The sequence below is a fragment of the Anolis sagrei genome, chromosome 3 (assembly GCF_037176765.1).
Source record: "Anolis sagrei isolate rAnoSag1 chromosome 3, rAnoSag1.mat, whole genome shotgun sequence".
NCBI lineage: Eukaryota > Metazoa > Chordata > Lepidosauria > Squamata > Dactyloidae > Anolis > Anolis sagrei.
The window spans coordinates 263,845,236-263,908,157 of NC_090023.1; the positions used below are offsets into that span (position 1 = coordinate 263,845,236).

The 62,922-nt window shown below is 41.2% G+C and overlaps 2 protein-coding genes across 2 annotated transcripts; one reads left to right on the forward strand and one right to left on the reverse strand.

The window, feature by feature from the left end:
* Positions 1–13,085: 13,085 nt before the first annotated feature.
* Positions 13,086–25,776, reverse strand: LOC132769831 (cytochrome P450 2J5-like). The gene is made up of 9 exons (XM_060766763.2): positions 25,568–25,776; positions 22,590–22,752; positions 21,476–21,625; positions 20,625–20,785; positions 17,634–17,810; positions 16,967–17,111; positions 16,350–16,534; positions 15,458–15,599; positions 13,086–13,765 (listed from the first exon to the last, which is right to left on the reverse strand). The coding sequence occupies exons 1-9, from the start codon at positions 25,742–25,744 to the stop codon at positions 13,536–13,538; spliced, it is 1,530 nt and encodes a 509-aa protein (XP_060622746.2). The 5' UTR covers positions 25,745–25,776; the 3' UTR covers positions 13,086–13,535.
* Positions 25,777–40,865: 15,089 nt separating this feature from the next.
* Positions 40,866–58,131, forward strand: LOC132769830 (cytochrome P450 2J5-like). The gene is made up of 9 exons (XM_060766762.2): positions 40,866–41,172; positions 46,542–46,611; positions 47,817–47,966; positions 49,168–49,328; positions 50,945–51,121; positions 51,817–51,958; positions 54,242–54,429; positions 55,444–55,585; positions 57,624–58,131. The coding sequence occupies exons 1-9, from the start codon at positions 40,885–40,887 to the stop codon at positions 57,812–57,814; spliced, it is 1,509 nt and encodes a 502-aa protein (XP_060622745.2). The 5' UTR covers positions 40,866–40,884; the 3' UTR covers positions 57,815–58,131.
* The last annotated feature ends 4,791 nt before the right edge of the window (positions 58,132–62,922 follow it).

The window sequence follows — 62,922 nt, forward strand, 5'->3', positions numbered from 1 at the left end:
TCTTAGGTTAATTTATAGTTCTATATGTATGTGTATTTTTATATAAACACTAACTTGGGTACCTGGCGTTCCCCGGGTTATTAGAAGAAGTCATTTTTTCATATTGCAAAATGCATAAGGTTGTGGGTGTACTACAACTCCCATCATGCCTGGTTAACCCCCTGAAACTCTATCAATACGTAAAGTTTATCATGTTGGGCAAATTTGCTCTAGATGCATCATCGGTGGGGTTCAGTATGCTCTCCAGCTGCAGGATGAATTACAACTCCCACTATGAAGGGTCAGTGGCATTAAATCCATCCAGTGCGTTCAGTTGGTCATGGGGGTTCTGGTTGCCGAGTGAGGTCCAGGTCTATCATTGGTTGGGTTTGGAGTGCTCTTTGATTGCAGATTAACTCAATGGGTTTAAACCCTTGTGCCAGCTGAACTGCTGACCTGAAGGAACGGTGGTTCAAATCCACAAGATGGAGTGAGCTCCCATCTGTCAGCCCCAGCTTCCCATGAGGGGAAATGAGAGAAGCATCCCATATGATGTTAACAAATTCGAGCATACCCTGGACAATGCGTTGAAAATGGTCGATTCTCTCACACCAGACTTGAAGTTTCTCAAGTTGCTTCTGACATGATAAAAGTAAACAAATGTAATAAATTAATTTAATAAAGTGAGAGCACTTGGGTGGGTCCAGATCACATTTTACATGAGTAATGATTAGGATGGGAAATTAGTTATAGGTGGTCATAACAACATATACGAATATGGGTATCCTCTTTTGCCTTTTGCTTTGAAAATAGAGTTCTAAATCGGCAGTCCCTATGGATTAAAGAGATGGTTCTTCTGAAGGAAATGCAGATAATTTGTAATTAAGGTGCTGGACTGGAGCTTAAATTAAATTCCTCGTATGATCTTAGCCTGGCCACCCTAAGTAAAGAAATGCAAGAAATACATGTAACTCAGCCCAAAGTCTTTGCTTAAAAACCTCCAGAGTAGGTCCAAGGTCCATTTGTCCAAGGTGTTAATGTAGGTCAACAATGAGGTGGACACTAGAATAGCAATGCCCCCCATCGCCCGGCCTTTTGAATTAAGCCGGCTGGCATTCAGGGAATAAGGGACAAAGCCATTTAGAGCAATGTTATCTATGGCCCAAGTTTCCTGCAGAATGATCTCATCGAAGGTAGAGATATAATTCCTAAAGAGGCTGTTGACCCATTTATTTGCCCAGCCCGCAATATTCCAGGAGATAACCCTTAGTAGAGAACACTCCTGGGCCACTCGCATGAATCATCATGACTGATCTGGTCAAAGAGACCTTCTAGGCCTTACCTAATGCATCCATTTGTCCTGGGCTTAGAACTGGGCTTAGATCTGAGGGTCATCAAGGAAGAAACAGGGGCTGGAACTTTAGGATCCAGGGAGAGAAGTTCCTTTTGGCAGATAGCAAGTTTAATAGGTACATTGGCACTGGCGGGATGGAGTTTAGGAGGGGATACAATTTGCGCTGTTGTAAGGGTTCTGGAAGGTGGTTTGGCATCAGCACAGGGTGACTCCATCACACTCCAGAGCTGTATTCTCCACTGCTGAACAGATCTTACCACCAGAATGTTCTTCCTAACATTTAGGTGGAATCTCTTTTCCTCTAGTCCAACATTAATTGTACTACATAATGTTGCCTCCCTGTCTTTGTAGGAGTCCAGCCTGGGATTGTTTCTGTGCCTCAAGAACATGATGATGTTCAGTACCCTTCAGAGCAGGACTCTGCAGAGATTTCTATGTTTGATTTTAATAAACAGGACTTTGTACATTCTCAGGGTTTTGAGGATGCAGTAGATGCCCTAGAAAATACAGGTAGCCAGAGTGAAAGACAGGATTTGGAGATGCCTAGTTCCCAAGGCCGAGTTGTTTTGAGAGAGCCTGATAGGAACCCGCTTGAATCTGTAGATAGGGAAAGTGAAAGGAATATGCTAAAAAAAATTTTGTCGTGTCAGGAGCGACCTGCAAGTCGCTTCTGGTGTGAGAAAATTTGCCGTCTGCAAGGACGTTGCCAAGGGGACGCCTGGATGATTTGATGTTTTATCATCCTTGTGGGAGGCTTCTCTCATGTCCCCACATGAGGAGCTGGAGCTGATAGAGGGAGCTCATCCGCCTCTCCCCGGATTCGAACCTGCAACCTTGAAGTCAATACGGACTTTAGGAGGGTCTCCCCAGTAAAGGAGACCCCTAGGACCGCACCAAAGTTCAAGGAAGGAGAGCCAATTTAGTTCTTAAATCCAGAGAAAGGTTCACAGGAAAATAGTCCTTAAATCCACAGAAGAAACAAGCCAAAGTCTCTTGAAAAACCTGAAACAAACTTGAGCCTGTCCCAACACCATTGCAAGGAATCAGAAAAGCAGTCCACACAAAATATCTCAGCATTTACATGAATCTGGAGCAGGAAATCACAGGAATCTCAGCATAACATGAATACATGGTATAGGCCTGAACTTCGACATTGAACTCACTAAAGGACAAGGTTGCAGAAACCCTATTTATTCACAAGAGTCTAAGCAAAAGCATTCCAATTCCCATGAGAAATTCTTTTATTAAAATTTCTTTTATTCTGGCAGAACGCTTGACTCCCCTGTCCAGATGGCGATCCTGACATATCTGCCCTCTACAATCTCTTCCAGGTTGCTCTTTAGCACATTGGAGCCCCCGGTGGCGTAGTAGGTTAAACCCCTGTGCCGGCAGGACTGAAGACCGACAGGTTGTCGTCGAGGGCAGCGGAAGCCCCCGCCTTCAAATTGGTTTGACCCTCAGCGGAGAGTTCTGCAGTTCCTAGAAATTGCAATTGGGACAAACTGATGAATTGTGCCCCAACAGACAGCTCAAACTAGGACTGCACTCAGCATCTATGCCTTTCTATTAGACTTGGGTAACCACAGAAAAATTTGGTTTTAAACTGGTTTCGTTTTTAGGCTGTGGTGTTGAAACGGTACTATAATCCATCTTAAAGTTAGTTCAAGGTTGGGGCACCTTCAAAACGTTCTCCCCCAATGCGACATCCAACCTTCATCCAGCCAGAAAGCGTTTAGAAAACTCACCGTATAAAATGCAATGAAAGTTGATCACTCTATGTAGTCCTAAAAAATGGAAGATGCATTATGAGGATATGTCATGATGGGGTTAAAGCTTCAGGAGTTGCAGACGGAACTTGGATAAACAGCTCGGAGGAAAGGGAAACAATTGCGCCCCCCCCCCCCCCCAGCAAGGAAAAGGCAGATTTCCCATGGGAATGCTAAATGGTTCTTCTGTAGACAAACACTGTTTTCAACCAGCATATTTCAGAATGAAGCTAAGAAAAAGAAATACTCTTAGGCTTGGATAGTTCTGGGTCATGGAAGCATTGTAAACTCCCTGGAAGCTTGCATCCACTTTGCAGGGTGCCTTTGTAGGCACTGGAATGAACCAGACTTCTTTGATACACATATTGAATCAGAATAAATGGCTATGTGGAAGTAGCCTGAACCTCTAGAACAGCAGAAAACTAATTTTCTTCTCCTTGATATCCTTTCAAATGTTTGGCTGTAATCAGTATAAACATGGCAATTGTGTCCCATCTTAACCTTCTTTTTGACAAGCTAAACATACCCAGCCCCCTAAGTCACTTCTCATAGGGCTTGGTGTAATCAGTTTGTAAAATGCATGAAGCATATATAAAAGTACTTGCTTCATTGTGGCAATAGATAATTATTGCTTATAGGAGCACATATTATGATTAGCTTTTATGGTAATTCTGCCATTTTAATTTTAAGTCCTGAATATTTAGTAGAAATAAATTAAAATCAACTGTATGAGACTGGATGTGACATATAATCAGAGAAGGGGCGGGAGAGGGCAGGGACACAGCCAGAAGAAAGGAAGCCCAGCAGATTTCAAGAATGAGACTGGATGGCACCTGTGGAAAATAAAAACAATAGGAAACTGTTAATATGTCCCAAGAGTTTTTTCCCCTCTTCTGGAGGTATACATTCCTCTACTGAAATGACTGGCATTTCTGTCCTATGCAAGTTCCAAATTCTGTGTCCAGTTCAAATGGAAGCACACATGTGGTGCTATTGGGCAAATGTGTGTTGTACCTTCAGACACGTAGCCCATGTGAAGATACACAATGCAATGTTCACACATGTGTGCATCATGCATGAATATGCATCACACATTACTTATGAACACTGAGTTGCTTATTTTGTGAGTGTGCATTCGTTTTCTCTCTCTTTGATATAGGATCTTGATCTCTGACTATTCTTGCCCCTCTTTTGAGATTGAAACAAGTACACACATTTTTGAAAAAAGCAATTCCTCATGCACAACACCATTTTTATTTCCCCCCTTATTCCTTATAAAATTATCATCTTTCCCCCCCTCTCTCTTCCATATACTGATTTCGATGTATTGTTCCCCTCCTTGAAATAGATTTGGAAGAAGTAAGGATTCTTCTTGTTATCATTTATCTGCTCCATTTCTTTCCTGCTTTCCTCCAAGGAACACAAAGCAATGTACTTGCTTTCCTTTTCCCCACTTCCCACCCCATCAATCCTCTGCTGAAGGTGGGCAGGCAAAAAGAGAACACCCAAGATCGCACAGTAAATTTAAGCTCCAGTGTTCAATCTTCCAGGAACTTGGTTTGCATTGCTTTTTACTTGCATAAAATAACATCCTTTTGCATTTCCCCCAGTGTTGCAGCAGCACCCTAAAAGGTAATTATTAACAGAGGCGGGAAGTCTGCCTGCAAGCCTCTTGCAGCTATTGGTTTAGAAAAGTATCTCTTTGGTCTAGAGACCGCCCTTTTTCCTGGGGATGAGATCTCAATTTTGGAAGCTCCCCTGCCTCCTTCAGTTTAGAAAAAAGCCTCAGATGTGCTGTTAGGTCAAGCTAAGGCAGCTCTGACAAACCATTGTAAGTACAATTGAGATACTGAGATAGATAGATAGATAGAATAGGTATTGAGTAGCAATTGAGATAGATAGATAGATAGATAGATAGATAGATAGATAGATAGAATAGCAATTGAGATATTGAGATAGATAAATAGAGTAGCAATTGAGATATTGAGTTAGATAGAGAAGCTTATTGAGAAACATATTGAGATAGATAGATAGATAGATAGATAGATAGATAGAGAGACTTCATTACTTCATCTCCAAAGCTAACCTTGAGCTTAGATAGGGGAAGACCTGTTCTTTCTAACCATAGCGGCTCAGGGTTAGGGTAGAATGTCCCAGGATTTTCTACCATTGGGGGAAGTTAACTTAGCAGCTGGAGGAAAAGGAAAGGAAAGAACATCTACATGGTTTTACAAATTGACTGTTTTGTTTGGAACTTCAACAAGCTGTGCCAAGTCTGCCAAAGACTTTGAGAAATAAATATTCTGTTTGGTGTTCAAAACCTGGACTGGCCTCCATTGCTGAAAATCTTGAGCTTCTAAGAAAGACACCAGCGGTTCACCCAGACAAAGAGAGAAGCACATCTTAGTTTTAATTTTATAGTGTCTGGGTGTGACGGCACATCCAGTATTATGCATGATCTGCATTTGCTTGAAAAGACACCAGTCTCCAGAATCCCCAGGGACTGAGAATTTAGAATCAAAGCAAAAGGCAAAAGAGGCGTCCATATTAATGTTTGATTATGGGCATCTATGGAAATCACATTTTTCTATACTTTCAAATTCAGAGAAGACAGCCTAATTAATTTCCCAATGTGATCAAGATTCCACCCAAGTGCTCTCATTTTATTAAATTACCATATATACTCGAGTATAAGCCAACCCGAATATAAGCACCTTATTTTACCACAAAAAACTGGGAAAACATATTGACTCAAGTATAAGCCGAGGGTGGGAAATGCTGCCACTACTGGTAAATTTCAAAATAAAAATAGATGTCAATAAAATTACATTAATTGAGGCATCAGTAGGTGAAATGTTTTTGAATATTTACATAAAACTGTAATTTGAGATAAGACTTCCCAACTCTGATTAAATCATTATTCTAACCTTCAATGTAAATGTACTTACATATCCTTCCAACAATAGTAAAGAAAAATAATAAATGTAATAATAATAATAATAAAGTAAAATAATGGAAATGCAATAATAAATGTAATAATAGATTAAAATAATAAATGCCATAATAAAGTAAAATAATAAATGTAATAATAATCATAAAAATAGGGTAAAATACTGTAAATGTAATAATAATAAAGAGAGTAAAATAATACATGAAATTAAACTAATATACTTCTAATAATAATACTAATAACAGAGTAAAATAATAAATAACCTTTACTCGAGTATAAGCCAAGGGGAGCTTTTTCAGCCTAAAAAGGGGGCTGAAAAATTAGGCTTATACTCAAGTATATACCGTAATTACATTAGTTCACCTCTAAGATAATAACATTGAAACAGGTGCACAACCTTTTCAGACCCAAGGCCTTGTTCGCCTTGGTAGATGATCTTCGCAGGGAGCTGGACAGGGGGAGTGTGTCCCTGTTGGTGCTGCTGGACCTCTCAGCGGCCTTCGATACCGTTGATCACGGTATCCTTCTGGGACGCCTCATAGACATGGGTCTTGGGGGTACTGCTTTGCAGTGGCTCCAGTCATTTCTTGAGGGACGGTCCCAGAAGGTGTTACTGGGTGACACCTGTTCGGCCCCACAACCGTTGTCGTGTGGAGTCCCATAGGGTTCGATCCTGTCCCCAATGTTGTTTAACATCTACATGAAGCCGCTGGGGGAGATCATTCGGAGTTTCGGATTGAGATGTTATCTCTACACAGATGATGTCCAGATCTGTCACTCCTTCTCACCTGTCACCAAGGAGGCTGTCCAGACCTAGCTGCTGTGTCGGACTGGATGAGAGCTAACAAATTGAAATTAAATCCACACAAGACAGAGGTCCTACTGGTCAGTCATAAGGCCGAACAGGGTATAGGGTTACAGCCTGTGCTGGATGGGGTTACACTCCCCCTGAAGACTCAGGTTCGCAGCTTGGGAGTGATCCTGGACTCACCGCTGAGCCTGGAACCCCAGGTCTCGGCGGTGGCCGGGAGAGCTTTTGCGCAATTAAAACTTGTGCACCAGTTGCGCCCGTACCTTGGGAAGTCTGATCTGGCCACGGTGGTCCACGCTCTTGTTACATCCCAAATAGACTACTGCAATGCGCTCTACGTGGGGTTGCCCTTGAAGACTGTTCAGAAACTTCAACTAGGCCAACGAGCGGCAGCCAGACTGCTCACTGGAGCGACATACAGGGAGCATACCACCCCCCTGTTGTGCCAGCTCCACTGGTTGCCGGTTCAGTTCCAAGCACAATTCAAGGTGCTGGTTTTGACCTACAAAATCCTGTATGGTTCCGGTCCAGTGTATCTGTCCGAACGTATCTCCCTCTACGTCCCACCCCGAAGTCTGAGATCATCTGGGGAGGCCCTGCTCTCGACCCCACCACTGTCACAAGTGAGGCTGGTGGGGTCGAGGAGCAGGGCTTTCTCAGTGGTGGCCCCTCACCTGTGGAACTCACTCCCGGGGGAAATCAGGGCATCATCATCCTTCCTCGCCTTTAGGAGGAGGGTGAAGACGTGGTTATGGGACCAGGCCTTTGCGCAATCTGGCAATTAAATAAGACAATCAGGCGAGTAAGACCAACAGGATTGATGAAGTAGAACGGAAAACTAGAACTATGAGTTAGCGATCGCTGACCATGTAAGAGGAGGAATTGGGTTTGTATTGGTTTTATTGATTTTATTGATTTTATTGGTATAATGCATGAACTAGTGTGAATTGTGAATTGATGTAATTTTGTGTCTTGATTGTTCTGTACTGCAGGCATCAAATTGTGCCTTTGCTTCTGTAAGTCTTCGGGGTGAGAAGGGCGGGGTAAAAGAACCCCAAATAAATAAATAAATAATAAAATTCCCAAACAAATTTGTTCAAATTATGTTCCTAATGCTAGATAGACAGACAGACAGACAGACAGTTAAATGACCTGTCAGAATTGCCATGACTACGACCTGCAGAAACATGAGTTTTGGTGAGGCATTAGAAATATGTAGCAATGGAATCATCATAGTATAATTGTGGAATGTGAAAGCATGCTTGGTTGCTGAAGCATGTTGAGAGGGCACTCTTCCTCCAAAGAAACAAGCATACCAAGCAGATAATGTGGGATTTTGTTCAGCTGTGTGGAAGGGGCCAGGAATACATACCTCAGCATTTTAGATAGATATACTGCTATGTTTCCACTTCAGCTGCCATGACTACAATCTGCAGAAACATGAGCTTTGCAGTTTTGGTGAGGTATTAGAAATATCTAGCAATGGAATCATCATAATATAATTGTGGAGTGTGCAACCATCTGAAGCGTGTCTAGAGGGCATGCTCCAGGAAATAATGTCTGGCTGCTCACTGGGGGGAAGGATAGTAGAGGCAAAGATGAAGTCCTTTGGCCACATCATGAAAAGACAGGAAAGCTTGGAGAAGACAATGATGCTAGGGAAAATGGAAGGAAAAAGGAAGAGGGGCCGACCAAGGGCAAGATGGATGGATGGGTTCCTTGAAGTGATTGGCTTGGTCTTGAAGGAGCTGGGGATGGTGACAGCTGACAGAGAACTCTGGCGTGGGCTGGTCCAGGAGGTCACTAAGAGTCGGAAGCGACTGAACGAAGGAACAACAACCATTTTGATTTCATCTTTCTCTTTTGTTATTTTTAATAGGTGCTTAGTTGTAGTTGAAAAAAAATAAATTATGTTTTATTTTCTTTACATATTTTAGACATATAAAACTAAAATGATACAAATATATTTTTTAGAATAAAATAAAATTAAAAAGTTGTACTAAATGAATGAAGCACATTGGCTGTCATGCAGTCATGGAAGCTGCCAGCCCACAACACAGATAGGTGAGAATTCCATTTAGTTCTTGTTTTCTGTAAGAACGTTCCAAAGGGCTGCACCAATATAGTTGAAATCAAGGGAAAAACTAGTATCATCCTTTTCTACTTAAGTCAGATCTCACCTGGAATCCTGTGTCCAATTTCGGGCAACTGATACACAGCCATATAACCCAGAATATCAATGCAGATAATCCATAATATCTGCTTTGAACTGGGTTATCTGAGTCCACACTGCCATATAATCCAGTTCAATGTGGATTTTATACAGTTGTGTGGAAGGGGAGATATCATGGAGGATATTGATAAGCTAGAACTGTCCAGAGGAGGGTGACCAAGATGATCAAGGGTCTCTGGGCCATTTCAGCAGTCCTGCATTCTAGATGTCTAGTTGACGTCGAGCATGCCCCCCCCCCAACAAGGGATGGTGACTTATAGTTCTGCAAAGGACAAAGGTACCAGACTGCACAATAGGGGTTAAGTCTTGGTCAATTTGCCAAGGCCTTAACAACAATGAGGACCCCATGAAACTTTGGGAATAGCTAGACCTTGGGGGTCTCTGCCTCTCTCTCGAGAGAGAGAGCTGGAGTTTTCCAAGGACCATGGGACTGGCTTCCATCTCAGCGCTGCAGGGCTTTGCGTCTTGGCCCAGTGGAACTCCATAGACTCCCTTTGGTGGCTTTTTGAATTCTGCTACATTCCTGGTCTTCACTCTTTTCAAGGACTCGCTCTCTACCCATGAACTTTCTTCAAGACAACTTATGAATTCATGCTGTGTCCTGATATCGTCTGCTTTTTATAATTGGTATTATTAATCTCTCTCTGGGGTCTTGGATGGGAAGATAGCTGCATATGATTTCCCTGTGTATAATTTCTATATGGTTTTTATGTTTCCTTGTATTCCTGACCCTTTGCCCCTTCTCCCTCCAAAGAAATATGTAAGGGAACCCCCTGGCCTTCAGAAACAAAAGCCATTAGTGATTACTGAGACCTCCCGCCAAAGACACACTTGCATGGATAAAAGAAGGAGATTCTTATCTCTAGCATCGGAATATGGCCCACTAGAGTAAAGAATTGTTTGACAATAGTTTCTGTAAGATAAGGGGAAATCTTCCCTCTGCTTTTGTTTACTTAGCATTAACCTCAGGCTGCCATCATTGTTCTCCTTTCTCACAGCCAGGAAGGATCAGGACACATGTTGATTCATAACACTCAAAGCAGCCCTGCTTTGTCTCAGGCCACATGGCATTTCCTTTGTTTACTCCTTTCCCAGATTCCTTTGTGCTCCCTCATCCCGCCTCCATCTCTCCTGATTGGCTGTCGCCACCAGGTGGCAGAGGTCTCTCCATTGGTTCCTACGAACCACTGGAGCTTCCTGATTGGTCCAGAGGCACCAGGGGCAGGAGGGCCTCCTCCCAACTGTTTGCCCATCACCCAATCATGGCAGGGAACAACGGGGAAGCTGGGGCGGGGAGTTTGAACTCTGCAACTTTGAATTTGCTATAAATATGCCTCTGATCAATGTACTGGTATGCTTGTGGGTGAGCTATTTGCATCCGACTCAGCTGAATCGCTCATTAAACCTCGATGCCTCTTTTTCGCCTTGGCAAGAGTCTCATTTCAATTATTAATATTAATAAAATTGCTGGAATCAGGCTTCTCTGACAGCTCGCCAAGGTCATGGGCCCTCTTTGGTGCGGTCCTAGGGGTCTCTCTTACTGGGGAGACCCTCCTAAAGTCCGTATTGACTTCATAGTTTCATGTTCTTTTTCTTCTCTGCATAGTTCTACCCAATTTGATGGGCAGCAAGCATACTGCTTCTTAGGGCTCTTCCAGTCAGGCCCTATATCCCAAGATCTGATCCCAGGCTTTCTATTTATCCCAGATTATCTGGCAGTGAGGACTCATATAATACAGTTTAATGCAGAAAACCTGGGATCCGCTCCTGGGATATAGGTCCTGTCTTGAAGGTGCCACAGACAAATGTTAATAGCAGATAGAATCATAGAATCAAAGAGTTGGAAGAGACCTCATGGGCCATCCAGTCCAACCCCATTCTGCCAAGAAGCAGGAATATTGCATTCAAATCACCCCTGACAGATGGCCATCCAGCCTCTGCTTAAAAGCCTCCAAAGAAGGAGCCTCCACCACACTCCGGGGCAGAGAGTTCCACTGCTGAACGGCTCTCACAGTCAGGAAGTTCTTCCTCATGTTCAGATGGAATCTCCTCTCCTGCAGTTTGAAGCCATTGTTCCGCGTCCTAGTCTCCAGGGAAGCAGAAAACAAGCTCGCTCCCTCCTCCCTGTGGCTTCCTCTCACATATTTATACATGGCTATCATATCCCCTCTCAGTCTTCTCTTCTTCAGGCTAAACATGCCCAGCTCCTTAAGCCGCTCCTCATAGGGCTTGTTCTCCAGACCTTTTATCATTTTAGTCGCTCTCCTCTGGACACATTCCAGCTTGTCAATATCTCTCTTGAATTGTGGTGCCCAGAACTGGACACAATATTCCAGATGTGGTCTAACCAAAACAGAATAGAGGGGTAGCATGACTTCCCTAGATCTAGACACTATGCTCCTATTGATGCAGGCCAAAAACCCATTGGCTTTTTTTGCCGCCACATCACATTGTTGGCTCATGTTTAACTTGTTGTCCACGAGGACTCCAAGATCTTTTTCACACGTACTGCTCTCGAGCCAGGCATCCCCCATTCTGTATCTTTGCATTTCGTTTTTCCTGCCAAAGTGGAGTATCTTGCATTTGTCACTGTTGAACTTCATTTTGTTAGTTTTGGCCCATCTCTCTAATCTGTCAAGATCATTTTGAATCCTGCTCCTGTCCTCTGGAGTATTGGCTATCCCTCCCAATTTGGTGTCATCTGCAAACTTGATGATCCTGCCTTCTAACCCTTCATCTAAGTCATTAATAAAGATGTTGAACAGGACCGGGCCCAGGACAGAACCCTGCGGCACTCCGCTCGTCACTTCTTTCCAGGATGAAGAGGAAGCATTGGTGAGCACCCTCTGGGTTCATCCATTTAACCAATTGCTGATACATACACTTATCTGGAGATAGCTTTTGCTACAGTTGGGATGTCTTATCAAGCTCGGATACCCCCACTATTTATTGTGGTCTGCAATGTGCCTTCAAGTTGTTTGAAATTTAGCAAAATTTGTTCCGATGGAGATTGTTCTCTGTCTCTGAGTCAGGGAGAGTATGGCTTCCCAAGGTCACTCAGTGAGTTTCATAGCCAAGTGGGATTTGAAATCTGATTTCTCAGGGCCCTTCAACACAGTCATGTTGTTGTTCATTCATTCAGTTGCTTCTGACTTTTCGTGACCTCCTGGACCAGCCCACACCAGAGCTCCCTGTCGGCCATCACCACCCCCAGCTCCTACAAGGTCAATCCAGTCACTTCAATGTTGCCATCCATCCATCTTGCCCTTGGTCGGCCCCTCTTCCTTTTTCCTTCCATTTCCCCCAGCATCACTGCCTTCTCCAAGCTTTCCTGTCTTCTTATGATGTGGTCAAAGTACTTCATCTTTGCCTCTACTATCCTTCCCCCCCAATGAGCAGTCAGTCTTTATTTCCTGGAGGATGGACTGGTTGGATCTTCTCACAGTCCAAGGCACTCTCAGAACTTTCCTCCAACACCACAGTTCAAAAGCATCTATCTTCCTTCGCTCAGCCTTCCCTATCGTCCAGCGCTCACATCCGGAGGTGACTATGGGGAATCCCATTGCTTGTACTATGTGGATCTTCGTTGCCAGTGTGATGTCTCTACTCTTCACTACTTTATTGAGATTGGACATTGCTTTCCTCCCAAGAAGTAAGCGTCTTCTGATTTCCTGGCTGCAGTCTGCGTCTGCAGTAATCTTTGCACCTAGAAATACAAAGTCTGTCACTGCCTCCACTTTTTCTCCCTCTATTTCACAATTATACACACAGTCATAAAACCCAGAGTATCAAGGCAGAAAACCTCACAATATCTGCTTTGAACTGGGTTATCTGAGTCCACACTGCCATATATTTCAGTCCAAAGCAGATAATGTGAGATTTTATTCAGTTTTGTGGAAGGGGCCTCAAAGAACCAGTCCAACCTTCAAGCCATTGTACTACACTAGCTCTCCTACATTCATCCACAGCAGGGATTCTTTCAACTGAGCAATTGATGCAAAGGCAGTAGAACAGAATGAGACAAAATCTCTTTATGATTATGATAGACTTATGAGTCAAGTTTGCTTCAGGCCCTGTGAGTGGGGAAGAAGCTTCGGAACATTAAATGAAGAGTAAATTTCCTTTAAAATCACAGGATTAAATTGTAAGCCGTTGGAATTACAGTAGACTTTCAGTTAACCAAAACAAAACCAATCAGAGCTTTCAAGCAACCAGCAAAAATACTTTAAATGACTGTTAAAATGCATCTATAATACAGGAAAACTCTACTACATTAAAGTAGGTTTATCTTTATTTGTCTTAATTTCAACTACTGTATTTCAAGATTAATATCAAATAATTACAGAGTTTATGGCATGGTGTAGTATAAGGTATAATATTGGTCAGACCTGTTTCCAAAAATAACTCTCAACATTCATTCTGCATCTCAATCCCTATGAGTGCTAGTTGGTTAACTCAGAGTCTATTGCATTTTGGATACTTTTTGATGAACTTTCACGAGGAACAGCACAAATTTTGTGAGGTTTGGGTGACAGCAACGTTCCTATTACAATTTCTTCACTGAGCTCTTTGACTCCTGGAGGCAGCTGGAGATGGAACGCCTTCAACAGGCTGGTCAAGAAGAGGAAGTACTGCATCCTCCCCATGTGTTCTCCCAAACACAGCCGAGCCCCTGCAAGGGAAATAAAGGCAAAAAATGAATATGTCTCACATACAGTAAACAGAGGACAATCTGAAAATTGGGCTATGAATGTGTAAGCCATGGTCTACTTCCCCATCTCAAAGGAACTCATCAGATTCAAATTAGAAGAGAAGCAATTCTGCTTAAACATTAGGAAGAACACATTAAATGTAAACAGCAATGTTTATTACTACTGCCAAACAGAAAGGGAATAGTGAGAAACAGAGAGGAAGGAGTAAACGATGCAGAAGCAAGCCTACAACCACTTCATTGGTAAACACTTTCCCTAAAAATATTTTTTATTATTATTATTTATTTCTCGCATTTCTATCCCACCCTTCACAACCCCCGAAGGGGGACTCGGGACAGCTTACAATGGGCCCCATTCAGAAGCCATTACATAACAAATTACAAAATTAAAACCACAATTAGACATAAAAGCATAATTAACAATACATAAGCCACCATTAAAACAGTAAAACAGTCTCATCAGCCATATCATCATTCCAGTCACATTCCCTTTAAAGTGCTGCTTGTATCAATTGTCCAAAATAGAATATAAAGTTTAAAAAATTAAACCAGAGAACAAACAGTGGAAGATTGACTTGATTATAAAGCTATTGCCTTCCCAACCCTAGGAATTGTGGGAGTTGAAGTCGAAAACACCTGGAGGGCTGAAGTTTGCCCATGCCGAGGCTAACCCCTCACTCTTTTTACTGGGAAGTTACTCTACTCATTAGGGGCATCGCTGTTTTGATTTGGCAAAGATTCGGTCCATTGACTACAATAGAAACTTTGAAGGCTCAGTCCTCAGTCATTTTAAGACCCATCTGCATGAAACGTACATCAATTTTAGCCCCCATTTACAACTGGAGGCCGGCCAAGTTTCAAAACCATTCACCAATCTACTGATCTTTTGCAATTCTTTTAAGTTTTTACCATAACATTTTTTAAAATAAGACAAACCGCAAGAGAGTGTTGGGAATCAGCCTGTGTTTGTGTTTCAGGATCCTGATGTAGGAAATGATGTGGGAAATGATGAGGGAAATGATGGTGCCAAGGCTGAGGTGCAAGATGGAGATGGTTTGGTCAATGCTTTTCAGGCAGACAATGACAGAGAGGCCCCAGTGCAATGGGCAGTTTCTCATGAGAATATTCCTGCTGGGCCTAGCAATGATGGTTCACTCCCTCTCTCTGTGAGGTCGGGAGATTTGGGTTTAGAAAACAATCTGACACCTGGGAATTTTAATGAGCAGCCAGATAGGGAGCTGAAGAATAGGCGGTTGGAGATTAGCCAGGATCGACAGCAAACTCAGTGTTTACGTCACTCCGAAAGGCTTCATCTGATACAGGGGAAATGTGGAGGGAAGCGAAACCAATTCCTGAGTTTTGAGATATAAGGTTTGCCTCAAGGGGAAACCTGTTAGATCAGGAATCATTTGGAAACCAAATTCATGTGCCATGGAAACCTTGTTCAAGGGGTCTTGTTCCTGTGGAGTTTTTTTTAGCCTTTTGGATTGTCTTTGCAATCGGGTACCCTTAATGCATTTTGGTCAGCTTTTCTCTTCCCCATTCTGTTTTTGGAGGTTATATAAAATGGACCACCAAATATTACAAATCATTTTCGTTCATACTGATTCAGTCCCAAGCCTCTTTCCTATGATACTGAGAGAGTATGTTTACCTGCTCCAAATACCAGGAACTCCTTTCTAGTCACGAAATTTCCATCTTTGTCCAAAAAATGATTAGGATTGAATTCTTCAGGAGTCTCCCAGTGCTGAGGATCATGAAGAATAGCATACATATCGGGTATAACAACTGTCTCCTGAAAGATAGAAACAATGGAAAACAAATATTTAGTTGGAATGGGCTATTTAATAGCTTATCATAGCCCAACCATGTATCTTGCAGTTGCTGAGGCTTGCACAATGTAAATTTATACTCACCTAATACTACGATGGTTGTGTTACATCACTCTTCCAACATATGCCTTACTGTGTAATGTACAGTGGGAATAGACAATGCTATTCTAATGGATCAAGGTGTGTAAGAATAGTTGTGGATCATCCAAAAAGGTCCAAAATATGGCAGAAATTCTTCTTGGTTAGTCTTAACTCAAATAGAATCACTTAACCATTTGTTGGATGATGAGCTAACAAATAGATAAAACAAAGGCCTCTTCTGCACTGCCATATAATCCAGATAATCAAAGCAGATAATCCACATTATCTTCTTTGATCTGGATTATATGAGTCTACACTGCCATATAATCCAGTTCAAAGCATCTGGATTTTATATGACAGTGTAGAAGGGGCCCAAAGGATTTAAAGATTTATTTAGAGCATTTATGCCTTTGCCCTCTTCTGAGACAGAGCAGTGTTTCATGTCCAAGCTCACCAGTGAGTTTCCATGGCCAAATGGGGATTTAAACCTTAGTCTCAAGAATCATACTCCAACACTCGCATACTACACCATGCTTGCTCTGTCGTGCGTGGATCTACATCTCCCTAAATGCCAACTTGTGAACCTCCTTGTTTTTGGGATACAGAAGTGCAGTCCAAACTGTAATCTGTACCTTTGGGATGAAAAAACTCCCTATATTCACGTCTTTAGTAGTTTGCCTTCCGGTCCCTATTAACACAACATATCTGTAACGCATGATCTCATGAAACACAGCGTTAGTATAAGGCAGCTGCTTATGGTCTTCATAGCAGATGGAAGAGGAACCCAACACATCATCTATCTCCTTGATGATTTTATCTGAGGAAATAAACAGAAAAGGATGAAAGCTGAATTTTGAATATTACAGATTATTTGACAAAATGAAGAATTTGATAAAGATGTATTATACTTAATTGAAATGTCTAATGATTCACAAATCACATTCAATTGATTACATTTTTGTTCTGCTTTTCTTCCAAAATGCCATTGAAATCTTAAACTGGTTTCCCTCAATCCAAGCATAACATTTCTATCCTATTTTAAATAGACATTTAAGACTTTGGCTAACAGTGGTAACTCACCTTTTCCCATGGATTTGAACGCCAACCTTCCAGTCAGCAAGTTCAGCAGCTCAGCATTTTAACCTGTTGCGTCACCGTTCATATGTTCAATCTCATTAGTGGGCGGCATTATTAGAGGAGAAGCTGAATCTAATTTCCCCATGTTTCTGCACACAAAGACCTTTCTTACCTTGGATATATGGACGATTTGTCAAAAGGAGGATTGCCCATTGCATAAACAATGCAGATATATGTGTTCCAGCAATAAAGAGGTCACTAATACAGTGAGCCAGGTTATCTTCATCAAATATTGAGGTAGGATCGTTCTTCTGTTCCTGAAAATGTTAACGGTGAAGTATAAATTATGACTGATAACAAAGCTACATCTCAATGTTGTTTTTAATCCTGCATGTATGTATGAGCCTTAAGGACCTCATTCAATAAGGGGAGGGGGGAGAAGTTGGGGGAAATCATCTTTCAAGTGTAACGTTCAGAGACCTTCTGTTTACATAGTAAATTGAGAACTTCACAATAGTTCCCATCCCACCTTAAAACACCAAGTTTTAGTTATATCTGTGTGAAAAGAGAGCAGTGGAGTTGATATTTCCCCAACTTCACAAGTCTAATGTTTCTATTTATTGTCAAGACAAAATCCACTGGAAGCAGTCCTGTACCGATTGATGGGTATCATGGTACTCCAGCATTAAAATGAATAGAAATGATAAGAAGACACCACCACCCCATCACCCCACCCACGTAGGATGAGATCGCATTTGATGAGGCCATATGAGTTGTTTGTAAGATGGATGTTTGTAACTCTGGGGCTGCCTATACTTGGATACACATCAGATACTTACTTTCTCTATATGAAGAAGGTAGTGATCAATGAAATCCTGTGGCTCACGAGAGGACAGTTTCTTCTTATGTTTAAGTATTTCCTTTTTCCCTAATGAAAACATAATCTTTATGCTCTCTAGTGCCTTCATGTGAGGCCCTGGAAGACGCTTCAGTATCCATGGGAACAATTCAAACAACTACAATGGAGGAAAGCAAAGGCCTATTATTAATATGGAGGAGACAACACAGTCCATCAGTCAAAACAGGTTTGACACATGTAAGTTGCTTTGGACACTGACCACTTTGATTGGTTTCAAATTGGTTTGGCAGAAACTCGTTTTGTTGTGCAGATGACTGGATTGCCATTTTCTCAACAGGGTTGAGACCAGGATGCTGATGACATTAACCATGGAAGGTGGGCTCAAACCAGTTCTAGAATCCACAGTATTCACATATTCACAGTTTGACAGCTGTGGAGAATATATTATTTTTGCAATTTCCTGCTTGGGGAATGTGCAACATAAGCTGAAGTGACAGTTCACAGTGGAGGTTTGCAACAACCTATCCTAGGGGTTCAGTTGGCCAACCGAGGCCTAGCCATGCTCTTTGTTGTCTCCGATATACATCAGTGCATTCGGTGTTCACATCACAGAGTTGGTTTCATTGTGTGATGTGCCTTATATTGTGGCAGCACTGCAATGCATTCAGGGGTTTATTCCAGACTTTTCCCCATTTTAATTTAAGACAGTTTAAACTCCTTAAAATCACTGCAGCATGCTTTTGCAATGTACATAGTTCAGTCACCACAGTTTAAAGTTAGCTGGTTGATTTAGATGAGCCCTTTGCCATCACTACATTTCTTGGAGGAAAGGAGACTTGTTCCCTTCCTGCTTAATTTTCTTGCTCTTGCTACATAACTCATTGTAAATTCTCAATTAATTAGAAGGCATGCTCCTAATTAATTCTGTGTTCACCCACTTTCTTGGTTGCTTTTCAAATGTTCCAGTTTTCCCCTCCCACTACTACTTTGTACTCCGTTTACTACAGTTACTACAATACTGCGAGTGCAGTGTTTTTCGGAATGAAGCAGAGAGCATTTGAGGATCTGGACATTCATAGGGAGCCCAAGGTGCTTGTTTATACAAGGTAAAGCTATTGTCCTCCCAACCCTGTTATACGCCTGCAAAATGTGGACCATCTACAGTAATCACACTCAACTTCTGGAATAGTTCCATCAGCATTGCCTCCAAGAAATCCTGCAAATCTCTTGGGAAGACAGGCGAACAAATGTCAGCATACTGGAAGAAACAAAGACCATTGAAGCCATGATCCCCCACTATCAACTTCGCTGGACAGCCATGTTGTCCGAATGCCTGATGACCGTCTCCTAAAGCAGTTACTATACTCTCAACTCAAGTTGGAAAACAAAATGTTGGTGGACAGGAAAACTGATTTAAAGATGGGTCAAAGCCGATCTTAAAAACTGTGGCATAGACACTGATAACTGGGAAGTCCAGACTCTTGAGTGTCTAACTGGAGGTCGGCTGTTATTGACAATGCTGTGGAATTTAAAGAGGCATGAATGGAGGGAGAAATGGAGAAATGTGTCAAGAGGAAGGCGCGTCAAGCCAATTCTGACTGGGACTGCCCTCCACCTGGACACTGATGTCCTCACTGTAGAAGAACATGCAGGTCAAGAATAGATCTCTACAGTAACCTACAGACCCACCACCAAGACACAACATTTGGAAGGCCATCATACTCAGACACAAGGGATCACCAATGATGATGATGACTACATTTATAGAAAACTGAATTCAGAGTGCTGATACATTGAAGCAATTTGACAGGAAACACTGTCTGTTCTGTCACGCACTGGGCCTGTAATAATTGTCTTTTGAAATAGGACATGCACCTTGTGCCCAGTGGGAAGCCACAAAAGAGGCCCTCAAGGATTTTCCTGAAGAAATGGTCCTTAGATGACTTGAAAGGTTAAACAAAGTCCTTTATTATTGAACAAATTAAACAGATATTTCTCAAAGCTTCAATGAGTCAAACAAATGCTCTTAGGCTTTAAATCAAATGGTGGCTTCCTTAATCTTGTCCACAAGGAACAGGCAACTGTCTTTCTTCATTGTTCTTATACTTTGAGAGGAAAACCCTTTTTTAACCTCTCCCAGGCTGTCTGTTATCTAAGCTTTGTTGGTGTGGGATCTACTACCGATTCCAAACTGCGTCTTGGTACCGAGTAAACCTACCAGACAAAGCTTGTAGATTCTCCAGCTGGAGTTCTTTGGGTCTGTAAAGCTGTTTTCCCTCTGGATGTTTTTAAGACTTTAGGGCTGTTTCCCTCAGATGCTGTAAGGCTGAGAGGCTGCAAGCTCTCAGCCAGAGCTTTGGGAATTTTCCCTTGGAACGTCTTGAGAAATGAAGCCTTTCTGAAGGTGAAGCTTGTCCATGTCCTCTAACTTAGCTTTCCTCACTAAGACTAACTAAAAAATGGCCCCCTCTTCCCTTCCCATCTCCCTAGGAGAAGGGGCGGATCCAAACTTAATAATGATAGACAGGTGGCTTGCCATATGACTGCAAACCAAAAGAAGCCACCTTTTTGCAGAATCCCTGAAACCTTGGAATGCATGCAAACACTTAAAACAGAAAATTAAGCTGGAGCTCCTGGTACAGACGTACCAGCACACTGTCTGTAAATATATGGGAAACATGGGAAGGGACTAAGGGGAACCCATCTCTGAATGCACACAGCAAGAGCAAGTTAAGATACAGATAATGAAATCCAGCCAAGAGGGCCTTTCTAACTGATCCACAAAGCAGGCTCAATCTTGGGTCTTGGATGTCGGGTCAAGCATTCATTCACTTAGAAAGATGTGACTCATCAAGAAGATTTCTCCCTTGACTAAATTCAACACTATTGCAAGCGTTCTCTGAGTGTTCTTAAAGACTTGGAATCTTATGATGATCTATTTAATAGAATGTAATTAACAAGTGTTACTTACAATATGAACGGGAGATCCTCCAAATTTGAAGGTACATTCAATGGCATCAATCAGTTCCTTAAAGTTTTCATCTTCAAGAGGGAACCGGTGTCCAAAAAGCATGATACATGTCACATTGGAGACTGAATTGATGATAGGCAATGCAGGATCAAATGGCTGTCCTGTAAATGAAGTTCCATTAATATCAGTTCAACTTCTTAATACTCTGATTTGGATTTCCTTTTGGAGAAAGAGAACTTCTTGGCAAACACTACACCAATGGCAAGTACAGACCACACAAGGATTTATGCAATCTGAGAGACATACCAACATAATATCCGGGCCAGGCATTAGCACAGCTGATAAATCACCAGCAATGATAAGATCTGCCAACCAAAAGGTTGCCAGTTCAAAGCCCTGGGTCGACATGAGCTTCTGACTATCAGTGCAGCTTACTGCTTACCTAAGCAGTTCAAAAACAGCTTGAACTGTAAGAAGAGAAATTAGGTACTGCTAAAACAAGCAAGGGGAGGTATTTTACACACCATAAAGAAAAAAGATTAGAACATTTCCGGCAACCAAAAAGGAAGGAGGAAGTCCTGATGGCTCTTTGTCATGGAGGATGGAGTGACAGCACCCCCTGTGGCTGCATTCAAGCACAACCCCCAAAGGCACAAAAAAAAAGCTGTTAACACAACATACCTCCTTCCTGTTCTGTATATCCAAAACGGCATTGAATATTTGCCGTGTATGTGTACTATAATCTGCTCTGAGTCCCCTTGGGGAGATAGGGCAGAATATAAATAAAGTGTTATTATTATTATTATTATTATTATTATTATTATTATTATTATTATTATAGTATTACATACCTTTTTCACGTGCAAATATCTCTACAAGCTTCTGGGCATCCACTTCTATTTGGCTTTCCATGCTTTTTCTCCCTGTCCCCAATTTCCTCATGGTACCCACTGCAAACCGCCTCTGTTGCTTCCAGAGGTCTCCATTTGAAAACGTAATACCTGTGGACACCCAAAATCAATATGCAATTATTACTCACAAAATTCAACCCCAATAAAATAAGTAAGCTTATTATGCTCCATATCAATGCATCTAGACATTGTTCATGATTTCAAAACCAACGATGTATCGATTGAGCCTCCTTTATCAAGAATTCTGCAATCTCGAAATTTTCAAAAGCCGAAACATTTAGCCTTATCAAAATCACAACCTTGAAGGCAAAAGTCTGTGGTTGGAGGAAAAAAGTTCCCCACCAACCCTTATCTCTCTCCAGTGTTACAACATAATTAGTGAATTAAAAAGATGTGAAGTTATTCCAATTTTCTCTTTTGAATTCTGCCTCCAGGTCCATGGTATTTAGCAGCTCTGCTGAGGGAGAAGTACTAGATGTAGTATTTGCAAGTTGGATACGAGAGGCTCTGGGGATTGCACCATGTCTCCCCTTCGCATTCCCATTCCCAGTGAGAAAAAATACGTGGACCAAGAGTTTAGTGTTTATGTTAATCTTTATTTAAAACGATAACTCTAAGATGTTTAAAGATTCTACTAAAAGAAGAGCAAGGCAGCATCGAGGAATTAAGCTTTGGTGAAGAGCAGTGAAGTGGCAGGAGAAGTGGCTCCAGCGAAGAAGGCGAGGGACGGGAAGGGAGAAGCTCTGAGTGTGTAGTGGAAGCTCCTTCTTTGGAGGCTTTTAAAGAGAGGCTGGGTGGCCATCTGTCAGGAGTGCTTTGATTGTGCTTTTCCTGAATGGCAGGGGGTTGGACTGGATGGCCTGTGTGGTCTCTTCCAAACCTACGATTCTATGACTCAGAGAGGGAAGGATTTTGGCATTCACATAGCCTATACCTGTGCTCTCAGTTCATTGTGTAGGACTGTTTTCCAAGTCTTTTCTTTTTGGTTAGTGAAGCAATGCCACCCCAAAAAGCACAGGGGCTACCTAAGAGTGCAAGGCCCAAGGAAACTTACCTTTTCCTTTTCCTATAAATTTAACATATGGACTGCTTGCCCGTCCTGATAATTCTTCTGAGTGATCGATCAGGCCTTCCTTCACAGTTTCAAATCCAGACAGTAGTACTATTGGCATATCCCCCAACCACAAAGTGAAAACATTTCCATACTGTTTTGACATCTGCCATTTGGATTACAGCAAGAAGGAGAAATGTTATGAACTATTTCAGTCAAGAACTTTCTGAATATGTATATGCTTTCTAATACAAACACATATTTCACTGGCTGTGCTGCACCCTGCTTGACACAGATATCAAATAAACCCACAGGTTATAATGCTAGTGCAAGCTTTCTCAGCTTTTAAAAAGTGGAGACACTTAGATGAGCTGTGATTGCGTAACCCACCATTAATGAACATATTTTAATTTCTATACTACTATTTTAAGAAGCAACCTCTGTGGATGCTTGTCATAGATGCAGGCGAAACATCAGGAGAAAATGCCTCTTAACAAGGGTCCTCAAACTAAGGCCCAGGGGCTGGATACGGCCCTTCAAGGTCATTTACACGGCCCTTGCTCAGGGTCACACTAAGTCTGAAACGACTTGAAAGCACACAACAACAACAACCACAACAACCCTATATCATCAGCCAAAAGCAGGCCCACACTTCCCATTGAGATACTAATAAGTTTAGATTTCTTAAAATTGTCCTTCATTTTAATTATTGTATTGTTTTTAAGTGTTTTTTGCACTACAAATGAGATGTGCAGTGTGCATAGGAATTCATTCATGTTTTTTCTTAATTATAATTTATTTATTATTTATTTATTATTTCATTTACTTATACTTATAATCCGGCCCTCCAGCAGTTGGAGAGACTGTGACCTGGCCCTCTGTTGAAAAACTTTGAGGACCCCTGCTCTAGAACATGGCCATATAGCCCGAAAAAATCTACAACAATCCAGCAGATGAAACAGTTTCTGTTTGTAGAACTGGGAAGAAAGAAGATATCTCCCAAATCATGAAAATTGCTCTGAGGGTTTGGAGGATGATCCATAGCAGATCTGTGGGCAAGAACGGGGTGCATCTACACCAGGGGTCCACAAACTTTTTAAACAGAGGGCCAGGTCACAGTTCCTCAAACTGTTGGAGGGCCGGATTATAATTTGAAAAAAACATGAATGAATTCCTATGCACACCACATATCTTATTTGTAGTGCAAAAAACACTTACAATACAATACAATAATTAAAATGAAGAACAATTTTAACAAATATAAACTTATTAGTATTTCAATGGGAAGTGTGGGCCTGCTTTTGGCTCATGAGATAGTATTGTTGCCGTTGTTGTTGTGTGCTTTCAAGTCATTTCGGACTTAGGTTGACCCTGAGCGAGGGCCGGGTAAATGACCTTGGAGGGCCGTATCTGGCCCCCGGGTGTTAGTTTGAGGACCCCTGATCTACACTGTTGAAGTAATGCTTTTTGACACTACTTTAATTACCTTGAGCCCATGCTATGTACCAACAGCTGCTTATGTGGAAGAAAGGGATGCATCAAGTTTAATTGCATGCACAGAAACATTCCCATTCAACACTGCATTCTGTTCATTGCGTATTCACTATTTGTATCACTAGGGTAGTGTTTCCCAACCTGGGGGTCAGGACCCCTGGAGGTGTCGTGTGGGGGTGTCAGAGGAGTCACAAAAGGACATAAGTAAACAGTATTTTCTGTTGATCATGGGGTTCTGTGTGGGAAGTTTGGCCCAATTCTATCATTAGTGGGGTTCAGAATGCTCTTGGATTGCAGGTGAACTATAAATCCCAGCAACTGCATTCCCAAATGTCAAGGTCTATTTTCCCCAAACTCCACAAGTGTTCACATTTGGACATATTGAGTATCCGTGCCAAGTTTGGTCCAGATCCATCATTGTTTGAGTCCACAGTGCTCTCTGGATGTAAGTGAACTACAACTCCCAAACTCATGGTCAATGTCCACCAAACCCTTCCTGTGTTTTCTGTTAGTCATGAGAGTTCTGTGTACCAAGTCTGGTTCAATTCCATCGTTGGAAGAGTTCAGAATGCTCTTTGATTGTAAGTGAACTATAAAACCCAGCAACTACAACTCCCAAATGACAAAATCAATCCCCCCCAACTCCATCAGTATTCAAATTTGGGCATATTGGGTATTTGTGCCAAGTTTAGTCCAGTGAATGAAAATACATCCTGCATATGAGATATTTACATTTCGATTCATAACAGCAGCAAAATTACAGTTGTGAAAATAATGTTATGGTTGGAGGTCACCACAACATGAGGAACTGTATGAAGGTGTTGCGGCATTAGGAAGGTTGAGAACAACTGCACAAGGGGATCCTGGGGGCATAAAGCAGAGCTGGAAAACGTTACTTTTTGAACTGCACCTGCAACATGCAAAAGCATTACTATCTAGGAGATTCTAGAGATGTATGACATAGTTCTTGTGGGTTTTTTCGGGCTATATGGCCATGTTCTAGAGGCATTTCTCCTAACGTTTCGCCTGCATCTATGGCAAGCATCCTCAGAGGTAGTGAGGTCTGTTGGAACTAGGAAAAAGGGTTTATATATCTGTGGAATGACCAGGGTGAGACAAAGGACTTTTGTCAGTTGGGCTAGGTGTGAATATTTCAACTGACCACCTTGATTAGCTTACAATGGGCTGACTGTGCCTGGAGCAAACTCTTCTTGAGTTTGGCTGGAACTTAGTGATTCCAGCCATGAAAGCCTTCGACAATACATTGTATGACATAGTATTTACAAGCTGGCAAAAAGAGATAAACTAATAGTATTACCATGCTACAATCAAACATACTAGTAACAATTTTCCATATCAAACTTTTTTCTAGCCCAGAATTGTTTTTTCTCACAGTTAATGCAAAAAAACAAAAACAAAACATAGTTATCTTCATAATCCTTTGATTCAGATCCATAAGTTATTGTTGCATATTTAGAAAGAAGTACCTTGATCATTGTTCTTTCATTCAATCCAATCCCAAACCTTATTCGCCATATGCTTCCAATGATGGGAAGAGAAAGAGGCCCAGGAGGGTAATGTTGGTGTGACCACCATCTTTTCATCAAGTATAGAAGCAGAAGAATCGCCAGCAGAGCACTCAAAGGCTCCTGGATCACCACCATTCTGCTGCCTCTTCTTCCCTCTTCAATATTTCCAACCAACTATGGGAGAGTTGGGTTGGATATTCTGTCCTCAGCCTCTCCCCTCTTCTCTCTCCTACAAAAATCATTATTAAAATATGTATATGTATGTATGTGGGTCTCCAGGTATTGAAAAAATTAACAGGCAATTAATATTCTGATGTTCTATCCTAGTCACCCTGAAATTTTGCCCTCGTGGCAACAATCCAAAGTAATACAATTCAGTTTGCAACATCTTTAATAGTGATGTGTTGTGTGTTGCTCAAACAAATTGGAAGAAAGGGGGCAGACTGGGCCACTATTACTGCTTCTAGATGGCCACCAAGATTCATAGGGCTCCTGGCCATTGAGTTCCTTAGTGTGTTAGCATTCTAGTTGGTTACTGTTTGTGGAGTTTTAAGTCAAGGATTTAGTAGCTGGTTTTAATTTTGACTGAGTTTATTCTTAGGTTAATTTATAGTTCTATATGTATGTGTATTTTTATATAAATACTAGCCATCCCCTGCCACGCATTGCTGTGGCCCACATGGGGGTTCTGTGTGGGAGGTTTGGCCCAATTCTATTGTTGATGGGATTCAGAATGCTCTGTGATTGTAGGTGAACTATAAATCCCAGCAACTACAACTCCCAAATGTCAAGATTCTACATTCCCCAAACTCTACCAGTGTTTACATTTGGGCATATGGAGTATTTGTGTAGAGTTTGGTCCAGATTCATCATTGTTTGAGTCCACAGTGATCTCTGGATGTAAGAGAACTACAACTCCAAAACCAAAGGACACTGCCCACCAAACCCTTCACGTATTTTCTGTTGGTCATGAGTGAACTGTGTGCCAAGTTTGGTTCAATTCCATCGTTGGTGGCGTTCAGAATGCTCTTTAATTATAGATGAACTATAAATCCCAGCAACTACAACTCCCAAATGACAAAATCATTTTTTTGAGTGAAGGACATACATTGGGTTGTTAGGTGTATTGTGTCCAAATTTGGTCTCAATTCGTCCAGTGGTTTTTGAGCTGTGTTAATCCCACAAACGAACATTACATTTTTATTTATATAGACTAGCTTGGGTACCTGGCGTTCCCCGGGTTATTAGAAGAAGTCATTTTTTTTTATTTTGCAAAATGCATAAGGTTGTGGGTGTACTACTGCTCCCATCATGCCTGGTTAATCCCCTGAAAGTCTATTATGTTGGGCAAATTTGCTCTAGATGCATAATCAGTGGGGTTCAGTATGCTCTCCAGAGCATACTTAGTGGGAATTACAACTCCCACTAAGGTGGGTCAGTGGCATTAAACCCATTCAGTACGTTCAGTTGGTCATGAGGGTTCTGTGTGCCAAGTCAGGTCCAGGTCTATCATTGGTTGGGTTTGGAGTGCTCTTTGATTACAGATGAACTCAATGGGTAAACCCTTGTGCCAGCTGAAGTGCTGACCTGAAGGAACGAGTGGTTCAATTTCATGAGATGGAGTGAGCTCCCATCTGTCAGCCCCAGCTTCCCATGCGGTGAAATGAGAGAAGCATCCCATATGATGGTAACACATTCGAGCATACCCTGGACAATGCCTTGAAGATGGCCGCTTCTCTCACACCAGAAGTGACTTGAAGTTTCTCAAGTTGCTTCTGACATGACAAATTTTTTTAGAAGGAAACAAATGTAATAAATTAATTTAATAAAATGAGAGCACTTGGGTGGGTCCAGATCACATTCTACATGAGTAATGATTACAATAGGAAATTAATTAGGCTGCCTAGTCTGAATTTGAAAATATGGAAATTATTTACTGATTTCCATAGATGGCCATAACAACATATATGAATATGGGTATCCTCTTTTGCCTTTTGCTTTGAAAATAGAGTTCTAAATCTGCAGTCCTTTTTTATTAAAGAGATGGTTCTTCTGAAGAAAATGCAGATAATTTGTAATTAAGGCGCTGGACTGGAGCTTAAATTAAATTCCTCGTTTGATCTTGGGCACCCTCTCTTAGCCTGGCCACCCTAAGGAAAGAAATGCAAGAAATACATGTCACTGGGAGGGTTTTTACTCGGCCCAAAGTCTTTGTTTAAAAACCTCCAGAGAAGGTGACTCATTTGTCCAAGGTGTTAATGTTGGCCAACACTAGAATAGCAATGCCCCTCATAGCCCGGCCTTTTGAATTAAGCCGGCTGGCATTCAGGGAATAAGTGACAAAGCCATTTAGAGCAATGTTATCTATGGCCCAAGTTTCCTGCAGAAGGATCTCATCAAAGGTAGAGATATAATTACTAAAGTGGTTTTATACTTATACAATAAACTGCTTGCTTATTAAAGAACATTGGTGTGTTTGTGGGTTCAAAGGTTCTCATCACAGCTTTGGGGTGTGACAGTCCTAAGCCCAACTTACACAGATACTATAATCCATCTTAAAGTTAGTTCAAGGTCGGGGCACCTTCAAAAACGTTCTCCCCCAATGCAACATCCAACCTTCCTCCAGCCAGAAAGCGTTTAGAAAACTCACTGTATAAAATGCAATGAAAGTTGATCACTCTATGCAGTCCTAAAAAATGAAAGATGCGTTATGAGGATATGTCATGATGGGGTTAAATTTATTTATTTATTTATTTATTTCGGTTACTTCTACCCCGCCCTTCTCACCCCAGAGGGGGACTCAGGGCAGCTTACAAAGGCACAATTCAATGTCGGCATCAACATAACAGTAGAATAAAAACAATATAGCAGCAATTAATCAATTAACAATCAGTTTCTGCACTGCAACAATAAAACCAATAAAACTGATTTCACCTAATTAACGCTCAGCGTTCGCCATCTCATAGTCCAAATTACAATTCTACTTTGTCAGTCCTGTCAGTCCTAGTCGTCCAATTGTCTTTATCTAGTTGTCAGATTACCCGAAGTCCTGGTCCCACAACCACGTTTTTAATTTCCTCCTGAAGGAGAGGAGGGATGTTGATGACCTAATTTCCCCCGGGAGTGCGTTCCATAGGTGAGGGGCCACCACTGAAAAGGCCCTGCTCCTCATCCCCACCAAGTTTACTTGTGATAGTGGTGGGGTCAAGAGCAGGGCCTCCCCAGATGATCTCAAACTCCGAGGTGGGACGTAGAGGTGTTCAGACAGATACGCTGGACCGGAACCGTATAGGGTTTTGTAGGTCAAAACCAGCACCTTAAATTGTGCTTGGAACTGAACCGGCAGCCAGTGGAGCTGACACAACAGGGGGGTGGTGTGCTCCCTGTATGAGGCTCTGATGAGCAATCTGGCTGCCGCTCGCTGGACCAGTTAAAGTTTTCGAACAGTCTTCAAGGGCAACCCCATGTAGAGTGTGTTGCAGTAATCTATTAAAGCTTCAGGAGTTGCTGACAGAACTTGGATAAATAACTCAGAGGGAGGGGAAATGAATGCCTCTCCCCAACAAGGAAAGGGCAGATTTCCCATGGGAATGCTAAATGGTTCTTCTGTAGATAAACACTGTTTTCAACTAGCATATTTCAAAATGGAGCTAAGAAAAAGAAATACTCTTGGGCTTGGATAGTTCTGAGTCATGGAAGCATTGTGAACTCCTTGGGAGCTTGCATCCACTTCGCAGGGTGCCTTTGTAGGCACTCTGGAATGAACCGGACTTCTTTGATACACATTCTGAATCAGAATAAATGGCTATGTGGAAGTAGCCTGAACCTCTAGAACAGCAGAAAACTAATTTTCTCCTCCTTAATATCCTTTCAAATGTTTGGCTGTAATCACTATAAACATGGCAATTGTGTCCCATCTTAACCTTCTTTTCGTCAAGCTAAACATACCACTTCTCATAGGGCTTGGTGTAATCAGTTTGTAAAATGCATGAAGCATATATAAAAGTACTTGCTTCATTGTGGCAATAGATAATTATTGCTTATAGGAGCACATATTATGATTAGCTTTTATGGTAATTCTGCCATTTTAATTTTAAGTCCTGAATATTTAGTAGAAATTAATTAAAATCAAGAATTGATTTTAAAACAAGAATGATTAATTAATTAATTAATTAATTAAAAACAAGAATGATTGACAACTGGGAAATAGAGGGAGAAAACGTGGAGGCCGTGACAGACTTTGTATTTCTAGGTGTAAAGATGACTGCAGATGCAGACTGTGGCCAGGAAATCAGAAGACGCTTACTTCTTGGGAGGAGAGCAATGTCCAATCTCGATAAAATAGTAAAGAGTAGAGACATCAGACTGGCAACAAAGATCCGCATAGTCAAAGCTATGATATTCCCTGTAGTAACCTACGGATGTGAGAGCTGGACCTTAGGGAAGGCTGAGCGAAGGAAGATCGATGCTTTTGAGCTGGAGGAAAGTGCTGAGAGTGCCTTGGACTGCGAGAAGATCCAACCAGTCCATCCTCCAGGAAATAAAGCCCGGCTGCTCACTGGAGGGAAGGAGACTAGAGACAAAGCTGAAGTCCTTTGGCCACATCATGAGGAGACAGCAAAGCCTAGAGAAGACAATTATGCTGGGGAAAGTGGAAGGCAAAAGGAAGAGGGGCTGACCAAGGGCAAGATGGATGGACGGCATCCTTGAAGTGACTGGACTGACCTTGAAGGAGCTGGGGGTGGTAACGGCCGACAGGGAGCTCTGGCGTGGGCTGGTCCATGAGGTCACGAAGAGTCGGAGACGACTGAACGAATGAACAACAACAAATTAAAATCAACTGTATGAGACTGGATGTGACATATAATTGGGTGGTGGGGGGTGGGGAGAGGACAGGGACACAGCCAGAAGAAAGGAAGCCCAGCATATTTCATGAATGAGACTGGATGGCACCTGTGGAAAACAAAAACAATAGGAAACTGTTAATATGTCCCAAGAGGTTTTTCCCCTCTTCTGGAGGTATACATCCCTCTACTGAAACAGCAGGCATTTCTGTCCTATGCAAGTTCCAAATTCTGTGTCCAGTTCAAATGGAAGCACACATGTGGTGCCATTGGGCAAATGTGCATTATACATTCAGACACATAGCCCATATGGAGATACACAATGCATTGTGCACACAGGTGTGTATCACGCATGAGCATGCATCACACATTGCTTAAGAACACGGAGTTGCTTATTTTGTGAGTGTGCATTCATTTCCTCTCTCTTTGATATAGGACCTTGGTCTCTGACTATTCTTGCTCCTCTTTTGAGATTGACAGAGAAGGAAACAAGTACACACATTTTTGAAAAAAAAAAATTCCTCTTGCACAACACCATTTTTATTCCCCCCACCTCCTTATCTATATATCTATAAATGCTCTGTGCATAATGAGTACCTTAAAAACAAAAGAACCAATGAACGAAATCACACCAAATTTGGCAACAAAATGTCTCACAACACAAGGAGTGACCATCACTCAAAAAATTATGATTTTGTCATTTGTCAGTTGTAGTTGCTGGGATTTATAGTTCACCTACAATCAAAGAGCATTCTAAACTCCATCAATGATGGAATTGAACCAAACTTGACACACAGAACTCCCATGACCAACAGAAAATATTGGAAGGGTTTGGTGGGCATTGACCTTGAGTTTGGGAGTTGTAGTTCACCTACATCCAGAGAGCACTGTGGACTCAAACAATGATGGATCTGGACCAAACTTGGCACAATCACTCAATATGCCCAAATATGAACACAGATGGAGTTTGGGGGAAATAGACCTTGACATTTGGGAGTTGTAGTCACTGAGATTCACAGTTCACCTACAATCAAAGAGCATTCTGAACCCCACAAATTACAGAATCGAGGCAAACTTCCCACACAGAACCCCATGACCAACAGAAAATACTTAAGGCCATCCAATCCAACTCCTTTCATCCGGGCAAGAAACGTAATCAAAGTCCTCCTGACAAAGAGCCATCCAGCCATAGATTGGATAGATAGATAGATAGATAGATAGATAGATAGATAGATATAGATATGTTGCACACACACACAGTTATAGTATCATAGATTTGAAAGGGACCCTTAAAGAAGGACAATGATATGTTGCATGTTACTTTATTTTCTAGATCAACAGACTGGGCCACAGCAACACATGGCAGGGACAGCTAGTTCCTTAAAAAATAGTCATCTTTCCCCCCTCTCCCTTCCATATACTAATTTCAATGTATTGTTCCTCTTCTTGAAATAGCTTTGGAAGAAGTAAGGACCCTTCCCGTTGTCATTTACCGGCTCCATTTCTTTCCTGCATTCCTCCAAGGAACACAAAGCAATGTACTTGCTTTCCTTCTCCCCGCTTCCCGCCCCATCAATCCTCTGCTGAAGGTGGGCAGGTTAAAAGAGAACGCCCAAGATCACACAATGAATCTAAGCTCCAGTATTATGCATGATCTGCATTTGCTTGAAAAGACACCAGTCTCCAGAAGCCCCGGGGACTGAGGATTTAGAACCATATTGCCAAAGCAAAAGGCAAAAGAGGCATCCATATTTATATTTGATTATGGACATCTGTGGAAACCACATTTTCCCCATACTTTCAAATTCAGAGAAGACAGCCTAATTAATTTCCCAATGTGATCAAGACTCCACCCAAGTGCTCTCATTTTATTAAATTAATTACATTAGTTTACCTCTAAGATAATAAGATTGTTTTCGCTTCTTTAACAGCAGAGGTGCACAACCTTTTCAGACCCAAGGGCTGCAGGAGAGAAATCTGTGCTTGCCAGTTAGACTGCAGAAAGATGCAATTTAACAAATATTTTTTAAATGAAACATTTAACTGGCAGCCATGCGTCTCTCACAATCTTATGATTTTGGAAGATACATCAACTCTAGGCCTGTGCATTTCAGCTGAACCTCAGTCCGTTTCTGCTGGCCGAAATCTGGTAGACACTAGGGCTGGGCGGTTTCGTTTCGTTAATTCGTAATTCGTTAAAAATTCGTTATTTTTTTGTTAACGAAGCGATAACGAACCATTTCAATTCGTTTCGTAAATGCTTCGTATTTCGTTATGTATTCGTTTCGTTATTGGTTTGAGGTCGTTTCGTTATTATTTCCGCATGTCTGGGGCAAGTTTTATAGTTGTTTTTTGTTTAATTAGTGAAAAAAAATTATAATATCACACCAACAGTCAACAACAGAGGGAGAGGGAAGCTTCAGAAGTTTTTTTAGCGTATTGCGCAATCGCGGCCGCCATTAACGAATCGATTTTTTAAGGAAAATTTCGGTATTCTTTTAAATATCGAAACGCAAAAACCCCCAAAAAACGAATCGATTTTAGAAACAAATTTTTCCGTTGTTACCCAGGCCTAGTAGACACCCATATCCATTTTCGTGTGCCTCCCAAAAATGGGTGGGTAACCGGATAGACTTTTTCGTTCCACAGCCGAAAAATATGGCTAGATCCAGCCCATTGGCAGCAATGGGAAACTTATGAGGTTCCCCTTTCTGTTCCTGGGACCCTTTCCTTTATTCCCTTCGAGGGAGCCTGGGTTTCAGCAATTGGGATTTATGCAGTCTAACTGTGGTCCAACTGGCAAGCACAGATTTCTCTCATGTAGCCCTTGGGTCTGAAAAGGCTGTGCACCTCTGCTGTTACAAAAGTGAAAATAATGTTATTATCTTAGAGGTTCACAGCATTCTTCTACTCCAATTGGCCCAACAGGCAAGGCTTACAGCAGGCCCGTAGCCAGGATTTCGTTTCGGGGGGGGGGGGGGGGGATGTGTGTGAATTTTTTCAGGGGGGGGATTCGGGGGGGGGATTAGTTTCGGGGGGGGGGCTGAGTCTGAGTGAAAGAGGGTCTAGCCTAGCAAACCTTTTGTATCATTACCCCAATACCCCCATGCATATGGGATATATTGAGTATGCTGATCAGATCATGATATGAATAAACATAACAGTTTAAATAATGCACCAGTAAGGCCTTTTCGTGAACCACCATGAGAATTTCGGGGGGGGGGGGCTGAAGCCCCTCAAACCCCCCCCCCCCCGGCTACATGCCTGGCTTACAGGGAAACCCCGTGCGAGGAGGAGCACATGGCAGCCTCTTTGTGCACCGTGTGCTCCCGAAAAGGGGAGGAGGAGCCGTGATCGGTTGCCACATGGTACCATTACAGATGGAAAAACATGACGGCTGGGCCCTTACCATTATGGTCATCTGACCAAGCCAAAGAAGCTGGATTGGCTGAAGGAAAATGGCTAAAATAAATCCGTGCACAAGCTTAATCCACACTTTTGTCCATATATCTTCAAATCACACATTGGATATATTTGCAAATTATCCCAGTTTGGGCAAAAAGAAAAAAAAATCTGCCCCATCTCCAATTATGGATATAATTTATAATGCCTCATAGTACCAAACAGTTGCAGAGCTGATAAGACTGTGGATATGTTGTAAGTACTATTCTTGATTTTTTGGTTGAGTTTCTTTCCTTCTCCTGGCAGCTGAAAACAGAATTCCCTCAGCAGAGTGGTGCAGAAGGAGAAATGCTCAGTCCTTGCCAGGTGGTCATAAAATACATGGAGTCTCTGTGTAAGAAGGAAGTAAAAGGCTGCACATGAGTCATAGGAATCATAGTGGTGATTAGCTGCACTGTCAAAATCATGTCTGATCATGCAGGATCCAATATATACCACAACCTCTTTTTTGTCGTTGCAGAATGTGCTCTTTCACCCACTCAGTAGCTTCCATCCTCTCAAGACACACCCAACTATTTGGGATTGCATTTTACTGCCATTTAGATTCTCATCAAATGCTGGTAGTGTGCTGGCAGGACCGAAAAGCAGAGCCCTGAGGAGTTGGGCATACATCCAACTCCTCATAGAAGAAACCGGGGAGGATTCAGGAGGAAGCCAGGGACAGCAAGGAAATATCATTGGAAGTGATCTCAGGATTACCAACAGTAAGGGCACAAAGTGTTGTGTTGCCCTGCAGTTTCCCCTGCCGTCCCCTGGCTTCTGGACCTCAGTGTGATGAGTTCCGTAGTGACCAGTGGAGAACGGAGTGTGTCAGAGAAGACCTGGGTACAGTCCTTTCACAATGAAAGTGCAAATTTAAAAATATTTAAATTATAACCCCCCTTTTTTCCAAATATTATGGGACTCAAGGCAGAAAAGCAGGACAATGACAATAATGATACCCTTTCTGACAAATTCCCAAACAATGAGAATGTTTGTTCAAATTATATTCCTAATGCTAGATAGATAGATAGATAGATAGATAGATAGATAGATAGATAGACAGATAGACAGATAGTTAAATGACCTGTCAGAATTTAAAATACAATTGAAGATTCGTCTCTTCTGGCAGGTTCACCCAGCCATTTTTCAATCATGGGTTTTGATTTACATTCTGTTGCTAGTTCTATATGTCAATTTTGCATCTGTGTTTGGTGCAAGTTTTTTCATATTTTTGTGTATTTATCTATGTAATTTATTGTGCATATTTTATGTTAATATGCTTTTGACTTAACAACAACAACGCCAGTAGTTACTAAACTGTGTTCCACAAAACTCTAAGGTTCAACGAAAGCACTTCTTCCTATCAATCCTCCCAAGGTGGGCATAAACTTTTTAAACACCTCATGCCAGAGTATAAAATCTTATTGAAATTCAATGTAACTCAGCTTTTAAAATGAAATCTGAATCTCTTTCTTTCCAAATCTACATTATACAAAATATCTAGGCAGCAGGTGTAGATGAAAGAAGGAAGAACTTTGTGGATTCACAACACTCAGGGACAGGTTTAGGGTGCTGTGGGAAAATCAGTAGGCTTGGGCGATCAAGAAAAAAAATGGTTCTAAACTCCTTCGTATATAGGGGGCGCTGGCAATTCGACTTTGAAATGATTTCTGAAATTTTCTTGAAAAAAAGATTGAAAATAGCAGGAAATCCGAATCGCTTCATTTGCTTCATTAATTGAAGGTGCCCCTCCCTCCCTCCAGAACCATTAAGTAACTTTGAAAAAGTCAGAAAGCCTAAACAAACAGTTTTAAAATCTCGCAGTTTCCCTTCCCTGTTAGTTTTAAAATCTTGTGGTTTCCCTTCCCTTCCCAGTGGCCTTCAGGAAGAGCTGTTCTTTGCCATGCCCACCTCGTCCCTCTGCATTGCCCTTCACTGAAAATAATTCCGAATAATGTGTAAGTGGTTTAAATTCGGAATTACTCCTCCCACTATTCCTGCATGGTTCGAAATTGGTTCAAAAGGGATTTTTTTCTGAATTAATTCCGATTTTAGAAGCTTCCGAATGAACTTGCCCAAGCCTAAAAATCAGGGACAGAGTTCTGTAGGCAAAGTTCTGTAGACAACCATTGGTATAGGCCACCAGGTGGCACCACAAGATCTCATACAATTTCATTCCATTTGCTTATCTGAGTTTTGGTAAACAAATTTGAGCAAAGTTTACCTTAGCATTCATATTATATTGATATTACATCTTTGTTTTGGATCATTAAATTCAGGTAAGACAAAAAGTTGACCTGCAGTACAACAAGAAGTTGTAACAAGATTTCTTCTTGTATATACTGCATTTTTGCACCCTTTTTTGGGCGTCCCAAATTGGGAATTTAAAAATTCTTTGTGCCTGCTGGGGAGGCTTTCTAGTTTTTGCTCACTCACTCCGGCATAAAAGCCCTGAAGGGTTTTCCTTGGCTGCTGGCCGGGGGAGGCCCCGTAAGCATCAAATGTTTCACCACTTAATAGTTGCACCTCCTTTATTGAAGAGGGGAAAGGGGAAAACATGCAACTATTATGCAGTGGAATACAGTACTTGTTTTAATATTTTCCCCATAGACAGGGTGAGGCAGCATAACATCCTTTTTAAAAACTTAATAAAACCCATTGTATGAATCAGAATTTTTTTATAATGTAGGTGCATGCCTAAAGTTTTGTTTTACATAGTTCAAATTAAGTAGGTGACGTCCCCCATTCTCCATACAATGAGTAAACCGATTTCTGGCGTTTGTCATGACTCTTGTCAGCATAGCAGGTGTTATGTTGGCAATTTCTTCCTGGATGTTGGTCTTCAAATCTTGTAGGGTCCTTGGACGGTTCACATAAATACAAGATTTCAAAAAACCCCATAGAAAAAAAATCACAAGGCGCCAAATCTGGAGAGCGGGCCAGCCACTCCAAATCCTCTCGAAAAGTAGGCCTCAATGGCAAAAGCACACTCCTCACTGTTCCAACGCATGATGAACTGTGTCAGGACAAAACTTTATACTCCCACCTCTTGAACAAGATCACTAGCGCTCCGCTATGTCTTCAACCGATTGAATGGCACACATTTTAAAAAAGGAAGTTATGCTGCCTCACCCTGTATTTGTAATTAATGAAGTTACGATAATACCTTAGGTTTATTTCTGTGACAGGTTGAGTATCTCTTACTCAAAATTCCTAAATCCTCCAAAATTTCAAATTGTCCACAGAAGTGGTTGAGATTATGACACCTTTGCTTTCTGATGGTTCAATGTACACAAACTTGGTTTCATGAGCACCTCCTGATGGTTGGAGTTGAGCATTGCCTCCAGATGCCAGAGATGGAAGGAGAATTATTAAAATATTGTGTATAAAATAACCTTCTGGTTATGTGAATAAGGTATACATGAAACAAATAAATTTTGTGTTTAGGCTTCGATCCAATCTCCAAGATAACTCATTATGCATATGCAAGTATTCCAAAATCTTAAAAAATCCCAAACATAAATATTTTAGGTCCCAGACATTTGTATAAAGGATACTCAAGCTGTATTTACTATTATAGCACTATTGTCAGGACACTAAAACTCACTTTAAAGGAAGGAGTTCTATGATGGTGGTCAGTGGGATGCTGAAGGATACTAGATCGAGTCCTCACCCACTAATGTACTGCAATATGACAAGAAGTTGTGACAGATAGTGCACTTTATTTATATTCTGCTTTATCTCCCTGGAGGGACTCTGAGCAGATTACATTTTACATATATAAGGCAAACATTCAGTGTTAACAATGGCATACAATAAACAATGACATATAATACACAGATAGAAGTAAAAAAGTAAAGGCCTTCCCTTCCATCTCCGGTGTCTGGAGGCAATGCTCAACTCCGGCCATGGAGAGATACTCTTGTTTCATTTTTCCATGCCGAGGAGCCTGTTGTCCATAGAATTCTCCACCGTGTTGCAAGCATGTCTGCATGTCTGCATAGGGCACCCTTTTACCTTCCCACCGAGGCAGTACCTATTGATCTCCTCACATTACATACTTTCAAACTGCTAGGTAGGCAGAACCCAGGGCTGACAGCCAGGAACTCACCCCAACTCATGGCTTCAAAGTGCTAATCCTCTGGTCAGCAAATTTTCTGCAGCTAGAGGTTTAATCCACTGCGCTACTGCGGCCCCTTTGTTGTGACTCGGTTGGAATCAGAGTGTGTTTCCAATGAGGATGATGGGACTCAGGTTCACAGTTTGATTCAAAATGTCCCTATTATAGACAGTGAAGAAATGCAGTTTCCCATAGTAAGGCATGAGAGTGTTGATACTGAAAATAGCCAGGTGCGGTTTGACTCAGAAAAGGAGGACAGCTCTCAGCCTGGTTCTCAGCCTGATAATGAGCAAGCAGGAAAACAGGCTAACACTAATGAACAGACTGACCTTGATGATATGGGAACTTTAGACCGGCTGGAATTCTGAATTTGAAGGAGTGAAAGGATAGCTAACAAGAGGGAGGCCAGAAGCCAGAGAAATGTCTTCATGTTTTGCAAAGGGTATTAAACAGTGTATTTGAGACCAAGTCTTTGTTAAAGCAACTTCAGGTTTACCTAAGGAGCTTGCCTAAACTAGGCTGGATTATATTGCAGCTTTGTCATTCATGGTTCCAGGACTTTGTCATGTTCTCTTGGTTTTTGCTTTACTGATGCCTTTTTGGATTAAGCTTCAAGTGCTAAGTTATATTGATCTTTTGGAACATTAACCTTTGCTTTTAAGAACCTTTTAACCTTTTATTTGTAATAAACTATAAAGACTTCTGGCTGTGTGCAGTTTGGTGTTCTTCTGCAAGGTGAATATACTCTGAGGTGCCAGCACCCTTGTTGTAAAGAAAGGATTTCAAATTCAGCTGGCCTGTTGTGTTTAGTTTGGCCACCTCCATTTTGACAATGAGCTGGCCTATATTGTTTTGTTGAACCCTTTATCAGCATTCTTTATCAGCAATGAGGTTATAATAACTATCAACACTTTCAGTATATCCTCTGGACCAGCTGCACCTGATAATTACATCACCTACTTTTAAACTAATAGTATGATTCCATGCTGATGATCATCTACTTTCCATGCTTAACTTTGATCTTGCCATTTACTCACCCATATTTCCAGACAGGTCACATTCCACATCTGAAGTGCCTCCGCCCAAATATTAGGAAGAACTTCCTGATGATAAGAGCTACTTAACAATGGAATAGGCTGCTTTGAACTGTGGTGGAGTCTCCTTCTTTGGAGGTATTTAAATAGAAAGTGGGTGGCCAACTGTCGAGAGTGCTCTGGTTGTGTGTTCTTGCATGGCAGGGGTTTGGACCGAATTTGTTGTTGTTTATTTGTTCAGTCGTTTCCGACTCTTCGTGACCTCATGGACCAGCCCACACTGACTGACTAATCCTTCTAAATCTAAATCAATGAATCTTGTCTAAAGTGCAAACACTGAACGGATTGGATTTATTCATTTGTTCATTCATATATACATTTATTCCAATATTTTAATTTTGTTCTTTTATCATGAGATCTCATACAGATATAAGAATACGAACAGTGAGAACAACTCCAGATAAAAAGCAGTAATTGAAACAAGATAAAAAGATATCCAAACAAGTTAAATTGGGGATGTGGTAGTGGGTTAAACTGCTAGCTACTAGCTGTGGGTTAATCTTCTAGTTGCAAGAAATCTGCTAACTGTATGGTTTGCAGTTCAAAGCCGCGAGTCGGGATGAGCTCCTGACTGTCAGTCCCAGCTTCTGTCAACCTAGCAGTTCGAAAGCATGTAGTGCAAGTAGATCAATAGGTACTACCTAGGTGGGAAGGTAAAAGGGTGCCCTATGCAGACATGCAGACAAAACATTGGAGATATCTATGGACAACAGGCTCCTCGGCATGGAAAAATGGAAAAAGAGGACCTCCTGATGGTCGGAGTTGAGCATTGCCTCCAGATGCCAGAGATGGAAGGAGAAAGCCTTTACCTGTGTATGTGTATTGTATGTTGTTGTTGTTCAGGCATTTAATGTTTGCCTTATATGTGTATACTCTCTGGGGAGATAAAACGAAATAGAAAAAAGTATACACATCATCATCATCATCATCACACTCTGTGTTAACAGCACTGGAAAGAAACCTTATATTAGTATTAAGACTAATCATTCCAACACTCAGTGTACTGTTAAGCACCATTAATGTTGCTCTTCTTAGGTAGGATGAATTCTGGGTTGCTGGGAGTTTTTCGGGCTATATGGCTATGCTCCAGCAGCATTCTCGCCTAATGTTTTGCCTGCATCTGTGGCTGGCATCTCCAGAGGTCTGTTGGCAGTGAAGCAAGTGGGGTGTATATATACAAACCTGACAGCCCTTTTCCTCCACCACACGTTAGCTTCAGTTTTAGAGCGAGAAGGCAAGGCTTGCCTCGGTATATATGTACATTTTGTTCTTGTGGGTTTTTTCGGGCTATAGGGCCATGTTCTAGAGGCATTTCTCCTGACGTTTCGCCTGCATCTATGGCAAGCATCCTCAGAGGTAGTGACCTCACTACCTCTGAGGATGCTTGCCATAGATGCAGGTGAAACGTCAGGAGAAATGCCTCTAGAACATGGCCCTATAGCCCGAAAAAACCCACAAGAACCTAGTGATTCCAGCCATGAAAGCCTTCGACAATACATATGTACATTTTACTTGCTTCACTGCCATCAGACCTCTGAAGATGCCAGCCACAGATGCAGGCAAAATGTTAGGAGAGAATGCTCTTGGAACATGGCCATACAGGCCAAAAAACTCACAACAACCCAGAATTCATCCCAAGAAGAGTCACATTAATGGTATATAACAATACACTTTGAGCATTGGGATAATTAGTCTTAATACTAATATAAGGTTTCTTTCCAGTGCTGCTAGCACAGAGTGTGAGGACACTTGCTGCCTACTCTAACCTAAATAATGATTTGTTTAAAAGGGTGTTACCAGAAAACTGGAGGTGTGAGTGCAGACAGCTTAGTCTTTCAAAAAAGCTCATTCCACTCATCCAGGTGTAACAGGGAAAGAGAGACCATAAAAATGCTAGGCTTGAGTCTATTTTGGAATGCTCTCCTGGTGGGTCTTCTGCTCTTGAATTTTCTGAGACAGCTGTGGTGGCGGCGGAGATGCTATCCCCCTGGGCCTCTTCCACTCCCTCTCATGGGAAGCATGTGGCAGATTGGGATCAGACTTTATCAAGACACTTTTAAGGTATTTATCTCCAAATAATTGTTTTTTAAAGGGTGGTGATGGGAATGATGAATTATTTCCTCCCAGTAATAACTGTGCATAAATACTCCTGGGTTTTACTGGGCCTCTTTACATATGCCCAGCTGTCTATTTGGCAAAAATATTAATGGGTTTCCAAGTGTAAAGTATCCTATAACTCAGGCATAGGTAAACTTAGAATCATAGAATCCTAGAGTTGGAAGGGATCGCATGGGCCCTCCAGTCCAACCTCCTGCCAAGAAGCAGGAATATCACATTCAAAGCACCCCTGACAGATGGCCCCCTGTTTAAAGGCCTCCAAAGAAGGAGGCTCCTCCACACTCTGAGGCAGAGAGTTCCACTGCTGAACAGCTTTCATGTCAGGAAGTTCTTTCTAATGTTCAAGTGGAATCTCCTTTCCTGTAGTTTGAAGCTATTGCTCCATTGCGTCCTAGTCTCCAGAGCAGCAGAAAACAAGCATGCTCCCTCCTCCCTATGACCTTCCCTCACCTATTTATACATGGCCACCATGCCTCTTCTCAGCCTTCTCTTCTGAAGGCAAAATATGCCCAGTTCTTTAAGCCACTCCTCATAGGGCTTGGTCTCCAGACCCTTGATCATTTTAGTTGCTCTCCTTTGGACACATTCCAGCTTAGAGTCAACATCTTCCTTCAATTGCGGTGCCCAGAATTGGACACAGTGTGATTCCAGCTGTGGTCAGACTAAGGCAGAATAGAGGGGTAGTATGATAGAGGGGTAGCCAGTAGACTGTTGGGAATTGTGGGAGTTGAAATCCAAAAGATCTGGAGGGCCAAAGTTTGCTCATGATTGCTATAACATTCCAATGTATGCACAATGAGTAGTCTAATAGGTTTTTCAGCTTCTTCCCAAACTGATATTCATTTCATAGGGATATAGTTATGGTATGCATTTTACCCAAGTGTTGTTTGCCTTTAGTCCTCCAGAGTCTAACACTGAAACAATTTACAACTTCAGCTGATCATTCAGAGAGACAGTTTAGGCACCCAAAGCAAAAGGGCAAAGAAACATGGATTCAGCAGATATAAATGGTGTTGACATGAATTATTTTCCATGCCCCACTCTTTGCAATGCTTGAAATTTAGAAACTGCAGAAAAGATTAATGGGGAAAGACAGAATTCTTATTTCAGGGCAATGTCTACATTTTGCTTCCTTGAAGTTACATGAAGGAGACATTCAGAAGAATTTGACCTGAAATTAAAAAAAGAGGAAGAGATGGTATTTGTAATTTTAATGACTACCGTTCCAATTCAAATGCAAAAGATCAAAGAGTCATTAAGTCCTATTCCACATAGCTGCATATAATCCACATTGAACTGGCTTATATGGCAGTGTGGAATCAGATAATCCAGTTCAAAGCAGATGTTGTGGATTATCTACCTTGATATTCTGGGTTATATGGTTGTGTAGACAGTAGGGCTGGGCGGTTTCGTTTCGTTAATTCGTAATTCGTTAATAATTCGTTAATTTTTTCAATTACAAAACGATAACAAACCATTCTGGAGCAATTATTAAAAAAAACGAATTTTCAAAAACGTTTTGTAAATGCTTCGTATTTCGATATTGTATTCGTTTCGTTATTGTTTTGAGGTCGTTTCGTTATTATTTCCGCATGTCTGGGCCAGTTTTATGGTTCAATTAGTGAAAAAAAATTATAATATCACACCAACAGTCAACAACAGAGGGAGAGGGAAGCTTCAGAAGGTTTTGGAGGTTTTTTAGCGTATTTCGCGGTCGCGTCCGCCATTAACGAATCGATTCGTTATTGTTTCGGAAATCAATTCGTTAATTTTTTACCATTTACGAAATTTCGTAAATATCGAACTTTTTAAAAGGAACATTTTGTAATTATTTTAAATATCGAAACAAAAAAAAACCCCAAATACAAATCGATTTTAGAAACAAATTTTTCCGTTGTTACCCAGGCCTAGTAGACAGGCCCTAACTTGGCAACAATGTTCTGCTTATTGTCCTTAAAGTAGCTGCTAGCTACATGCAACTTCCCTTTTCCATCTCAAAACTGTCAGAATCTCAAGCAGACATCACAGACTGACTCAAAAAGCAGATATTATCCATGTACCACAAATAACCCCGTGACAGCTTTGTTATGACAGGAACTAAATATATTGTTTTTAATCACTCTAATTGATCTCACTCCTGCTCTACTGAGGGGTGGAGTTCCAAGTATGTAAACATTGGTAGATAAAGGAGAAACAACACCGGTATTTCTACATGCTTTCCTTCTACCCGTTGCCAAGATAATGTACTAAATGGTGCAATAGTTCCAAAATACTGCTGCATCATAAAATCAGATCTGCTCCCTCCCTTTGAGAAGTACTTAAGACATCAGTTGATATTAGTTGCCAACCTTGCTTGAGTAACTTTCACCAACACAAGAAGAGGAACATTTGTGGCTTGTCATAGGAAGGGGGAGCAAAGAAAATACTGTTGTTGTTGTTGTTGTTGTTCGCCTCCTCCTCCTCCTCCTCAATCATACATCCCAACATTTCACATACAAACTTGGAACAAGTGACATTGGGAACAAACAGCATTGAAGTCAAAGGTTAATAATGAGTGGGTTGTTGTGTGTTTTCCAGGCTGACATTTCACCTGCATCTTTTTTACAAATCCCAGGATTCGATAGCATGGAGCTATGGCAGTTGAGGTACCAAACTACTTCACCCTGACTCTGTTTGATTGAGCCACCACAACTCAATGTTCTGGAATCTTGGCCCTTGTAGTTTGGGGAGGCAACAGCACTCTTTGGCAGAAAAGGTCAAAGAGCTTATAACACTATATAGCGAAGATAGGTGACACACCGGGCAGATGGAAGACCAAGCTCACCACTGCCCACCAGTGTGAAGTATTAACGTTCAGCTGGACACTACTTTAACAACGATCACTGACTATAACAAGGGGGAAAGACTCTCTTATCCCACCTCAATACTTTTGTTAAGTGACCAACTGTATTAACGTTGTTAATGACCGATGTATTTGGTAAATTCGCTGCCACCACCTCAATATATGTCTGAAGAAAACATACGTGTGAATATGTAATTGGTAAAGTTTATTCAAGCCCTTGGTTTTCTTCAATGACTTCTCCTTTCGCTGACTGGACTGAAATCAAGTTGTATTCTTCAGGCTAACTGAGGTCTAAGGATTGTGACAGACCGAGGCAGACACCAGTTTAAAGATGAAAACACAAACAGGTTTATTTTAAACTTTGTGAACAAAACAACTCTTAATACGAGTGGTACATAAGCTTAATGCGTTTCAGAGGCTTAGCTGGCTTAGACAAGCAGTCTTTCTTAAAGACTTTAACTTTTGTTTCTTGTGAGTTCCTTGCTTCACACTGTTCACTGCACTGACACAGTGTGTCCTTGAGAAACAGCCCACTGACTGCCTCACAGAGCAAAATAGGCTTTCCTTCACTGACCCTACTAAGCACAGTGACTCAGGAACCTTTGCCTTTCCTATGCTCTAACTACAAGGCTCACTTCAAAAGTTCTCCCTGTCTAAATTCTTCTCAGCTCACTCTCCCTAAAATACTTCTTCACTCTACGATGTTTAAAGCTCAACTCTCCAGCTTGTCAAAAAGACACAGCCTTTTTTCCCTCTAAAAGCTAGCTCCTCCTCTGACTGCTCTAGCCAATCAGGAGTCGGCTGACTCCTCCCTCTTGCCTCTTGGCTCCCTGCCTATCTCTGAACATGTCAGCTACTGACTTTCCAGGCTTCGGCCTTCCTGGCAAAAGGTTAGATTCATGACACACTACAACTCCTGTCATGCCATACCACTAAACCATGGCAATGAAAAGGCCTTCTCTGTGCCCTTCCACACAGTCATATAGCCCAGAACATCAAGGTGGAAAATCCCACAATATCTGCTTTGAACTGGATTATCCGAGTCTACGCTGCCCTATATTCCAGTTAAAAAGCAGATAATGTGGGATTTCATTTGGCTGTGTGGAAGGGGTCTGGGTTATCTGAGGCCCCTTCCATACAGCTGTATAAAATCCACATTGAACTGGATTATATGGCAGTCTGGATTCAGGTAATGCAGTTCAAAGTAGATATTATGGATGATCTGCCTTGATATTCTGGGTTGTATTGCTGTCCCTTTGGGGGCTGTTCCTCCTGCTCCTCCTGTGTGCCCGGGCACCCTTGAGAGCACCCCCTGGTGATGCAGCACCTTACACAAAAGCTTACTCCGCCTAATGGTTGAGCCGCCCCTGCTGGCCAGGCTATTGGGCTGTATTTTGAAAGGGTACGGCAAGGGTGCAGCCAGAGCTCTATTCCCAAGATAGGTCTAGTACCATGGGTAGCTCCTTTAAAATGTAATAAAAAAAACTCAGAATGTATTCACCTTTCTATTGACATGGCAGCCACCAGATGTCACTGGCTTTCAATCTTTTCTAAACTATCTTTTCTGTGGCCTCCAAAGGGATGGTCATGGCAATGGACCTTTTAAACAAGCTGCAGGAATTTGCAGAAAACTGGGGAGAGGTCCTGCAATATTTATTTTTGCAAGCCAAACTGAGGCTTCTATTCATTTCCAGTTTGAATTTTTTTTCCAATTTACGGGAGGGGGCAATTTGTGCAGCTCCTGGAAGATTCCATGGATTGAACATTGACTCAGCGACACCATAGTTATTCAGTTGTCTAAAAGTGCAACCCTTTTTGCTTTTCACTCTGTTTCCATTAACCAGTTTTTTATTGTGTGTATAACTTGCTATAATATATTATAACTAACTGTACCTGCCATGCGTTGCTGTGGCCAACCTTCCCTCCCTCTTTCCTTCCTTCCTTCCCTTTTTTCTTTCTCTCCTTATCTACCTATCTAGCTCTGTCTAATCTATCTGTCTGGAGGATTGCTGGGAGCTGCAGTCCAGGAATAGAAAATTGGAAATATGCAGGGTTTGGGATGCTTTCAAAGAAATCCAAGGAGAAGAAAGCTTGCAGCTTGGAAACAATGCATTTGGATCACCCTCCTCTCCTAAAAGACCTGGTCTAGGGGATGCTGTAGTCTGGAAGAGAGTGTGGATATGTTATTGTGTGTGTTTGTTTACCACGGGAGTTGTTTTTGCGCATGTGCTGTAGCATCTTTTTGTTTTTTGGCTTTTAAAGATCCTTCCACTGTGTTTTTCAGTGTTTCTCATGAAGTGACAAACTCCAGTATTCTAAAGGATGTAGCTGTGGCATTAAACACAGAATCAGACTGCTGCATCTGTGTGGTTGTGAAAGGGTCTCAGATCTGCCTTAATAAAACAAAATTATGTGTTCTAGTACTTGGGTTTGAGTTTAACATTTCTCTTCAATTTGAATCCAATGACAGCTGAAATATCAACCAGAAAACAGTGAACCATCTGTGACTCCTTTCCTGAAAGCTGTTACAAACGAGAAGGGTAAGTTATTGTGAAGAGAATTTTTTGCTACTCTTTTCAACAAAAACATTATAATTTGGGGGGGGGGGGGAATAAAAGGTAAAGGTAAAGGTTTCCCCTGGCATTATGTCTAGTTGTGTCCAACTCCTGGGGTTGGTGCTCATCTCCATTTCTAAGCCAAAGAACCAGCGTTGTCTGCAGACGCCTCCAAGATCATGTGGCCAGCATGACTGCATGGAGCGTTGTTACCTTCCCACAAAAGTAGTACCTATTGATCTACTCACATTTGCATGATTTCAAACTGCTAGGTTGACAGAAGCTGGGGCTAACAGGGGGAGCTCACCCCGCTCCCCAGATACGAACCGCCAACCTTTTGGTTAGTAAGTTTGGCCAGCAAGTTTGGTCAGCAAGTTCTGCAGCTCAGCAGTTTAACCCACTGCACCTAATAGAATAAAATCTCTGGCAGGGATGATGGGATAAAAACAACAACAAAGCAATCTATGTAAGGAGAAAGTATAATATCCAAAGAGCATATAGTATATAATTTTATCAAAATTCCCAATATACAGCTCAATACAGTGGCATACAACAAAGTAAAAAGGAGAAACCACTATCAACGTAACAGTTCTAAGACTGATAGATCCCAAGTTCTAAGACTGATAGATGCAAACACAACAGTCACATGCTCCAATGGAGCTCCATGGTTTGGTAGGAGCAGTGGTGGCAACACAGGGATGAATGCAGTCATGCTGGCCACATGACCTTGGAAGTGTCTACAGACAACGCTGGCTCTTCAGCTTAGAAATGGAGATGAGCACCAATCCCCAGAGTTGGTCACGATTGGACTTAATGTCAGGGGAAAACCTTTACCTTTACCTATGTTTATAATTTCAAAACCTTATAGCTCACACTGATCATGAGATCTCTCATGCTGAGATAGCAGATTGAAAGAAAACCTCAAGGACAGAGAGAGCCATTCACATTCCTTAATCGTACCTTCCAAAATTCCAGTTACAGTCCACCCTAAAAAATAGTGTTTCTAAACTCATAGATAGCAATCTTACTCTCCATAGGTTTCAGAGATGTTTGCTGGCTAAGTTAGTTAATTCTATGTATAAAAAAGTAGCAGAAGACATGTTGTTGGAACACAGAACAGATGTAAACAACCACCCTGACCTTGATGCAAACCCTGTTTCTGTCTCTCTTTTGTTCATTACTTGTTGCAGATCTCGTATTTTCAAATGGACACATCTGGAAGCAGCAAAGACAGATTGGGCAAGCTACTATGCAGAAGCTGCAACTTGGGGAGAAAAGCATGGAACATCAAATTGAAAAAGAGGCCCAGCAGCTGGTGGAGATGTTTGCACGTGCCAAAGGTTTGTAGCATTAGGAGACAATTATGCCATGTATCCTGCCACACATGCACGTTTGGACACCATCCCTGCCCACTTCCCAACAGAATTTAGAGTATTTCCTATTGTTTCCTAGTAGGATTTAGATTTGTTTTCTCTGTGCTACAATCTTATCCAACCCAACTGTGGCAAGTACAGTCCAGATAAATTCTCGCTATTCACCTGATTTTAAAGTGTCACCGTTTCTTTTTCCTCCTCCCACTTTCCCCCTTTGTCTTCAGCTGCAAATTGAATACAAAGTGCAAAACGAATTTGCTTTCCATAAAGAGAGGATGGGAAAGCTCCTTTCACCTTCCAATTAGGCTCAGATAAAATTGACTGCTGCAATCTCTCTTTTCTTGTCTGTTTCTCTTTATTTGACATCTTGAGCCCAGTGTATGATGTTTGACCTCACTTGTTTAAATACAATATATCTGCTAAATCAAATAATGGCAGTCAGTAACTACTCTTACAGTGTGAGATCAACAATCCCACTGTATGGCAAATATATATATATATATATATATATATATATATATATATATATATATATATAGGAATGAGATGAAAAATTGACAGCAGCAACTAAATCAACAGGTCTCCTTGTAGTCTACTACTGAGATCCTTAGACATTCAAAGTAGGTTTTTTAGGCTACTGTTGCAAAGGTGGAAACACTTATTGTAACAGATCTAATCTGATTCCATATGGAAGAAAAGTAGAATGTAAAACACATACATATATACATATACATAACACAGCCAATAGGCCACAACTAATATCAGCCAGTACCCAACGGGCTCTTTCTTTCCAAGAAGCAAATCATGGGGTCTTTGTACAATGTGCAGTGAAATAATAATAATAATAATAATAATAATAATAATAATAATAATACTTTATTTATATCTCGTCAAAGAGACTCAGGGCAGATTCCAAACATAAAAGGCAAACATTCAATGCCCGAACACAACAACAATACATATACAGTAACGAAATTTGGCAACCCAACATATAAAAACAAATTAATAATGAAGTAATAATTAATAATTAATAATGAAATAATAATTAATAATTAAATATTGAAATTTCTTAGTAGAACTTCCCCCCTATAACCTCAGCATGAAATTCCACTATTCCTAGTAAGAGGAAAGCAATTTACACATGTCTGCAAATCACTTCCATTTTCAGGGCAGCCGCTTGATCCTTTGTTACCCATCTCTAATTCAGTCTGCAATATGATATGTGCCATGGCTTTTGGGCATCGATATCCCATGGAAGACAAAAGTTTTCAGAAACTGACCAAAGACATAGAATTGGCCGTTCAGTCTGGGGGCAGCTTCATTTACACAGTGAGTAGTTTTTGTTTTCCTGTTTACAGAACAGATCACATCAAAGGTCATGACTAAATCCTGCCATTCAGGCAGGACATCATTCTGTGATGTGGTTGGACTTCACTCCTTTCCAGTCAGATACTGGCCTTCTAGGATGTGGCAGAGATGCTGGGGAAGATTGATAGCAATGGTGGACCATAACTTCCATATTATGGTTGTTGACTTCAACTTCTGATGACCCATGAATGAGAGATATTTGAGAGTCCTGTAGTTTCCTTGATTGAGTCTATCCATCTGGAAGGAGGTCTTCTCTTTCCCTACTGCCTTCTCCTTTGCCAAGCATCAGTGCCTTTTCGTAATGAGTTATGGCATTTCATGAAACATCCAAAGTACTAGGGTTATCCAGAAAGTAAGGTTACAAGGCATGTAGCTCTCACGGGGACTTTTCTTGGGGGAAGTTGGCATCACTGCCGTGTAGCAGGAAGCCAGTAGAAGCGAACAAGCAATGCCAGTAGCTCATCGATTAGAGATGAGCATCTTCATTCCATTTCTCTCCAACTGTGAAATTCACACTGTAATACACTACCTAAATGCTAAAGGCATGAATCACGAAATCATTTCAGTTTATGGAGAGAATGTAATGTCAAGACAGCATGTGACAAAATGGGTATGGAATATATATTGTGAGATCATGAAAAAACTTCACAGAGCCATCCAAAACATGCTGACGGCGGGAGTCTGTCTCCTTCATGACAATGCGCATCTGTCTGCACACTGCTCGTTCAACACAAGCATTGTTGACTTCATTTGATTGGGACATTTTAAGTCACCCCTCTCCCAGCCCTGATCTCACACCCAGTGTCTATCATCTGCTCACTAAATTGAAGGAACACCTTGGTGGAAAACACTCTTTCGATGATGACAAGGTGAAAATCGAAGTGACGAACTGGCTGAAAAAGGTGGAGGGAAACTTCTATGACACAGGCATCAAAAGCTCATCCCACGGATGACAAAATGTATTAAACTGAATGGTGATTATGTGGGGGGAAAATATAATACTTATGCTACAATCCATGTAAGCTTTATTAGAATATATTCATTCTTTAAAAAAATCTTGTAACCTTGCTTTCCAAATAACCCTCATATTTTTTGCTGGTTCTCACCTTGAACTTGCACATCCAAAAGTATTTCAGGGAATTATTCTGCACAGAAATACGCACATGTTTTTTGCGTATAAACATCATGGGTTTTTGCATCATTTCACACAAAGAACATCTGTGGAGATCTTGCACCATGGCCTTCATTACATAGCATTTGATTGACAGGACTACATTATGGGCACAATATGCAACTATGTTAAAGAAGTGCAAATATGTGGAATGCAGCCTTGTAACCTTACTTTCCGGATAACCCTCATACAGCAGGCTCAGTTTAATAATCTTAGCTTCCAGTGAGAGTTCAAGCTTGATTGCTTTCAGTACCATTCATTTGCCTTTTTTTTTTACTAGTTTTACTGTAGATGAGCTAAATCCCTTCCTGTGAGCTTCCTTCCTTGTCCAACTTCCACATCCCTACATAGACATTGGAATCAATGTGGCCAGGATGATTCTGACTTTGATATCTCTTGACTTTAGTTTTTTAACTTGCTCCCATGCGTTATGAGATGTCTCCCAGGACCACAGAAGAAGGCCTTTTCATCCAGGAAATCGGTGCTTACTTTTGTAAAAAAGGAGATAAAGAAACATAAAGAGCGCAAACCATTAAGTGAACCACAGGATTTTGTTGATTTCTATCTGGTTCAAATGGAGAAAGTAAGTATCAATTTCATGAATAAAATCATGGCAAAATGATATTCAAATGCTGAAGAGAAACCTCTTAGGAATCCCCCCACAAAAGGATTTTTTGACTCTGGAAAGTTTTGCATTAGTTTTGTATTCCTGGCCTCAGAGTTTAATTTGGCTTTATTATTGTATTTTTCAATTGCATTCTTTTAAATGTGTAAATCACAAAGTCTTGGGAAAAGGCAGGATATTAATAATGATGATGATCCTTATACTAAGGTTTCATTTCCATTCCTCACTCAAACATGTATTGAGATTGTGAAGAACCTGTATTCATCCTGTTCATTACAATATCATAAATTAGGTTTACAACCTCATGACTGTTTCCTATTCACATTTTATGATCAGGGTACCATTGCAACAATCCTAAATACCCTGAAATCCATCTTCAAATCCAAGCAGCTGTACCTGGGAATAGAGTTGTGTATTGTTGGTGAGCATATGCACAAGAATCCAGTCCCTTTCAGCCAGTAAATCAGTGGTGACTTGGCTATTTGAGGCAGGACCCCATAAAATGCTGTCCTTCAGTGCAACTGGTTTAATTTTTAAATAGGTTCTGAAGATCAAATTGAGAGACAAATTGCAGCTATGACATTGTTGCTACGATGCAGAATCTTGGCCTTAATTTATTTGTGATATTGTCGTCTTTCTATTCTTAACAACAGTCCAAAGATAATGTCAGCTCTACGTATGATGAAGAGAAACTGGCTGCGTGTATTCTTGACCTCTTTATCACAAGCACAGAGACAACTGCCACTTCTCTGCAATGGGGACTTGTCCTCATGGCAACTCATCCAGATATCCAAGGTAAGAAGCACCTGTGCAATAAAAGGAAAGATCAGTACTGATTCTAATAGAAAACAATAATTGTTTTAGTAGTCGAGTGGAATTCCTTGAAGATATTCATTAATATATAGGCATAGCTCATGAGATCTCGAATTGAGGAAGAAATAATAATAATAATAATAATAATAATAATAATAATAAAGAAATAAAAATAAAAATAATAAAGAAAATCAAGAGGCTTCTGCAAGTGAAATAAATGGTAGAAGAAGAGAAACATGCACTGGCAGATTATGTAAAAGGAAGTCAAGAACCAACATTGAAGGAAGTCAATAGTAGTAAACTGCTTCAAGTGTAAAAACACAATCCAGAGCAGATGGCATTGGTTCTAATGGCTTGTTCTTGGGCTGCCAGAATCAGGCCCTCCGTCTCCTTTTTCAGCGTTCCATTTGTGAGCCACAGCCATGTTTTTTCTTTGTCAATTTGGCTCTCAATTTTTACCAGGAACTGTCCTTCTTTTGCCATTCTCATGTATTGGTGATGTATTGACGAATAATGCATGCAGATCCAAGTAGGGTAATATAAAGTACACACTATAATATCCCACAGCTGAATACCAGTATAACAGATCCCTGTATAATATATCACCAAATATCATGCCGCTGGACATCACTATAAAGGAGAATATCACAACCAGTGACGTGAGGCTGGAGGCTTATTGATGAAATGTCTGGGCAGGATGGTTCTTCCCCCAAAGATTCACTTTTCCCTCAAAAATCCTACCCCTGTGCCTCCACTTTGGTAGCGAGATGTAGATAGATATGTGTAAAGATAGAGTGAACACTGCTTGTCTTCTTTTGGTTTAAAGCTGCCACTAACCCAAGCTGCCTTAGGATTTTTAAAATGAGTTTTTGAGGTAAACTTTTCCCACTTTTACCAACACTGCTCTTCCACTTTTACCAACACTGCTCTGTAGTATCAGTATGTTAAAGTTACTGGGATTATCACGAAGGATTAATGATAGATTGAGGAATGATAGAGACCTTTTTGAAAGTTAAATAGAAAAAGATTTATTTATAAAAACAGACAACTAACTTCTTCTGAGAGGCACAAAACACTTGACTTGTTTCAAAAGTATTACAGCTTGATGGTTGCTAGAATGAGTTTCTTCACTTAGTTACAGTCAGAGCTAATCAAACAGATCTAGCTGATAGTAACAAAAATCCCTCACTCTACTTCAGAGAAATAGTAATGAGTTTCTGACTAACCTATCCTAGGTAGTCCCCTGAGATATCAGCTAACTCTTCCCAGAGTTCTTCCTGCTAACTAACTCAGTCTAGAGAGCTAATCTCTTGTGCTTTCTCCCACAAGAAATCTGGTTGTCTGACCTTTCTCCTATCAGCTAATCAACCCTGTCTCACAGACACTCTCTCCCTGAAAACCCAGTTTCAAAAACACTTCTTCACCCACCAGCTCCCAGTTCTCAACTCTCACAGAAGCTGAAATCTTTTCCCTCCTAAGACTTGGCTCCTACCATCTGCTCTAGCCAATCCCAGGAGATTTCAAACTCCTCCCATCTTCTATCTATCCTCACTCAAGATGGCTGCTTCCCTGGCTTACACTCTCAAAATGGAGGTTTGCCATACTGTTATCCAGGCTTCTTTTCCGGTCTATTAGGTAAGATTTTTGCAGCTGGCAAGTGGTGATTTTGTCAGCGCTGATTGTTTTTAAGTGCTGGCCAAGGTCTTTAGGCACTTCACCCAGTTTGCTGATCACCACTGGGACCACCTTGACTGGCTTGTGCCAGAATCTTTTCAATTATTGTTATTATTATTATTATTATTATTATTATTAATATTATTAATATTTATACCCCGCTTTATCAAGGAGGACTCAAAGTGGCTTGATATAAAAACATTAGTATACAATTAAAATATACAAATATGCAAATATTAAAACAAATAAACACAAACAGTACCAAAAAAATTCACAGTTAAAATCCATCAAAACATTTTCAAAGTTTTTTTAAAAAAATCCCACAGCACCCCCTGTAGACAAACTTTGGGACTAGTCACATTCATGCAAGAGTCTCAGGTAAGCCTTGTAAGCAAAAAGAAAAGAGTTACATGCGGATGCTGCATCAGATTTATAAAACTTATCCATAATCTGCAAATGTTGAAAGAGCGAGTTGCCAGAAAGTGAGGTGTCAAAAGTGGGAGAGCTTGTAATTTAATATGGAACGTATCCTGATAAACACATGGATCAAAATAAAGTTTGTTTCATTCTCCATCTCTCCATTTTCTGCAGATAAAGTCTACAAGGAGATGGAAAGAGTTTTGGGTTCCTCTCAATCAATCTCCTATCAAGACTGGAAGAAACTGCCCTATACCTGTGCAGTTATTCATGAGATCCAGCGCACTAAATATGCCTTCTTATTCAGGATAATCAGGCAATTTGCAAAGGATGTGAACATCTTTGGTTTTCTCATGCCAAAGGTATAGAGTAAGGAACTTTGAGCTTTCTGTGTCAGTCTCTTCTTTCCTAAAACTTAATATTGATCTGAGCCAGCACTTTGTGAATGCAATATTTCTGGCTCTAGTTCAGAAGTTGTTTCCCACCTTTCCATTATTTTCATGGACTGATTGCGACAGTTGCCAAACAAAGCTAGTTTGTTTGGCAACACTCAGATAATGTAGTTCACACTCAGATAATGTAGGATTTTCTGCTTATATATTCTGGGATATAAGACTGTATGGAAGGGCCCCTAGTTCTGGATTCATGTTGTACCTCCAGAGGTGATTACTTTAAAGTTTCATCTGAGAGGATATTGCATACTACTCAACTTCCTTGATCAGGGAAGGAGAGGAGCAGACAAATTCCATTGTGTGTGTATATGGGCCCTTCCACACAGTCCAATATCCCAGAATATCAAGGCAGAAAATCCCACATTATCAGAGTGAGAACTCAGAGAACTCAGTTCAAAGCAGATATTGTGGGATTTTCTGCCTTGATATTCTGGAATATAGGGCTGTGTGGACGGGCCCAAGAAATTCCATGGTGAACCCACTTGTTTTGAGATGATGGACTTCCCAGTTCTGCTATATAGAATCCAGAGCTACTTTACGGTTAACCAAACATTAAGAAAAAGGTGAGTTATCAGCAGTTAAGATACTTTAAATCCTTTTATTGCAGAGAAAGTATCTTCAGAGGGCTCTTCCGCATAGCCATATAACCCCAGAATATCAAGGCAGAAAATCCCACAATATCTGCTCTGAACTGGAGGGCCGTATCAGAGGCAGTGAGGTCTGTTGGAACTAGGAAAATGGGTTTATATATCTGTGGAATGACCAGTGTGGGACAAAGAACTCTTGCCTGTTGGAGCTAGGTGTGAATGTTTTAACTGACCACCATGATTAGCATTTGATGGCCTGCCAGTGCCTGGGGCAGGATAGAAACAAACAAATAACAATAATATTCATTCTGACTCCTTGCTTTTTTTCTCTCTTCAGGGGACATTTATTAACCCTAATCTGAACTCTGTTCTTCTTGATCACAAGCAATGGGAAACACCTGAAAAATTTAACCCGAGTCATTTTTTGGACAAGAGTGGAAAATTTGTAGCCAAAGAAGATTTTCTGCTATTTGGATCAGGTAAAGATGAACAAGATATCTCACTGTAAGTTCTCAAATGTTTCAGTGAGAAAGAGCTTAGTTGAAGGGAGAAGTAGGTAGAATCTGACCCTGGAACACATACAGATCCCGCGGCTATTTTTGATCGCATGGTCTTTTTCTTGCCCACTGCCCTAAGAAGTGTGGTATATTCCTCTTCTGGAATTGCCTCTGCTGAAAGAGCTGTAGGAACTTGCATTTGTAAACCTGTTTTCAAAGAAATACATGTCTGTCTAATTTCCCTTATTTCCCTTTAGAAACGTTTTGAACAGTCTGTGGAGGGTTCTAGGGTGAAAAAGTGGCCCCTGGATCCACCACAGGAGAATAACTCTCAATATGCCAAGAAATTTGGCAGACATGGCTTGAAAATTGGTCTATGCAGAGATCCTTTCAGTGTGGGCTTCTCTGAGTGGTCAGTGGCAAATAGGAGGCATCACAGACACGCATGACCATGTACTTTTAAGAATCTGCAGTTTGCCCTTTAAGGAGGATGGGAGTCACCGAGGAGGCGAAGTAGTATATTCCTCCCTCTGCAGAGACCAAAAAAGTGAGAAGTATGAGGGTGTACATTGCAGCCAAGATCCTGCATCATCCAAATGTAACTATAATAATGGAGTTCCATCATTTAATGATGTAAATATGATGTAGCTCTAAGGAACTGATTTTCACCAGTTTCTACTGAGCCAAAACAAAGGAAAGAAGAAAGGAAGGATGGGAGGGATGGATGGAAGGAAGGAAGGAAGGAAGGAAGGAAGGAAGGAAGGAAGGAAAGCAGGCAGGCTTTCTCAGCATTCCTAACTGAAGGCTTGCAGGGAAATGGCAGTAGGGTGCATTTAGAACAGACCACAATTGCGTCTCTCAACACAAAGAAGCTTGAAGAAGAGAAGGCAGAGAGGAGACATTTATTTATTTATTTATGACATTTCTATCCTGCCCATATCAGCCTGAAGACGACTCAGGGGGGCTTACAAGTCGGCAGCAATTTAATGCCATATATAAAAATACATACATTGATAAAAGCAGCAGACATCATCATACATTTAAAAACCATAAAAAGCAATAAATAATAAAATTATAAAAACTATGTCTTTTTGTTCAAACCCTCAACTGTTCTATCATCTTAGCCGTTCCAAGTTCATTTTCCGATTTCAGTTTTATTGATCATGTTGTGCTTCCTAACACTTGCTCGTAGAGCCAAATGTTCACTTTTTCAAAATGTCAGGAGGGAGGGGGCCAATCTAATATCCCTAGGCAGGGAGTTCCACAGCCAAGGGGCCACCACAGAGAAGGCCCCGTCTCTCATCCCTGCCAAACGTGCTTGTGAAGAAGGTCGGATCGAGAGCAGGGCCTCCTCAGATGATCTCAAGTTCCTAGAAGGTTCATATGGAGAGGTGTGTTCAGATACATAAGATGGGAGAGGTAGTCATAGGGAGGAGGGAGCAAGCTTGTTTTCTGCTGCCCTGGAGACTAGGACACAGAACAATGGCTTCAAACTACAAGAAAGGAGATTCTATCTGAACATTAGGAATAACTTCCTGACTGTGAGAGCCATTCAGCAGTGGAACTCTCTGCCCCGGAGTGTGGTGGAGGCTCCTTCTTTGGAGGCTTTTAAACAGAGGCTAAATGGCCATCTGTCGGGGGTGCTTTGAATGTAATTTTCCCGCTTCTTGGCAGGGGTTGGACTGGATGGCCCATGAGGTCTCTTCCAACTCTATGATTCTGTGATTCTATGATTCTATGTTCCATAACTGGGAGAGCATGGCAGAAATCATTTCCAAATGCCCTGGTCTGCAAACCCTTGGATTCAGAAGCTGGCTAGTTCAAAAGATAAGCTTTTGGGGATCAAGAACATAAAAAACTTTCTCAGTAGTTATGAGATTGTTAAATCTGCCTTATGATCTCATAGTTATTGAACAGGATGCCTATGTCATCAACAGGAACTTTTGTGAAGACCTGAATGGATGTCCTGATTATGAGATGTGGTTATATGTCTGCTCCCTTTCCCTCTCTCCTTACACAGGTGATGCCATATCTTTGGCGGAAGAGCTGGCACGGATTGAGCTCTTCTCCTTCTTCGCCGCTCTGTTGAGGGCATTCCATTTCCAGATGCCAGAAGAAGCAAAGGAACTGAACACACAACCCCAAATAGGACTGACAACCTATCCTCATTGTTATCAGCTCTGTGCCATCCCCCACCATAACACGTCGTAAATTATAATCATAACGGGAGCTGGAATCAAAAAGAAATTTACAAATATGTGTCATCTAAAGGATCATTGACAAAACTGTGCATGTATCTTTTAGTTTCACAACACTGAGAGCAACCCTACATTTCTCATTTTTTAAAAAAAATATTTGTAAAATTCAATTCTGATGCAGGCCTTGGGTCCAAAAGAGTTTCTGCACCCTTCCTATAAAAGAAATGGAAACAATGTCATTGCTTACGAGTAAAGAAATATAATAAAGTAATTTAATACATTAAGTTCTTGTGTGGATTGGGCAATGGTTTGGATAGAGAATAATTTATGTTATCTTCTGTGACTATGGAAGTATCGAAATTATTTCCAGATTAGCATAAAGATGGCCATACCCAAATATATGAAAATTAATGTCCCCTTTTGCCTAATGTTTTGCAGGTAAATACAGATCATGTGTAAATAAAACTAGACTTTTATATAATTTCAATGTATAATTGTGAACAATTTTTCTTAGCTGATCCAGGTTCAGAGGGTTGCTGGGAAGAATAAAATAGGGAGAAGGTAAGGCAGGTTTGCCTTTCCTTTTTCAGATAGAAACGTTACATAGAAATATGTAACAAGTCGCCTTTGGGCTGAGAAAGCTGGCATAGAAATGCAGTAAATAAATCAATAAATATAAATGAAAAGGATCCTTGCCTTCCAGAATTCTATGACTAAGAATCATAGAATCATATAGTTGGAAAAGACCATATGGTCCATCTAGTCCAACCTCTTGTTGTGCAGTGAAAGCACAAAGTAAAAGCACAAGAAATAATACAGTTGAGACCATCAAGGCGATCACTATATTAGAAGAGAAAGGAGGTGAGACTATAAGGGAACAGGTAAAAGAGAGAAGGGTTTGGGGTACATTGGATGAGAAATGGAGAGAAATACAAATGTATGCAGCCTTTTCCTTCTCTTTCAAACTCAAAATAGGCACAAGAATGAGGAGAAAAGCAAAGTCACGGACCATGTATAGCAGAGGTCCTCAAACTAAGGCCCGGGGGCTGGATACGGCCCTCCAAGGTTATTTACCCGGCCCTCGCTCAGGGTCACCATACGTCTGAAATGACTTGAAAGCATACAACAACAATCCTATCTCATCAAAAGCAGGGCCACACTTCCCATTGAAATACTAACAAGTTTATATTTGTTAAAATTGTTCTTCGTTTTAATTATTGTATTGTTTTTAGTGTTTTTACACTACAAATAAGATATGTGCAGTGTGCATAGGAATTCATGTTTTTTTTTTCAAATTATAATCTGGCCCTCCAACAGTTGGAGGGACTGTGACCAGGCCCTCTGTTTAAAAAGTTTGAAGACCCCTGGCTGATGTATAGTTTCTAGATCCAGGGAAGTCACGCTACTCCTCTATTCTGCCTTGGTTAAACCACACCTGGAATATTGTGTCCAATTCTGGGCACCACAATTGAAGAGAGATATTGAGAAGCTGGAATGTGTCCAGAGGAGAGCGACTAAAATGATGAAGGGTCTGGAGAACAAGCCCTATGAGGAGCGGCTTACAGAACTGGGCATGTTTAGCCTGCAGAAGAGAAGGCTGAGAGGAGACATAGTAGCCATGTATAAATACATGAGAGGAAGTCATCGGGAGCAAGGTTGTTTTATGCTGCCCTGGAGATTAGGACGCAATGGAGCAATGGCTTTACACTACAAGAAAGGAGATTCCATCTGAACATTAGGAAGAACTTCTTGACTGTAAGAGCCATTCAGCAGTGGAACTCTCTGCCCTGGAGTGTAGTGGAGGCTCCTTCTTTGGAAGCTTTCAAACAGAGGCTGGATGGCCATCTGTCGGGGGTGCTTTGTATGCAATTTTTCTGCTTCTCGGCAGGGGGTTGGACTGGATGGCCCATGAGGTCTCTTCCAACTCTATGATTCTATGATTCTATGTTTCCACATTAAAAGACAGAGAATAAACTTACACTCTCAGAGTCATGTGTGTGAATTGCATTAATTAATTGTGAAAAATTCATTCTTAGTGTTCCAACTCTGATTGGTTCCAATCCAGACACACAGAGTTAAAGAGCAGAGTCAGAAATTGCTTTCTTGCCTCAGTTGGCCAAGGAAGGATGCCAGGGGAAATTTCCCAGATCAGGCATGTCTCAAAATTACAGATGTTGACATTTTATAGACATTTCAAAATAACAGACATTGCTCTGATTGGTACAAGTTACAGTCTGAGGGTTTATTGGTTCACAGTACATGTGTTGCTGGAATTCGCTTTGTTTATTTCCAATCAGCTGTGGACAAGTTGAAAAATGTTGGTTCAATGTTCCTTCTTCAGTGATAATGCCGTATTTCCCATTCTCTTTCCTACTAACATCCATATATATTTAAATGTAGATGTATATATACAAATACACACACACACATATTCCAGATATAAAAAAAAGCCAGGCAATCATATCCTGAATTCCTTTTCAAGTAGCCATTAAACATTGCCCTGTGAACTGCTGCCATAATAACACGTAGCAGTTTTGCAATCTGTTTAATTGTTGTGTGCTGCACAAAAAAAAAATTAGTAGAAAGGCAGTATGAAATTGTATAGGATCAATTCTGTGCCATGTATGTTCAAGAGAATAAAAAATGAATCAGAAAAAAACCACACTAAATGAACAGAGGGATTTCTCATGTACACCAGAAGACCGATGTGTAATGAATCTAAGGACTTTATTGCAGAAGAAAGGCAAAGCAACATTCAAGTAGGACCTTCATGTAAAAGGAGCACTTGGCATCCTTATCACACAATGCCATGCACATCCTGTTGCCAGTTTGTCTCTTCCCTGAAATTAAGCGGAGGTGTGAATGTGTCTGTGTGTGTGCGCCCTCAAAGTGCTAGTTTTGACCTACAAAGCCTTGCATGGCTCTGGTCCAAGTTATCTGATGGATCATATCTCTTTGTATGAACCAAAGAGTTCAGATGACATCCAACTCTATCACTCCTTCCCATCTGCTACTAAGGAGGCTGTTCAGGTCCTGAACCCGTGCTTGGCCGCTGTGACAATCTGGATGAATCCAGACAAGACAGAGGTACTCCTGGTCGGTCACAAGGCTGAACAGGGCATAGGGTTACAGCCTGTGTTGGATGGAGTTACGCTCCTCCTGAAGACGCAGGTTCACAGTTTGGGAGTGATCCTGGACTCATCTCTGAGCTTGGAACCTCAAATTTCAGTGGTGACCAGGGGAGCATTGGCACAGTTAAAACTTGTGCATCAGCTGCACCCGTACCTTTGAAAGTCTGACTTGGCCACGGTAATCCACACTCTGGTCACATCCCATATAGACTACTGCAACTCGCTCTACATGGGGTTGCCTTTGAAGACTGTCTGGAAGCTTCAAATGGTCCAACAGATGGCAGCCAGATTATCAACAGTTGCAGCGCTCAGGGAGCATACAACTCCTCTGCTGCGCCAGCTCCACTGGCTGCCAGTCTGCTACCGGGCACAATTCAAAGTGCTGACTTTAGCCTATAAAGTCCTAAACTGTTCTGGCCCAATTTACCTGTCCAAACGCATCTCCCCTTATGAACCATCTAGGACTTTAAGATCATCTGGGGAGGCCCTGCTCTCGATCCCGCCCTCATCACAAGTACGTTTGGCAGGGACAAGAGACAGGGCCTTCTCTGTGGTGGTCCCTCGGCTATGGAACACCCTCCCTAAGGAGATTAGATCGGCTCCCTCACTCTTAACATTTCAGAAACAAGTTAAGACATGGTTATATGAGCAAGCATTTACAAATGCAGAGTAACTAGCATAGGAAATGGAATCACTCAACAATGGAACCTGGACAATATTATTTAACTAGGAGACGCTGATGATAATGATGCTGGTTTTTATTATTTTTATTACTTCTGTTGTGGTTTTAGGCTGTTTTAATGTTCAATTTATATTTTGTTGTTATGTCTACTGATTTGTTGTAAACTGCCTTGAGTCACCGATAAGGCTGAGAAAGGTGTTATACAAGTAAAAAATAAATAGTAAATAAATAAATAAATTGATGGGTTCTTCTAAGTTTTTTGGGCTATATGGCCATGTTCTAGAGGCATTCTCTCCTGACGTTTCACCTGCATCTATGGCAAGCATCCTCAGACATAGTGAGGATGCTTGCCATAGATGCCGGCGAAACATCAGGAGAGAATGCCTCTAGAACATGGCCATATAACCTGAAAAACTTACAACAACCCAGTGATTCCAGCCATGAAAGCCTTCGACAATACATTAAAATAAATTGATGATCCACTGGGAAGAGCCTTCAAGGTTTCCTTTCCTGGTTTTACCAGGAGTAGAGAAGCCATATTCTATTCTAATCAAAGTGTGTAGAATCTTCAACCAATATGGATGGATCCAATAAAACCATTTAGAATTCATTAAAATACAGTTAAAAGAAAGGTAACTGCATAAATACCGATTTACACTTTGGAAGCACTATGTAGGATATCAGTCTTTGTTTACATCAGTTGTGTGCCGTCACGCCTGGGGGCTATTATTCTTAATAAAGGAGGGATGGACATGGCATCTTACCCCAGGGGATTGCTTCTTGCCTTCCTATAGGAAACTGGAACTCTCAAAAACCCAAAATGCTGTAAATAACTCAAAATAAGTTTTATTGATCACAAAGAGTTATTTCTTTAAAGCAATGAGCTGGAAACTTCAGAAGGGAGAAGGAAAATATACATTACAGTCTCAGTTAGTCCTGGTTCCAAGGTGTTTGAGGCTGAGAAGCTTTTCCAAGTTTCCTCTTTCCTCAGTGGCTGTGAATGCCAGAGCAAACCACAACCCCAGTTCAGATGACCTATGTTTGAAGACTCAGGATCTTCCTTTGGTGCCAAAAGAACTGGTTTGAAGGTGCTTGAGACTTCCAACGTCATTCAGGTTGGTCTGAACATGAAGTACAAGTCTCAAGGGTAAAAGTCCTCAGAACTGGTGCTGAGAGGTAATTTAATCAGGGTCTTTTAGAGTCAAGTCTCTTACGTCCATCTGGTAGAAACTCTGATGGCAGAATGAAAGAAAGAAAGCACTCCCCTCCTGCAGGAAGAGGTGGAGCCAAACAGTACTGATTGACAGC

Excerpts from the sequence above, each read along its gene's own strand:
- LOC132769831 (XM_060766763.2), bottom strand. The coding sequence starts at position 25,744 with ATGGTGGTGATCCAGGAGCCTTTGAGTGCTCTGCTGGCGATTCTTCTG. Across the intron at positions 22,753-25,567 it reads ATGAAAGAACAATGATCAAG|ATGTCAAAACAGTATGGAAA; the intron begins GTACTTCTTTCT and ends TCCAAATGGCAG. Across the intron at positions 17,112-17,633 it reads ACCTTCTTCATATAGAGAAA|GAACAGAAGAACGATCCTAC; the intron begins GTAAGTATCTGA and ends TAACATTTTCAG.
- LOC132769830 (XM_060766762.2), top strand. The coding sequence starts at position 40,885 with ATGATTTGTTTAAAAGGGTGTTACCAGAAAACTGGAGGTGTGAGTGCA. Across the intron at positions 47,967-49,167 it reads GATGTTTGCACGTGCCAAAG|GGCAGCCGCTTGATCCTTTG; the intron begins GTTTGTAGCATT and ends TTCCATTTTCAG. Across the intron at positions 55,586-57,623 it reads TTTTCTGCTATTTGGATCAG|GTGATGCCATATCTTTGGCG; the intron begins GTAAAGATGAAC and ends CTCCTTACACAG.